At 50.5% G+C, this 60948-nt stretch overlaps 1 protein-coding gene across 9 annotated transcripts; it reads left to right on the top strand.

Annotated features, from left to right (window-relative positions):
- Positions 1-604: 604 nt before the first annotated feature.
- LOC144931626 (uncharacterized) lies at positions 605-18648 on the top strand. 9 transcript variants are annotated; one of them, XM_078855713.1, is made up of 20 exons: positions 605-653; positions 849-1045; positions 7072-7200; positions 7927-7991; positions 8232-8302; positions 9136-9200; positions 9441-9512; positions 10237-10285; positions 10549-10622; positions 11094-11158; positions 11403-11476; positions 12177-12239; positions 12461-12522; positions 13027-13088; positions 13334-13412; positions 14111-14175; positions 14422-14483; positions 15815-15878; positions 16121-16215; positions 17161-18648. In XM_078855713.1, the coding sequence occupies exon 20, from the start codon at positions 17222-17224 to the stop codon at positions 18140-18142; it is 921 nt and encodes a 306-aa protein (XP_078711839.1). In that variant the 5' UTR covers positions 605-653; positions 849-1045; positions 7072-7200; positions 7927-7991; positions 8232-8302; positions 9136-9200; positions 9441-9512; positions 10237-10285; positions 10549-10622; positions 11094-11158; positions 11403-11476; positions 12177-12239; positions 12461-12522; positions 13027-13088; positions 13334-13412; positions 14111-14175; positions 14422-14483; positions 15815-15878; positions 16121-16215; positions 17161-17221; the 3' UTR covers positions 18143-18648. The 9 variants fall into 9 exon arrangements, with proteins under 9 accessions (XP_078711839.1, XP_078711845.1, XP_078711844.1 ...); XM_078855719.1 differs by having other exon boundaries at positions 11403-11481; XM_078855718.1 differs by having other exon boundaries at positions 10549-10627.
- Positions 18649-60948: the final 42300 nt, after the last annotated feature.

Raw genomic sequence — 60948 nt, 5'->3', positions numbered from 1 at the left:
GTGTGTCTCTCTCTCTCTGTGTCTCTCTGTCTCACTCCCTCTGTGTGTCTCTATGTGTCTCTCTCCCTCTGTGTGTCCCTCTGTCTCTCTCTGGCCTCTCACTCTATGTCTCTCTCTGTCTCTCACTCTGTCTGTCTCTCTCTGTCTCTCTCTGTCTTTGGGACCGTCCATAAATGACGTCACGCACCTGGGGGGGGGTCAGATATTTGTGACGATGTGTGACGAAGGGGGGGGGGGGGGAGAAATGTGACGTCACATCAAAATTCGCAACTTTAAATAAATATAGACAATACGTTCCCCTTAATTAAATAAACTTTTTAATAAATGTTTTCTCCTACAACATCAGAGTGCAGCGCCACATTAAATACGCACTACAATGACAATAGTTTAAAGCGATTTGAAGCATGTTTTTTTTGGGGGGGGGTGGGTGGGCAGAGCTTTGTGACATCATATTTGAGGGGGGGGGGTCTGACTTTTTGTGACGCCGTGTGATAAGGAGAGGGGGGGGTGTAAAATCGCGTGACGTCATTTATGGACAGCCCCTTTCTGCCTCTTTGTGTGTGGCCAGAGCCGGGGCTCAATTAGCATATCCACAACTGACGTCACTTCCGGTGGAGCCCTCTTTTTCCGGTGGAGCCGGCGGCGGCGGCACGGTGAGCAATGGGGCTTGGCGCTATCCGAGCACTCCGCTTACACAGAGAGACACAGACGCAGAGAGTTTTACTTTGACAACAATCCTCTATCATCACGTCCGACAAACAAACGAAGGAGCGCGCTTCGCTAGTACGGCTATCGCTCGCGCACAGCCGTCGCTTGTTTAATAATCATCATTATTAACCCTCCCGCAGAGCGGCGCACGTGGCATTCCTCGTGCGCGGTGGTCACTCAACTGCTGGATGGAGGTCTCCCCCCCCACTCCCTTCTCCCCCACTCCCTTCTCACTCCTGCTATGCCGCCTGCACACGCAGCTGATCCCGTCGATGCGTCTCCTCGGCGAAGAAGTCGCGTCCCGAACGGGCGGGGGGCAGCTCCTTGAGCAGTTACGGTAAATGACGATTTATTAAATTCGAAGCCATTCGAATGCTACCGGTGGACGGAGGAGCTTCCTACATAGCGCCTCGCTTATGGGAGGGGGGGGTGGGTTAGTAACGTCGCCACGCTTCAACCATGCGGTTTCACACCCCCCCCCCCAACAAAAACCTCGCTATTATAAAAATAGCTTCATAGTTAATCGGATCATTCCTCCAGTATGATGAGTAAAGATCCTCGAGGGGGTGGAGCGGTGGGGTAAGCAGTGAGCGCTACGATCCCGGCCCACCCGAGTTCGATTACCGCTCACGGACAACATCGGTGACGATTGTCTAGACCGGTCCCGGGGCTTCCCCTCTAGGTCGACCCGGCCTCAAATGAGTAACTGGTGCGGTGTGTAGTAAACATCGCCGCTGGAGAGACAAAGGCGGCCGGGCGTGGTGCTGGCCACGCCACCCCCTCGTGTGCCGTGCCGGTGTTCATTCGGTGCTTGCTAACAACACTTAAGGCTATACTGGCGGGATCTTGTCTATATCCTCCTCTAGGTAGGTCAAAGAGAAACGTCATTTGTTTTATTTCTAACTACGTGACTTTACCGAAAGAACGGTCAGAGAATACTTTGCCGTCCAAGGACGGGGCGTGTATATTGCAGTAAATATGAAATTTTCAATAGAAAAATTGTTCAGCTCATGATTATTAATGAGGAGGGTGTTGCCCCATGTGGAGTGACGTCACCCGCTAATGGTTATTGGGGAGGGGTGCGGCATGTGGAGTGACGTCACCCGCTCATGATTATTAACGAGGTGAGTGGTGCGGCATGTGGAGTGCGCGACCTTTTGCGTTAAGTGTAAATTTCCACGCGGGCATGAATATTAATGAAGGGGTGGGGGTGCTCTTTTGCGTAGATTTATTTTTTACCGTCACTTTGTAAATAAACGTCATTTTAAGCGACTTTGCGTAATACATTATTTACTTCAGCTCGACCTGCGTTAGTGTAAAAATGCACCCACTAATGAATGTTAATAAGGGGGGGGGGGGGGGGGTGAGCCTCGTGGAGTGACGTCACGCGTGGGACGGACAGACATTTCTGGGTGATTATAGGAGGTTATATGGTCTGGTTTAAATCCTATTTTATTTTGTTATGCGGAATTATCCCGTTCAGCCAGTTGCCTGGCTGTTTTACACGGGAGTTCTGTTAGCACAGATGTAATGGGTTCGAATTAGGTGCACACACACGCAGCTTGGAGGCAACACTATTTATTAACGGTAAGTAATATAACACTGTACATGAGGTGGTGACCACCTTCCTCAACTCGCTAACACTCTGGAACGCGACACAGACTGGACCAGGCAGGCAACGGCCTGCCTGGCCCAGGACGACGACTCAGGACTTGACGACCGATGATGTCTTCTCTTTGGAGTACAGTCCAACAGCCCCCCGCTCTCCGTTCACACCACGCTTATATTTGGTTTCGCCTGGCTGGCTCCGCCCCGGCGTGGCTGGCTCTCTCCAGGCCACGCCTCCCTTCCCAGGACACGCCTCACTTCCCCCACCTCTGGGAGGGTCCGGATCCCTCCACCACGCGACCCCCCAGGCACCCCCTTGGGGCCCCCAGCCTTCGTACGGGCCGACACAGTAGTGACCTTTCTCTGTCACTACATCACCCCCTCCTGTATAAACACACAGCCGTCCCCGGCTGTAACACAACTGTGAAACATCGAAAAGGTGTGCCTCCGAACCAACAACATCAATAAATGACCGGCGACCGATAAGAAATACAATCACGTAATATATACAGAATCGACGAGGGTAAAAGGGAACCGCATAGAAAACGGGGAATTAACAACAATTATACATGAAAACTGGCTAACCCACTTACGCTCCAGCACAGCCCCCCCCACCCGTTAGAATCACGCATGCAATGACAGTCACCCATTAGCACCCCCCGCCTTTCCGACGTGGCGTCACAACCAGTAGCACGCGTCGGCCATATCGGGGGGGGGAATTTCCATGTTACCACCCCACCGCCTTTCCGACGCGGCGTCACAACCAGTAGCACACGTCGGCCATATCGGGGGGGGAATTTCCATGTTACCACCCCACCGCCTTTCCGACGCGGCGTCACAACCAGTAGCACGCGTCGGCCATATCGGGGGGGGAATTTCCATGTTACCACCCCACCGCCTTTCCGACGCGGCGTCACAACCAGCAGCACGCGTCGGCCATATCGGTGGGATTTTAACCCAGTCTCTCTCCAAGACTCGCATCGCAGCATATAGCTGTACCGACCAAGCCGAGACGACCCATCGTTCACTCACTGCACAACATGCACCCTAACAACTGAGGGATACAGTCTCAACGTAACAGGACAACTCTACCTGAACCTTACGAATCTCCAGCCCACTGTTTCAACGCACCTCGGAGTGTCTCACTCTCCGGGCCGTCAGGTCAAGCCATCAGACACAGCATGATGGGACCACACTCTCTGAGCCATGTGAGCGCACAGCCCACTAGGCTAGACAAGCCACGGAGTGTTTCAATCTCCGGGCTGTCAGGTCAAGCCGTCAGCCATTGCATGACGGGACCACACTCTCCGAGCCCTGTGAGCGCACAGCCCACTAGGCTAGACATACCACGGAGTGTTTCAATCTCCGGGCTGTCAGGTCAAGCCGTCAGCCATTGCATGACGGGACCACACTCTCCGAGCCCTGTGAGCGCACAGCCCACGAGGCTAGACATACCACGGAGTGTTTCAATCTCCGGGCTGTCAGGTCAAGCCGTCAGCCATTGCATGACGGGACCACACTCTCCGAGCCCTGTGAGCGCACAGCCCACGAGGCTAGACATACCACGGAGTGTTTCAATCTCCGGGCTGTCAGGTCAAGCCGTCAGCCATAGCATGACGGGACCACAACGTTCATGTTAGACACGCAACACTCACTGGGCCATCCTGGTCAGGACCTGCGCCCCAAGATAGGTGACAACCAGCAGCACAATTCCAATCCCTGGCAGCATGTCACCATCGCAACACATACAATTTGAATTATGATCCCCCACAGAACTGATCCAATGCCGAACAGGTACGCACAATTTGTGACGATCCCGAATATTCAATGGTCACAACAATACACCTCACATCCCGTATCCGTACACATCATCTCCGAGACTCGCATTGCAGCATGCAGCTGTACCAACCGAGTGGAGAGCAACGCAATTTGACGGCAATTAACGGAAACGCACCCCCGATCCATACAGAACACAAGGAGCATTCCCGCACAAAAGACATCATCTGTGCAACAACGGACAGGAACCAACCAGCGAGTTTGAAACAAACCGAACCTGTCATTTCTAAATCCCCTTCAACATTAACCATGGGACTCAGGGCATTCGAATTTTGAGAGCAAAAAAACTATACACAAACCCCAAGAATCGCCAAATTGATTAATACAGTATATGCAGTATATGAAATTCGTACAGTGAATCATTTGGCGCAATGCTCCATCCAGTCCCCACATGGCAACACACACAATCAATACTCCAGACAATCCGTACATAGTAAATAATCACAAGCAAGTACCCAACATTCCATACACTGTTAACAATTCCAAGCAAAGCTCCATACGGTCTGTACCTTGGCAACAATGACGATCAAAGTTTCTTACAGTTACACGTGGCAATCACGAGCGAAACTCCATACAGTATACACAATAACAACGGCGATTTCGCAACAAAACGATGTAACAACACGAGTCATTAACACGGCAACATACAGGATATCAACGGAACTTGGGACACCAACAACGAATTAATCATTTACTACACCAGAAGATACCGATCTCGACGCCGTAATTAACAACAACACTGTTACAAGCAGAAACCCGCATGGTCGCCGCGTCATTTAATCACGCACACAACCGGACGAACACGCTCCGCAAACCAGCGAGTAATAAAAAAAAACCCGCGATCGCAACCCGGCACACGCAAGATGGGTGAAGTTATTATTATTTTTCTCGTGTCATGTCACGACTCGCCTGGCAAACTGTGAATATCAGAGGGCGTCAAGGTGGAGCACTGGGACGGCCCGAAGAATCTTGCAAGGTGAACACGGCCTGCTCTTGCGAACCCCCATCCACAAGACGGGGGCGCCACCTGCACGTGTGGAACTCCCCCTCCGCAGGCGTTGATGTCGGCGGGAGCGGCGTTTTGGCGGGAACAGCGCCCCGACCCGCCGCCGAAATGGCGGGAGCGGCGCTTTGGCGGGAACCGTGCCCCAACCAGTCCTCGAGTTGGTGGGAACCGCGCCCCGACCATCCCTCGAGTTGGCGGGAGCAGCGTTTTGGCGGGAACCGCGCCACGATCAGCCGCCGAGTTGGCGGCCCCACCGTGTGGCCCGCATGCCTGGGCCTCCCCCCGCCAGCCCCCGCAGAGACGACGGTGTCCTCTCCCCGCGGCTCCATCGCTCCGTTCCCGATGGCGGCGAAGCAGCGGTGCGATGCCAGTCCCGCCGCTCCGCGTGCAGCGCCATCTCTCTCTCTCTGTCACCGGGGCTGCCATCCCCGGGGCTGTCCGAAGGATGGTCGTCACACCATCCCCGTTGTACGAAGGCGTCCAGATGAGTTTTGTCTTTGTTTTTCGTGTGCCCATTTTACTTCCCTAGGATAACACCTAGCAATATTTATATTTCCACAACTTCTGACACCAAATGTAGTAGGTTCGAATTAGGTGCACACACACGCAGCTTGGAGGCAACACTATTTATTAACGGTAAGTAATATAACACTGTACATGAGGTGGTGACCACCTTCCTCAACTCGCTAACACTCTGGAACGCGACACAGACTGGACCAGGCAGGCAACGGCCTGCCTGGCCCAGGACGACGACTCAGGACTTGACGACCGATGATGTCTTCTCTTTGGAGTACAGTCCAACAGCCCCCCGCTCTCCGTTCACACCACGCTTATATTTGGTTTCGCCTGGCTGGCTCCGCCCCGGCGTGGCTGGCTCTCTCCAGGCCACGCCTCCCTTCCCAGGACACGCCTCACTTCCCCCACCTCTGGGAGGGTCCGGATCCCTCCACCACGCGACCCCCCAGGCACCCCCTTGGGGCCCCCAGCCTTCGTACGGGCCGACACAGTAGTGACCTTTCTCTGTCACTACACAGACAACGGCAAAAACGTCACTGCTGGCAGACCTCGTTTAGAGCTCCAAGATGCGTTCCTGGAGAAGGGAGCGCTATCGAATCGGCGCTAAAAGGGGGTTATACCATTGTGTGTTCTCGTAAGTGTGTATTCAAATTGTAAATGTTGTGGATTTACTCTCCAACAACGGTGGGCTGAAGTAGTAAACGAATTGGCACGGTTTGTTTAGGTGACAACTTAATGGATGTGTCTGGTGGTGGAGGGTTACGACACATTTATACTTACGCGATTTCACCCAAAAACCTTTATGATGAGTAAAACAAATTGGTAAATATGTTCTCCAGGACAAAGAGCGTGAGAAAGGATCAGAGTTTTATGGGGTCGTGCTAAACTAGGTCTGCCTGTACAGGGTCCTTTACAAATATTGCACAACTAGCAAACGAAGTATTTGACCGGGGCTGCCTTTTGGGTTGAATAATATCAAAGTCTTATATCCGTCCCAGCTGAAATTACTTGGAGTAGTACCCGTCTCCATTTGCAGCCCTAAGACTGTGTTGGGAGTTTTCCATTCGCATGGCAGGTTGATAGGCTGGGTCAACTCCCGGCTAGGACCCCGTGCTGGACACAACAAATTAATACTGCCCTTTGAGTCTACACTTCATCATTCTAGTCACCTGCATGGCCTGGGGGAGTCCTTCATCCAAGAGTGGATTGACATAACAAATGGCTGTATTTGTGGATCTGTGGGCTGCCTATGGCCTAACAGGCGCAGAATATTTAGTTTGGCCCCAGTAATTATCATTGGCTAGCGTTGAGATGCCACGGTGTTGAGTGATCTGAAAACCGGTGGTATTGTGGTTTCTGGTGATGATGGCGTACTGTGTGACGATGTCTCGTTGCAGGGAATTCCGCGTTGCTGAATACGCCTGCTGTGATGTAGCCTGTGACGGTTGTGTGTTGGGTTTGCCTTTTGCCCACCACAAGATCATCGTGGCCTTGGCAGCCCAGAGTGGAAGAATGCAAAGCTAAATGTGAGTGCAGATGGGTACAGCACAGCCTGAGGGGTTTCGCAGATCGACATTAGCCTGCATGCACGTGAAAAAACAAACATGTTCTGCAAAACAAATACACAGGGATCTTCCATGTAGCCTACACCGGCAGTTTCAAATATTGTCTGTGTATCCCTACCATGGTATAGGCATGATATTAGAAGTAATGAAATAATTTTTAAATTCAATTTTACGTCAACTGACACCTCGGGAGTTTAGTTAACACTTCACAATTAACAAAACTTTCATTATCTCGCGTATTCCTCAGATATATCACTCATACCCCCAGGTGTGCGCGACCTCTATATTGGAAACCACTGGCGTACACAGTAACTTAGTTTGTTTATTTTGAATTGCCTTCTCGCTTGCACAGACGTCTGCATTACTCGAATCCGTTCGGAGACCATGCGGGGACGCTGGGTGCGTTGAAACAATGACACAGACTCGCTGTCGGGACGATGATGATCTCTAAGCCGTTTACCCAATTGAAGGCCGCTGTGATTTTAGTGGCCGTGAAACCGCTTTACTTGAACTGAAGTCCCACTGTACGAGCCTGTGTGTCGACGTTTCGTTAAAATATTTTCATCATCACTGAAGCGAATGTCAGCCCTTGCAGACATTCACTCAGGTGTTCCTTAGGCAAGCAGGAAAATATGTTAGTCACAAACATAATGACGAGTACATGGTTGATTGCGTGTTTCCCATCAGTATGAAGGAGAGCGACTGGATAATTTGAAGGAGCTCTACACAGGGAGAGGAGTTCCCATGAGCCGGTGAGTGCCGTTCAGGGACACGAGGCGGGGACGCTAGGATTGTTGAGACGGTGACACAAACTCGCTGTCGGGACAATGATGATCTGTAAAGCCGTTTACCCAATTGAATGCGGCTGGAATAACAGCTGCTGTGAAAACAGCATTCATAACCAACTGAGGTCCCCATCATATAATTTGTGTGAAAGTGATGCTTTCTTTAAGAGGTCATTAACTTTTGCGTTATTTTTAATCTCTTGCCAGCTGGGTGAATTTGTACCGGCTGAACCTGGCATGTGGTCTTGAGTCCTCTGAAGCCGGGTGTAGCTTGCAAGGTGAGGCATGAGCGAGTTGAAGTGAGCGCTGCCTAGCGGCTGAGCGCCACTGGGACGACGATGATGACTCTTAAGCCGTTTACCCAATTGAAGGCCGTTGAAGTGGCCATGAAACCGCTTTAATTGAACTGAGGTCCCAGTGTGCGAGCCCGAGTGTCGACGTGTCATGATAACCCTGTCAGAGTACAGAGGCAGAATAGCTTGGTTCAAATCCTGGTTCCTGCCACCCACGGTTAAATCATCTGTCTAGTCATCGAATCACTGCAGGACGGAATCGGGATAATATGCCAGTATTGTTGTTGAACTGTTTTGTGTCTTAACAGAGGGTGGGGTATTAGTTTGGGACACATGAAGGATAATGGTTCATGTGGCATGGAAACCAACCTTGATAGTAATTCCCTTGTTTAAGATGATGGTCATATTCTTTGGGTCTTTCCGTGAAGTCACGTAGATCGGTTAAAAGAAAATAAACAAAAACTACGACGTTTTGATCGCAACACGAGCGGTCGTCTTCAGGAAAAGGGGGGTTAGCTTCCAAAGTCAAACTATTTATAAGGGTTTGAAATGGGCGTAGCCCAAATATCAGCAGCCAATGTTAATTGCAAGTGGTGGACAGCCAACCCGACCGTGGTTGGTTTTCCACCAATCAAATGGCTGCTAGGTGAAAATTAGCATGTTAATGAGATTAGCATGTTAATGGTAAATCGTAAAGCACGCAACCGAGGGCTAGTCGGCGTGCGAAGTGGCTGTGTTGGTGTAAATCCTGTGAACGCGCAAGTTTTAAATGGGCATACTTTTTTTAATTAACATTCTTAATGGACATGTGTCATCAGGATGAAGGAGAGCGACCGGAGGATTTGAAGGAGCTCCACACAGAGCGCAGAGTTCCCATGAGCTGGTGAGTGCCGTTTAGACCCGAGGCGGGGACGCTGGGATTGTTGAGACGGTGACACAGACTCGCTGTCGGAACAATGATGATCTCTAAGCCGTTTACCCAATTGAATGCAGCTGGAATAACAGCTGCTGTGAAAACAGCATTCATAACCAACTGAGTTCCCCATTATAGGATTTGTATGATAAAAGTGATGTTATTCCTTGAGAGGTTATTGACTTTGCGTTATTTTTTATCTCTTGCCAGGTAGGTGAATTTGTACCGGTTGAACCTGGGCACCTGATCTTGAGTCCTCTGAAGCCAGGTGGACCTTGCCAGGTGAGGCACGGGCGATTTGGAGTGAGCGCTGCGGAGCGCTGAGCACCCCTGGGATGACGATGATGACTCTCAAGCCGTTTACCCAATTGAAGGCCGTTGTGATTGCAGCGGCCGTGAAACCGCTTTACTTGAACTGAGGTCCCAGTGTGCGAACTCGAGTATCAACGTTTTGCTAAAATCCCTTCATCATCACTTCCATTACCTCCATCACCTTCTCTCTGCACTCGTTCAAAAGAGCATTGGGTGGTTCTCATCTCTTGTTAATTGCCGTGTGCCAGTGGTGGAAGTTCCACATTTCCATGCGGGGGGGTGTACATTAAGTTACGAGTTCACGTGCAGGAGTTAGATGCATGGTAGCAGCATTAAACCCTGACAGATTTTCACGCACCTCTGATTAGCACAGTTGGCTACATACAGTGCGAAATAAGTTTTTACATAGACACAAAGATGGCGACAGTGTTGGGAGGCCTTCCAGCACTTGTTGATATGTTTGGATAGCGTTGGGTAATCTGCCTTTGTTCGTGTTGAACTTTACAGTGATTTAACAATTAAAAATATTAAACTTACCAGAGGTGGTTGGGACGCATGACAGATAATCCTTCACATTTGGCATCAAAACCGACCTCCATAATGATTACCTTGATGACGCTATTTAGCAGTAAGAATATGTGTTATGTAACATAATGATGAGTACATGGTCGATTGATTGCGTGTTGCCCATCAGGACGAAGGAGAGCGGCTGGAGGATGTGAAGGAGCTCCACACAGAGAAAGGTGGTTTTTCCACGAGCCGGTGATTGCTGTTCAGATTCACGAGGCGGGGACGCTGCGATTTTTGAGACGGTGACACAGACTCGCTGTCGGGACGATGATGATCTCTAAACCGTTTACCCAATTGAATGCGGCTGGAAAAATAGCTGCTGTGAAAACAGCATTCATAACCAACCGAGTTCCCCATTATGGAATTTGTCTGATGACCAAGTGATGTTATTCCTTAAGAGGTTATTAACGTTTGCGTTTTTTTAATCTCTTGCCAGCTTGATGAATTTGTACCGGCTGAACCTGGCATGGGGTCTTGAGTCCTCTGAAGCTAGGTGGAGCTTGCTGCAAGGTGAGGTACGGGCGATTTGGAGTGAGCACTGCAAAGCGTTGAGCGCCACTGGGATGACGATGATGACTCTTAAGCCGTTTACCCAATTGAAGGCCGTTGAAGTGGCCGTGAAACCGCTTTACTTGAACTGAGGTCCCAGTGTGCGAGCCCGAGTGTCGACGCGTCATGATAACCCTGTCAGAGCACAGAGCCACAATAGCTTGGTATAAATCCTGGTTCCTGCCACCTGGGATTAAATAATCTGTGTAGTCATCGAATCACTGCAGGAGTGAATCAGTAGGATAATATGCCAGTATTGTTGTTGAACTGTATTGTGTCTTAACAGAGGTGGGGTATTAGTTTGGGACACGTGACAGATAATGGTTCATGTGGCATGGAAGCCAACCTTGATAGTAATTCCCTTGTTTAAGATGATGGTCATACGAGCATGAAAATGTTTTATTAACGTTCTTAATGGGCGTGTGTCATCAGGATGAAAGAGAGAGACCGGAGGATTTTAAGGAGCTCCACACAGAGCGAAGAGTTCCCATGGGCCGGTGAGTGCCATTCAAAGACACAAGGCGGGGATGCTGGGATTGTTGAGCCGGCGACACAGACTCGTTGTCGGGACGATGATGATCTCTAAGCCGTTTACCCAATTGAATGCGGCTGGAAAAATAGCTGCTGTGAAAACAGCATTCATAACCAACTGAGTTCCCCATTATGGAATTTGTCTGATGACCAAGTGATGTTATTCCTTAAGAGGTTATTAACGTTTGCGTTATTTTAATCTCTTGCCAGCTTGGTGAATTTGTACCGGCTGAACCTGGCATGGGGTCTTGAGTCCTCTGAAGCTAGGTGGAGCTTGCTGCAAGGTGAGGTACGGGCGATTTGGAATGAGCACTGCAAAGCGTTGAGCGCCACTGGGATGACGATGATGACTCTTAAGCCGTTTACCCAATTGAAGGCCGTTGAAGTGGCCGTGAAACCGCTTTACTTGAACTGAGGTCCCAGTGTGCGAGCCTGAGTGTTGACGTTTTTTCCAAAAATCCTTTTGTCATCACTTCCATCACCTCTATGCCCTTGTTCAAAATACCATTGGGTGGTTCTCATGTGTTGTTAATTGCCACATGCCAGTGGTGGAAGTTCCACATTTCTATGCGGGAGGTGGACATTTAGTGATAAGTTCACATGCAGGAGCTAGATGCATGGTGGCACCATTGGACCCTGAAAGATTTCACGCACCTCCAATTAGCACGGTTGGCTACGTACGGTGCGAAATAAGTTTAACATACATAGATGGCGACAGTGGGGGGAGGCCTTCCAGCACTTGCTGATATGTTTGGATAACGTAGGGTAATCTGCCTTGGTTCATGTTGAACTTTCCAGTGATTTAACAATTAAAAATATTAAACTTAACAGAGGTGGTTGGGACACATGACATAATTCTTCACATTTGTCATCGAAACCAACCTCCATAATGATTACCTTGATGACGCTATTTATCAGTAGGAGAATATGGTTATCGAACATAATGACGAGTACAGGATTGATTGATTGTGTGTTGCCCAACAGGATGAAGGAGAGTGACCGGATGATTTGAAGGAGCTCCACACAGCGAGGAGTTCCCATGAGCCGGTGAGCACCGTTCAGACACACGAGGCGGGGACACAGACTCGCTGTCGGGACGATGATGATCTTTAAGCCGTTTACCCAATTGAATGTGGCTGGAATAACAGCTGCTGTGAAAACAGCATTCATAACCAACTGAGGTCCCCATGACAGAATATATCTGATTAATTGAATGTTATTACTGAATAAGTCATTAACGTTTGCATTCTTTTTTTATCTCTTGCCAGCTTGGTGAATTTGTACCGGCTGAACCTGGCATGTGATCTTCAGTCCTCTGAAACCTTGCAAGGTGAGCACGGACGTGTCGGAGTGAGCACTGCGGAAAGCTGAGCAACACTGGGACGACGATGATGACTCTTAAGCCGTTTACCCAATTGAAGGCTGTTGAAGTGGCCGTGAAACCGCTTTACATGAACTGAGGTCCCAGTGTGCGAGCCCAAGTGTCGACGCGTCATGATAACCCTGTCAGAGCACAGAGCCACAATAGCTTGGTATAAATCCTGGTTCCTGCCACCCGGGATTAAATCATCTGTGTAGTCATCGAATCACTGCAGGAGTGAATCAGTAGGATAATATGCCAGTATTGGTGTTGAACTGTATTGTGTCTTAACAGAGGTGGGGTATTAGTTTGGGACACGTGACAGATAATGGTCCATGTGGCATGAAAGCCAACCTTGATAGTAATTCCCTTTTTTAAGATGATGGTCATACGAGCATGAAAATTTCGATTTAAAGCTTTCGTGACTGCAGGGAAAATGTTTTATTAATTTTCTTAATGGGCGTGTGTCTTCAGGATGGAGAGGGACCGGAGGATTTGAAGGGGCTCCACACAGAGCGAAGAGTTCCCACGGGCTGGTGAGTGCCGTTCAAAGACACGAGGCGGGGACGCTGGGATTGTTGAGCCGGCGACACAGACTCGTTGTCGGGACGATGATGATCTCTAAGCCTTTTACCCAATTGAATGCGGCTGGAATAACAGCTGCTGTGAAAACAGCATTCATAACCAACTGAGTTCCTCATTATAGAATTTGTCTGATGACCAAGTGATGTTATTCCTTAAGAGGTTATTAATGTTTGCGTTATTTTTAATTTCTTGCCAGCTGAGTGAATTTGTACCGGCTGAACCTGGCATGTGGTCTTGAGTCCTCTGAAGCCAGGTGGAGCTTGCTGCAATGTGAGGTACGGGCGATTTGGAGTGAGCACTGCAGAGCGTTGAGCACCACTGGGACGACGATGATGACTCTTAAGCCGTTTACCCAATTGAAGGCCGTTGAAGTGGCCGTGAAACCGCTTTACTTGAACTGAGGTCCCAGTGTGCGAGCCCGAGTGTCGACGTTTTTCCAAAAATCCTTTTGTCATCACTTCCATCACCTCTATGCCCTTGTTCAAAATGCCATTGGGTGGTTCTCATGTGTTGTTAATTGCCACATGCCAGTGGTGGAAGTTCCACATTTCTAATGCAGGGGGTGGACATTTAGTGATGAGTTCCTGTGCAAGAGTTAGATGCATGGTAGCAGCATTGGACCCTGAAAGATTTTCACGCACCTCCAATTATCACGGTTCGCTACGTACGGTGCGAAATAAGTTTAACATTGTTACATAGATGGTGACAGTGGGGGGAGGCCTTCCAGTACTTGCTGATATGTTTGGATAATGTAGGGTAATCTGCCTTGGTTCGTTTTGTACTTTACAGAGATTTCACAATTAAAAATATGAAACTTAACAGGTGGTTGGGACACATGCCATAATTTTTCACATTTGTCATCGAAACCAACCTCCATAAGGATTACCTTGATGACGATATTTATCAGTAGGAGAATATGGTTATCGAACATAATGACGAGTACAGGGTTGATTGATTGTGTATTGCCCATCAGGATGTAGGAGAGTGACCAGATGATTTGAAGGAGCTCCACACAGAGCGAGGAGTTCCCATGAGCCGGTGAGCACCATTCAGAGACATGAGGCGGGGATGATGGGATTGTTGAGACGGTGACACAGACTCGCTGTCGGGACGATGATGATCTCTAAGCCGTTTACCCAATTGAATGTAGCTGGAATAACAGCTGCTGTGAAAACAGCATTCATAACTAACTGAGGTCCCATTTAACAGAATGTATCTGATTCATTGAATGTTATGACTGAATAAGTCATTAACGTTTGCGTTTTTTTTTTTATCTCTTGCCAGCTTGGTGAATTTGTACCGGCTGAACCTGGCATGTGATCTTCAGTCCTCTGAAACCTTGCAAGGTGAGCACGGGCATGTCGGAGTGAGCACTGCGGAAAGCTGAGCACCACTGGGACGACGATGGTGACTCTTAAGCCGTTTACCCAATTGGTGGCCGTGAAACCGCTTTACTTGAACTGAGGTCACAGTGTGCAAGGCCGAGTGTCGACGTTTCGTTAAAATCTTGTCATCGTTTCACTCGGTTAAATGTCTGCCCTTGCCCACATGAGCATTAAGTGACACTCATTTCTGTGGCCTTTTACCAGTGGTGAAAGTTCTACTTTTCCATAGTGGAGGCAGGCTATACCTCAGACAAACTTTGCTAATACAGAACTTCTTGCAAATACAGTAGCCTCTCGATTAGCTGTGCTAATGACGGTGAGGACGGCCGCGGATAATTAAAAAATTGCGGATCATCCAAAAATATAACATTTTCGTTGATCTCTGCCAAAAACCATTAATATAGGGGTATAAATTATGTTTAACTTAAGAAAACACACTTTATTGCTCCGGCGCAGAAGACTCGGCCCACAAAGTGGATGATAGCAGAGCTATGCCAATCAACATCAATCAAACTCCGCCCACTGTTGTAAAGATATTGCAACTACTGTACTGTAGAGGTGATCACGTGTATTTCGAATTAACCGGAGCAAAATATTTATTCGGTGTAAGCACGCGACTTGTAATACACATTTCCAAGAATAACAATACATAACTGTTTATAGATTTCATTTATTTCAAAATCTCAGGTGCACGGTTAATCCGCAAATCAAATAATCCGCACCCGGATATTTGAGAGTCTACCGTATGAGGTGGTAGCATACATCAGCACACATAGCCACATTTTATGATTGGAAATTTGTGTGTGATCATATTCTTCTCTGGAGATGAGTACAGAGAATTTCATTTATCTGTGAGGTGGCAAATTGATCCGGGAGGAGGCTCACGATGACAGTATCAGAGTACGGAGCCAGAGTACTTTGATTCTTCCAGTCGCCTGTTTCTAAAACGCGTGACAAGTCATCTAATCACTGCAACTGTGTTTGGATAATGTGAGGTATTAAAACCCTTCTTGGTGTTGGAACTGTAATGTGCCTTAACAGACGGTTTCAGTTGGGGTATATGTGGAAGATATTATTCATCTTATTTTAATTTATTATATTGCCTTGCCCAAGGCACTGAACAAATAATTAGCTTTTTGTACAGCAGAAGTGTGATGAGATGCTGCTCGTGTGGCATTAAAACCAACCATAATGATTCTCTTTACAGACTTGATTGAGATATCGCTCATAGGAGTAGGAGAATATTACGCGTAATATTATAATGAGTTAATTGATTTTGTGTTGTCCATTAGGATGAAGGAGAGCGACCGGAGGATTTGAAGGAACTCCGCACAGCGAAGGAGTTCCCATGAGCCGGTGAGCGCTGTTCAGAGGCACGAGGTGGGGACACTGGGATTGTTGAGAAGGCAACACAGACTCACTGTCGGGACGATGATGATCTCTTAAGCCGTTTACCCAATTGAATGTGGCTGGAATAACAGCTGCTGTGAAAACAGCATTCATAACCAACTGAGGTCCCCATTATATAATTTGTCTGATGAAAGTTGTTATTCCTCATGAGGTGATTAACTTTTGCATTATTTTTAATTTCTTGCCAGCTTGGTGAATTTGTACCGGCTGAACCTGGCATGGGGTCTTGAGGACGGGGGGTCTTGAGGACGGGGATCCTCTGAAGCCAGGTGGACATGGCAAGGTGAGTACGGGCGAGTCGGAGTGAGCGCTGCGGAGTGCTGAGCACCACTGGGACGACGATGATGACTCTTACGCCGTTTACCCAATTGAAGGCCGTTGTGATTGTGCAGTGGCCGTGAAACCGCTTTACTTGAACTGAGGTCCCAGTGCCACTGTGTGCATTCATCATCAATATTCCGAAGCTAAACGATTCCTGAGTTGCAGCTACCCCTCCCTGTTCTTGTTCGGTGGTGGAAATTCCATGTTACTGTGGCAAGGTTTGGCCTCGGTTCAGCAACAAGCAGCCTGCACCAAGTGGTGCAGCCTCACCACATGGTTTACTGACCCCTGAAGTGCTGATGTTGATTTGGAGTTGACCTGCACTGGGATTTGCCGCTTTACCCCCTGATGAGCCGTATCGCGGGTAACTCTATCAGAGACTGGAAACCGACAAATAAGTGCCACTGTCAGGTATCTGTAACTATGTATGTTTAACTTCTTTTGCACCATATGTAGCCAACTGTGCTAATCAAAGGTGTGGGGGAAGGACAATAGATGAAACAAAAGCATTTCTAAAGAAATTAGTTTTTAATCTAGATTTAAAAGTGCATAGCTCCAGTGGATTCCTAATATCGGAGGGAAGAGCATTCCAGACGGCCGCAGAAGCGCACCTGAAAGTGCGCAAAGCGGCGACCGTCTTTGTTCGATGGTTAGCCAAAATATGCTGTGGGGAAGACCGGAGTTTTATGGTTTATGGTCATGACAATAAATAGTCATTTGATATTAGGTTTAGAAAGGGGGACTGGATGCTTAAATATATCAATCATGATTTGTTTTTAACAGATAAATGCTAAAACTTATCTTAATTTTTGGTTGAAATGTTGCAACAGTTATTTTAATAAAATCACAAGCAGTTTAACTGGTGTGATTGTTTCCCATTGTTTTTCCGCCTGTGAATCTCCCACAGTTCATTGCCTGACCACATCGGCTAAGTCCAGGCAGTAGCCAGAGTTTGGGTAACAAGGCCAATGGCATCGCACCACGCGGACGCAGGAGATGGCGCCGCCCCGCTTCCCACCAGCGACGCGGCCCACCGAGCGTCACCCCACGACTCGCGTTCGACCGGACTGCCTCAAGCCGGCTCGGATGCCGCTCCGACAAACAAGGTTGCCGCAGACGACGCGTCGGGCAAAGCGATGACCACGGAAAGCGTGTCGGCCGGGGCCGTCGGGCCGCCAGGCTGCGGCAGCAGCAGCGAAGGCGCCGACGGGGGCAGCGCGAGCCGACGGTCCTTGGGCGGAGTTTCTCAGATCGATGCCAAGTCCCGGACGCGGGCGGCTCACTGGAACGTGCGAGCGCTCGACGAGGAAGGGAAGGCGGCCGACACTGGTCGGCCAGTTGAGGCGCTACAACGTCATGGTCTGCGGGGTCTGCGACACAAAACTGGCCGACTCGGGTCCAAGGATGGACGGCTCCAGCTCGGGGTCGGCATTGCCGTCAGCAATCGGATGGAGAAGCACGTAAGCAAGTTCGAGCCGGTGGACGAGCGGATCGTCTTGCTGAGGTTGAAATTCAAGGTGTGCCAACGTGTGACGGTCATCGAGGCCTACGCGCCGAGCGAGCCTGCGGAAGAGGACTCCAGGAAGCGGTTCTACAACAAGCTGCAGGAGATCTTGGAGTCTGTGCCCAAGCACGACGTCCTCCTGCGCAGGTGGGCACCAACTATGATAACTGGGGGCACGTCCCTGGGCCTGCACAGGATGGGGCCCAAGGATGCCAACGGAATGCGTCTGCTCAAGTTCTGCAGCGGCAACAAGCTCGTCGTCTGCAACACGCAGTTCCAGCAGAAGAACTCGCGCAAGTTCACGTGGGTGTCGCCAGAGGACCAGACTGAGAGGAGATCGTTGATTTTGTTATCACCAGGGAGCAACACGCGACGTCCGTTCTGAACGTCCGGCCGTACAGGTCCGCGGACATCGGCTCGGACCACAACCTCGTTGTGGCCGAGGTGAGGGTGAAGCTGCTTGGTAAACAGCACAAGAATGCGGGCAGGTACTGCAATGTCCCCAAGTGGAAGGTTCCCAAGACGTGGCAGTACAACTACTGACGTGCTTTGGGGCAATGATAGAGGTTGCCGAGGCGTCTGTAAATCCCAACGCTTCAGTGTTGGCGTTGGATGCATTTTGGGCTCCCTCGTTGTTCCTGGGAAGCATTGTTTGAGGAGGACGTGGCTGGCTGATGAAGCTCGCTGGGGTTGAAACAAAGTCGGAAGTTGCCGTGTGAATTATTTGCCACCAAGGAACAAATGTATGGGTACTCGTCGGCCGATGAATAAAAATGTTGCACCCTGCCGACAATGGAACACTAACCCTTTTTGCCGGTTGTACGTGTTGTATAGGTTGCAAAATGTTATTTATTAAAGATTATATTGTAAAATGTTTTGTATGTTATAAAAATAAATATGGAGTACCACATTAATTATTCTGTGTTTGTCTGAAAGAGTGAATATTCAAGACCCTATTTGGTGTCGACTCCTTGCTCTCGTTGCTACTGCTATGGAAACCAGCGCTTAAGCATTTTCGGAGTGTAAATTGTGTCAAGAGACAGCTGTCTGCTTGCACTATGTGAGGTCAACATGCTTCCACCTGGACTCTGTCCACTATGCTTGGCACGGATCCGTTAACTAAATAATTCAGGCAGCGCCGTCTTGCAAACTCGCACTGCATCGCCACTCGCTGCTGGGCTATGGCGAGGCTGCCCCCTCTCACCACTTAGTACAGGGACTCCTCTACTTACGAACATTCGACTTACGAACTTCCCGAAATACAAACCTGTCCATAAATGTGTAAAGACAGTACGGAGCAATAGTGGGGACAGTCGGGTTCCCTGGGACCATGGTTACTAATGGGCGTGCTAATGATGATTGATGGGACAAGCGTTGACAGTCACGTGAGGGGGAGCACGGGATCCAATGGCAGGAAAGGGCGGAGATGGGTGGAGCCAGAGGCGGCGAGGAGAATTCGAGAATAGGGGCGTGGCTGGATCGGGCGAGGGATACGAGCCAGCGCGAACCGGACCTTGGGGCCGTTGCTGGGAAATCGTCGTCGCCATCTTGGAACGGGTCGTCTCCATCTTCGAGATGTCTTGAGACTCGAAGCTATGTGTCTCAGAATAGTCAACCCAAGTGTATATAGTCATGCGTGGTGACTCGTTGAGTTGTCAGTAGACTTTATTCCAAATATACAGAAAGACTACGGTGTCTATGAGAGATACATTACACATGTAGATGGCACATGAAGGTCCAGTGGCATCTACATCTGCAGAACATGAACCAATGGCGTCTATAGGAGATTATACAACTTTTGAAGCCATTCCCCGTGTTTAGTGTCCATGCCGTACAACTTGTTTGGAATCAATAGGGGCAAAGTTGGACTTACGATCAGACTCATGGAACATCGTAAGTAGAGGAGTCCCTGTTTTAAACTTTTAAAAATATATTTTACCACTGAGCTACGTAGCTCTTTTTCAGAACTGACCTGGCCACATGATAGCTGAACAAAGTGGCTTATCACGTAGAAATGTATAGCAGCCAAACACTAAACGCACGTTTCTGAATGAAGGGAAAAACCCGAGGACCTGGAGAAAAATCAACACCACCACGGGGAGAACATGCAAGCTCCAAATATAGAAGCGTCCGGGTCGGGATCGAGCCCACGACCTCCTGCGTACAAGGCGAGGGAGATAACATCTCGCCACCGTGGCACCCATCATGAGGTCGAGACACGTGATGGTGCCGTCGCTGTTAGAAATTATGTGACCCCCGAGTGATGCACTTGTGTGTGGAGCTCGGTTCAGTCTTCAACGATGGAACCAGTGATGGGCTCGTACATTGCACCACGTTGAGGCTACTAATAGTCATTGAGCCCAGACCAGCCGAGGTGACATCGCTCACGTGCTTCCCAATAAAGTGAAACGACGCGGACGTCCGCAATAAACGGCTCGTTCCAGACCCAAATATCGCACCACCTGGCTTTGTGGCATTCCTCGAAAACACTGGGCGTTACTCATCAAAGGGCAGGAGATGCGCGCATCCTAAATCTAAGATTACAGACTTGTGGCCATGCAACCCAAACTATGGAACCGTACAATAAACTACAGCGCCGCTACGATGGAGGATTGGCAAAGCTGTACGCACTGCTCAAACCACCTCGCATTTGGTTTATTGGCTCCTGAATATCCGCGCCTTGAGACATTAGTGGAACGTGCCTCACAAATGAATGTACATTATTATATTGTCATGCGCAAGAATATAAGTGGTTCTGCTTCATTTGTGGCCAGCAACAGTTGAGTTATGTGATTGCGATTCCAAACGAGTGGGGTTATCAGGTAATTCACAGCAATATAAAATGCTGTAAATTGATACGGCTGAAGGTTTGATATCTCGGCTGGAACCGAGCGCTGCTCTGGCCCGTGCACTATAAATGTGGCTTTTTATGTCCCAGTTCTCGTTATATCCAAATTTGAGAGAGAGAGATATATAATAAAAACATACTCAGTCGGAATAAACACATTAATCGCCACCCCTTAGTGCAGTGGTTCTGAACCTTTACTGCAGCCTGCACCCCCTTTGGTTCTCAGAAAGGGCATCTCGCACCCGCAGGGGGTGCGTGCGCCTCAGGCTCAGAACCACTGGCTTGGTGGAAGGCTCTTTCCCAGAGGGTCGTGAATCCACAAGGCTTTCCTGCACCAGCAACTCGATGTGCAGTTAACATGTGTTGGTGATGCTGGCTCGGCAGTGGTGCACAAGCACAGTTGACACATTCGTCAATGACACTGAGCGACCTCCAACGGATGCTTGTGCTGCGCCCGAAATGTAATTTATTTTTCTTTTATACCTACGTGACTTTACCGAAAGAACCAAAGAGTTAGGATTAAAAAAAAGCCCTGGAACGCAGTGGTGGGAGTGAACATTTGAACCAGGTGACTGCATGCCGGAAGAAATTACGGATTCATCTTTTATTTATTTATTTGACTCACAAAGAGACCCCTAGACGAACAACCACAGACACGCACCGATACCCACAAACACGCTCAGAGACCCACAGACACGCTCATAGACCCACAAACCCACAGACCCACACCAATCCACAGACACACTCAGAGACCCACAGACACGCTCACAGACCCACATACACGCTCACAGACCCACAAAAACCCACAGACACACTCAGAGACCCACATATACACTCAGAGACCCACATACACGCTCACAGACCCACAGATACACTCAGAGACCCACATACACGCTCACAGACCCACATACACGCTCACAGACCCACAGATACACTCAGAGACCCACAGACACGCTCACAGACCCACATACACGCTCACAGACCCACAAAAACCCACAGACACACTCAGAGACCCACAGATACACTCAGAGACCCACATACACGCTCACAGACCCACAGATACACTCAGAGACCCACATACACGCTCACAGACCCACATACACGCTCACAGACCCACAGACACACTCAGAGACCCACAGACACGCTCACAGACCCACATACACGCTCACAGACCCACAAAAACCCACAGACACACTCAGAGACCCACAGATACACTCAGAGACCCACATACACGCTCACAGACCCACAGATACACTCAGAGACCCACATACACGCTCACAGACCCACATACACGCTCACAGACCCACAGATACACTCAGAGACCCACAGACACGCTCACAGACCCACATACACGCTCACAGACCCACAGACACACTTAGAGACCCACATACACGCTCACAGACCCACATACACGCTCACAGACCCACAGATACACTCAGAGACCCACATACACGCTCGCAGACCCACATACACGCTCACAGACCCACAGATACACTCAGAGACCCACATACACGCTCACAGACCCACATACACGCTCACAGACCCACAGATACACTCAGAGACCCACAGACACGCTCACAGACCCACATACACGCTCACAGACCCACAAAAACCCACAGACACACTCAGAGACCCACAGATACACTCAGAGACCCACATACACGCTCACAGACCCACAGATACACTCAGAGACCCACATACACGCTCACAGACCCACATACACGCTCACAGACCCACAGACACACTCAGAGACCCACAGACACGCTCACAGACCCACATACACGCTCACAGACCCACAAAAACCCACAGACACACTCAGTGACCCACAGATACACTCAGAGACCCACATACACGCTCACAGACCCACATACACGCTCACAGACCCACAGATACACTCAGAGACCCACATACACGCTCACAGACCCACAGATACACTCAGAGACCCACAGACACGCTCACAGACCCACATACACGCTCACAGACCCACAGACACACTTAGAGACCCACATACACGCTCACAGACCCACATACACGCTTACAGACCCACAGATACACTCAGAGACCCACATACACGCTCACAGACCCACATACACGCTCACAGACCCACAGATACACTCAGAGACCCACATACACGCTCACAGACCCACATACACGCTCACAGACCCACAGATACACTCAGAGACCCACAGACACGCTCACAGACCCACATACACGCTCACAGACCCACAAAAACCCACAGACACACTCAGAGACCCACAGATACACTCAGAGACCCACATACACGCTCACAGACCCACAGATACACTCAGAGACCCACATACACGCTCACAGACCCACATACACGCTCACAGACCCACAGACACACTCAGAGACCCACAGACACGCTCACAGACCCACATACACGCTCACAGACCCACAAAAACCCACAGACACACTCAGTGACCCACAGATACACTCAGAGACCCACATACACGCTCACAGACCCACATACACGCTCACAGACCCACAGATACACTCAGAGACCCACATACACGCTCACAGACCCACAGATACACTCAGAGACCCACAGACACGCTCACAGACCCACATACACGCTCACAGACCCACAGACACACTTAGAGACCCACATACACGCTCACAGACCCACATACACGCTCACAGACCCACAGATACACTCAGAGACCCACATACACGCTCACAGACCCACATACACGCTCACAGACCCACAGATACACTCAGAGACCCACATACACGCTCACAGACCCACATACACGCTCACAGACCCACAGAACCCCACAGATGCACTCAAACATGCTCAGAGACCTACAGACACGCACAGAGATCCACAAACAGAGCGAAGCCCCTCAGATCGAGTGAACGGTCATCATCTAATAGGGGGTTGCTTGGAATCCTTGATGAGTTCCGCAATAATTTATTCCCGTTTCGAGCCCTGTAAAGCACATAAATAGAGAGGCCAGGGAGAGTTGGAGACTATTTGATTACACCATGAGGCCTGATGATAAATACACGTTAAAGATGTTTTCTCACGACCAGTTTTTAAATAGGCATATGAATAGTTTGCTAATGTAAGTACTATTTTCTAACTTCTTTCGCACCATGTGTAGCCAACTGTGCTAATCGGAGGTGCGAAATAGCATCTCGTTAGTAGCACCCTTCAGTAATCGCTAAGTAATAAGAAGCATGTTAACATTTGACTTTGCTATAAATTAGTTTATTTTGTGATACTACTTCATGATGGAAGGATTTGACATCTCATCAACTCATATTGGGTAACTATTCCTCCGTCAACTTGAAAAGCAACTGGAAATTCACACTTTCAACTTTTCATTCTCATCAGGCTCCTTGGGCTAAAGTGTAGTCTCCAACTCGTACTATCCGCTCTGTCTCTCTGGCCTATCTATTCATGCGATACGGAGACGGACCATTGCCCGAAACGTCGTTGTGGCATGCAATTGCATGAATGACGCTATATAAAATGAAATTAGTATATGTACTAGTTCATAAAGCCGTGTTTTCGGCAGGCAAAGGTTTTCAATTAATATAATCATCAAATTGATATTATTTTTTACAATTTTCATCTACGATCAGACAACTAACAAGTAACAACTACTCCAAAAATTAGTACATTTCCTAAAAAAAATAGTTGACGGCTTGATTCAACTTATTTTATTTCCAGGCGTACCCATCGGAAACCGCTCGATTTAAAGATTCCGTTCTTTTAATTAGAAATAACAAAAATGAATTAACATACTCTATGAGGGGAAGCTCCTATCTTTTACCGTTTCCGAATTATTCGGATTTGAACGTCATAAAATGCGGATTTTTGCGTTCAAAACAGCTTGAATCTGAAGTATCTGAAAAAACATTTAAAGATAGAACAATGGTTCTTGCTTTAATTTGATTTACCGTTTAACGTTCTATCAGACCAAAAAAACCGGCAATCTTATATTTGGAACGGTTTCTGAATGTTTATGGGGCACTTGAAATAGAGATTTGAGGGTCTTCAAATGAAGAAATCTCGGATTTTCTGATTTTTTCTGTACCAAATTTCAACTTTCTATCTTGTCGGCAAGTACCATACACTGTACAAAATAAATCCGTAAATTTACAGTAACTTTCTGGCAGAAAGTTGCCAATACATTTTAATTACAGTAATTTTCCGTGAGCAAATACAGTATTTTCTAATGTAAAATTACGGATATTTTTTACATTGTAGAAGTTTTTGAGACCATACCTGTCATCCTCTTCTCAGTGCCTACCTTATTACAGACCAATTCAGACCTTATTGGTCACCCCGTGCCCTTATACATCTCCACATTCACCCTACAAAGTTCCATCACAAGGGAGAAACACAAATAGACAAAACACATTTTTTTGCGCTTATTGAAACGGCTGTACGCCGTATGGACCTGAAAAACTAAATTTCTTCTTACAAGAATACGGGTTAAACTGTATGATTTGACAGCTATGTGAGACATAGATTGAAGGTTTTATTTAACCTTTTAAGGCCACTCATTAACATATTCATGGGGCCGGGGGGTGGGTCCCTACAGGTGGAGGGGCGGGGCCAGCTTCCCTCCTCCTCCACAGCGGCGGTCGTGCTGCAGGTGAGCGAGCGAGCGAGCTGAGTGAGCGACGTGATGGCGATGTCGCAAAATCACCGGGCAAGCCTCGATCGCTGCAAAAAAAACACCCGAGCCGCTGTGCGACTTCGCTCATGTATCCTTGTACTGCATACTCTCCAATATCAACCCTTTGCGGGGTCGATTGCTGCCACTTGTGCAGGGGCCGTGGATGGGTTGAGCGAGATGCATTAAAACGACTGCCGTTAAGGAAAGGTCTGATAACTCGAGCACTATGAATATCCTACGATAACAATCGACCTGAATGTACCCGATCTCGCAAGCTGAGCAGAGATCAGCCTGGATAGCGCTTGGATTGCTGAGCGCCGTTCATTGACAGCTCGTTATTGTAGGCTACTGCAGCGCAGCAGCATCCATTGTTGTACTGCACTTCCCACGTCTATGATTGGCCCCTTCCCTTCATGACCAGCGTGGTGAAGGATGGTCAAATAGGCCCCGTGGCCCGCCCGGCGTGGAGGGACCATCGTCCACAAGTGTTGTGAATTACTGTGAATTACAATCTTACACATACCGCCCGTATTCAGGAAAAATAAACCAGCTGTTGTATCATGCCTGCTCTGAAGATATCTTGACAACGCAACTGGAAAATAGGTTTATTGTGCTTGAGTTCAGGCGCTTGCGGAAGACGCCAGGATGTGCGCGGCACGATAGGGTAGGACACTTTTGTTGTCCGGAATCGAATGTGAAAAGACATGAGCTCGTGTGATGGGCGGTACACGTGGTGTGCAGGGTGGAGCAGGGTAACGCGAGACAACCATGGGAGTGGCACCCAGAGGTCGCCAACCAAGGGAAAAGACCTTAAGGTCAGATGGTGGTGGTGGCGATGAGATCGTGAAGAGTGGTCCTTGGAGAATGTGTATCCTGCGCATCAAGGGAACAACCTCAAACCAGATGATGATGATGGCGGTGATGAAACTGTAATCGCAGACATTGACAATGTCAACTGCGTAACAGCTCAGGATTGAAGAAACGAAGCAATGATAAGATGTGGGCCCTGATGGCCCACGTGATCTTGACCTGCACTAGCTGGCTTACCTGACCTCGCCTAACTCTGGGCATTCACAAATGAGCCCTGTTCATCCGCAGGGGGTGCTCTGGTCTGGTGATTTTTGCAGGACCTACCCACCACTCCCAACCACGAGTGGTAGCAGTTTCCAGTTGTTAATATTAAAACCACGCAGAGCGACAATAGACATTAAACGCACACAAGCCAACACCCCCCCCCCCACCCCCCGGCTCGTAAGGCTCATGAAACTTGCAGGGAGACTTCGTGCATGATGCATGAGGATGCGCGCGGTGCGGTGGCGCAGGCGTTTGGCATTTGCGGGGTGAGGGAAATTCCGAGCAGTCCCTGCGTAGCTCGGCGAGTGGACCCACAGCCGCAGGCACTGAAACACTGCGGGTGCAGCGCTGCGACGGGTGAAGCAGGATGCTCGTTGTGGCGGGGGTTGGTGGATCTCGCCGGGATCACTGCCTGTTGCCAACGATGCTGTCACCCGATCTTGACAGATTTCGGAAGCGAATTCATTTTGTTGCCCGGTTAGTACTCAGATGGGTGGCTGCCTGGGATTACCACGTGGGGCTGTGAATGACCAAGAGATGGCAGTACAGCAGTGTATTCTTAAATCTACCTGTGTGTGATTTGAGCGTCACCCCCCTCCCCCCCCAATAGGCTCAACAGGGACTCTGCTTTCCTCGCACCGACAAATCTCCTGTTACGAATGCTGCCGGCCAAACTACCGCAGTGCAGAACCTTCCTGGGAAAGATAACGAGGGTGGCCATGATGATGATGAGGGTTCTGCGAGACTACAACCCCCACTGGATTGTCAGGTGGCCAGGAGATGGTGGGTACAGGCAAGCGGCCTCCTAGCCTGTCTGCGGCGAATAGTTTTCGAGTTATCGCTTGATACGTGGTGGGGTTTTCTCCTGGTGTTCCTTACGCAAGCGACACCACTACACCAAAAGGGGGAATTGCAAACAAACATCCCAATGCAGGACTCCTCCTTAATTCAAAAATAAGTTTTTAGAAAAGCATCGTGGTCCGAGCCGCGTTCAGATTCATTGCCATCACCAACACTCGCCACGCAGCCACTCTAAACGTGGAGGTATATGTTTGTATCTTTAAAATAAGAAGACAATGTAACGTCAACAATTCCAAAAAAGCAGAGTGCAAGCTGTTTTCATGTGTATAACGAGTGTCGAGTATAATTTGGCCCCAGTGTCAGTTGCATATTCGATGACTGGCGCTCTGACTGTTAATTAATAAGGAACTTGTTTGTATACTCTTTGGTTCTTTCGGTAAAGTCACGTAGGTATAAAATCAAATAAATCACGACGTTTCGGGCGCAACACAAGCGTCCGTCATCAGGTGGGAAAGCACGGTCTGCTGTTTGAGGCAGACTGTTTTAAAATGTGTGAAATGGGTGTAGCTCAAGGGTTATAAAGAAGTGGCCGGGGCTGGTGATGTTAATGTGAGAAATTAGCATGCAACTTTAAGATAGGAAGCTGCCTCATCGACGAGGGCACGGAAGTGGATATGCTCATGTGAGAGATTTAATCCCCTCTGTAAAGGATGTGATTCCTGACATGCAATTACCTGGTGTCTACAAACTGAGTTGTGGTTGCGGCAGCAGTTACATTGCAGTCACGAAAGCTTCAAATCAAGATTGAACTTGTTTGTGTTCAAAACTGTCTGTGCGTGTCTGGTTGGATAGTGCGTGAAACACATCCGTTACATGCGAGGCAGTAAGGTTGGCTTCTGCCACTGTGTATTCCGAATCAATCTTACGCGAGGCAAATCAAGTATTAAAATAAATGACAAATACCTTCCAGAGCGGCAAAGCAAGCAACCACTCCTGCAGCATACAGCACACTGTACAGTATAACCAAACATAGCAAAGGTTTTTTTTGTCAGGACAAATACAATACTTTTTTTTTATTACGGCCCAATGTCAGTCCACTGATGGATGAGGGCCTCGTCATTTCTGGGCTAGCTGTGTGTGTGTTCGTTGTAGCTGTTGCGATGTTGTCACACACGGCGCGCGTGTGAGTGAACGTGAACCCTGCCAATGCGGTGATGAAGATTGGCCCTCCCCTTGATGATTAAAATCACCGAGCTGCTGTGTTTCCCCTCCGTTGTCAGGGCTGCGCGTGACATCAACACTCCAGCACCTTTGAACAAAGCACACAGAGACACACAAAAACAAAGATCTCCCGTATAGCCTTAACATACTTTTTAGGGCAAGTGCTGTTTGCGAGCACTTATGAAGGCCGGCACGGTACACGACGGGGTGGGTGGCCAGCAACACGCCCGGCCGCCTTTGTCTCCCCAATGGCGATGTTTACACATCGCACCAAGTACTCATTTGAGGCTGAGTCGACCTAGGGGACGCCCAGTGCCGGTTCCGATAATTATCGTCACTGGTGTTGGCCCTGAGCGGGAATCGAACTCGCGTCGCCGGGTTAGTAGTGCAGAGCGCTAACCACTGCGACACCGCTCCCCATTGCATATATGCACAGGCACATGGAGACACGTACTGGACTTATATTCAAACATGTACACATCTCGTACATTCATTCACATGCACTCTATGTCCATCATCAATATCCGTCTCTCTCGTTTGAATTTTGGGTAAATGTCTGACGTTCCCTGCCAAACTGCAAAAATTAAAGGCTGCGCAGTGGATTTTCAAACCCATGGCCTCGCTATGAAAGTCAATCATCGTGGCCGAGTCCCAGTGACAGTGTCTCCCCTTCTTCAACGACGAGTGTCAGGTGGCCCTGAGCCAGTGGTGGACATTCTACATCCCCATGGCAGGGCCCAGTCTCTCTCTCTCTAAGCCAAGAAAGCCTCACTAAGTATCAAGACTCATCAGGCGCGCCCTGCATTGGGATTAAAAAAAGTCATTAATTTACCCGGATGATGGTGTGCGTATACGTTGAGAGAGTAGGTGTGTGTACACGTATGTTTATGTATATGTACGTGTGCACACGTGCGTGCATACGTGTGTGTGTGTGCGTGCGTCTATACATAGGCCGACTCAGCCTCAATTGAGTACCGAGTATCAAGTCCCCCCACAACACGTGTCAAGTCCCCCCACAACACGTGTCACGCTCTCCACAACACGTGTCACGCCCTCCACAACACGTGTCACGCTCTCCACAACACGTGTCGCGCCCTCCACAACACGTGCCAAGTCCCCCCACAACATCGCCACTGGGGAGACAAAGGCGGTCGGGCGTGGCGCTGGCCACCCACCCTCTCAGTGTGCCGTGCCAGTGTTCACAAGCGCTCGCTTACAACACTTGCCCCAACAGTCTATTGCAGGCTTTACGGGGGAGGGGTCTTTGTGTGTGTCCGCTTGCACTGTTTGGCATGGCCTGACTCGATGTTGAGCAAACACGATAGCGGCCGCGAAAGGCTCCTTTACCTGCAATCTGTGGTGTCTCCTAGCAACCCGGCTGTGTGTGTGTGCGTGCGAGTGGAACCACAGTGGCTGAGGGCGGTAGAGGCGGGGGAAGGTGGATCGCGCGTGCCGACTCGAGCCTGCCAGACGCGGCTTCAGCTAATGACCGCCACGAACATCATACTATCGTCGCCGGAGAGAATGTAAACTTCGGAAGCCTTGTCAGGAGCCTGGCCTAAGGTCGACTCAGCCTTGAGTGAGTACCGGGTCATCTCACGCACGCAGTGGAGAGCGGTGCTGTTTCTCGCCACGGTGGCGAGATGTTAACCACCTCGCCTGATATGTAGGAGGTCGTGGGTTCGATCTCGACCCTGAACGACCATGTATTTGGAATTTGGATGTATTCCTCGTGGTCGCGTGGATTTTTCTCCGAGTCCTCCGGGTTTTTCCTCCATATGTAGAATCAAAATGCCTTTAGATTGTTTTGCTGCTCTAAATGTCCACGTGATAATCCACTTATTTGGGCTATAATTTGTGGTCGCCAGGTCGCTTCTGAGAACGAGCTATACAGCTCAGTGGGCCTTACCTGGTCACATAAAAAAATAGTTTTTGATGTTTTATTTTTACCACTGCGCTCTGATCTCAGAGGTCCTAGTCTTTTTTCCTGGCCATGCTGCACAACAGGCTTTGATGCGTTTCCCTTGAGCGTGATGTGGATTTCTTCACAATCGGAACGTCACAAGGTGAATTACTGGTTGGGCATCAACTCAGCCCATCATCACCATCATCATTACCGCCATCATTACGGGTCGTTAAAATAATCACCGTTTTTCATCTGGAAAGTAAACAGCAGTCTTCCTATGGACTTCCTGGCTCCTGCCATCGGAATGTGGACTTTCCACCACCGGGCCCAACTATAGATGAGAGCCACCTCACCTTTCCGGACCTCCGATTAGCACGGTTGGCTACGTACGGTGCGAAAGAAGTTTAACGTACGTGCGCACACTCCTGTGTGAGGAGGAGACACACTCCAGGCTTTGCTATGTATCATTGGTGCATCATTGTTGTCCTTCATTGTGTTGTGGGAAATGGATATTTCTTTATATGTATTGTGTGTTTGTATGTTATTGCCTGGCTCTGTGGCTCTACGGCAGGGGCGGGGAAGCTTTTTCTGCCAAGGGCCATTTGGATATTTATAACATCATTCGCGGGCCATACAAAATTATCACAAAAAAATGTGCCTGTTATATTTGGTCAAACATTTCATGAACTCACCCCCAATGTGATGGCTGGAACTGCTTGTCTTTGGCGAGGCGTGTGATGTTAGCTGGTATTGACGATGTTGCTGCTACTCGCAACTGCTTTTCCAGGTTTGCTCCTAGATTTATTGAATTTCGAGTCCCGCCTGCGGTTGCCTTGGCAGGGCCAGATCAAATGATTTCGCGGGCCTTACACGGCCCGCGGGCCGGACGTTCCCCACCCCTGCTCTAGGGCACGACCGCAGTCAATGTTAAGGATTGTGAGTGTTTTCTCAAATTGTTTTGCCACACGGACCATTCGACCGATGTAAACATTACTGCGAACCACACAGCCCCACAAAACACATTAACTTCTTTCGAAACACCAGTCATACAAAATTAGTCATATTCCCGGAACATAATTTTTTTTTAATTAAATGCAAGCAACGTATTCATTCATATCCGAAATAAAAGGTCGTTATTGGCGGATCAACCTGAATTTACATCGCAGCTAACCGCGGACCATCTGGAGGACCGTCACGGTCCGCTGGTGGTGTGCGGACCACTCTCTGAGAACCACTGCTCTAGTCTGTCTCTGTGAGCCTCAGGCCTCACCACGGAAGCCTGTAAATCCTCGCGGTGTATTATTCAGTCCCTCTTTCACATGGATGGGCTGCATACCTCATGGTTGGTAAGTGTGTCCTACCCACGGGGGGCAGTTACAATGTAACGCGAGTCTATTCCTCCACGGCGTTGAGCCTTGCTGTGACTGGGTTCTGTTTAACACGGCGTCTAGCAGTGCCAGGGGAAGCTGTCGTGGTATAACGGAGAGCATCACACCCGACTTGGAATCAGGAGATGGGCCGGTTTGCTCTCCCGGTGCAGCAGTTGAATCATCATCGGTGCAAGTTGGGTATAGCTACTATTTTACTAATACCTTCGTTATAATTTTACCAGGTAAGGTCTACTGAGCTATATAGCTCGTTTCAGAAGCGACCTGGCCACAAATGATAGCTCAATGAAGTGGCTTATGTGAACAATTAGAGCAGCCAAATGCTGTGAACGCGTGATGTTGAGTCGAAATGTGGAGGGGAAAAACCGGAGGACCTGGAGAAAAATCCACGCAACCACGGCGAGAGACGCAAACTCCAATTATACAACGGGCGTCAGGGTGGGATCGAACCCACGATCTCCTTCATACCAGGCGAGGTAATTAACATCTCCTAGCCACCGTGGTGATGATGAGAGAGAGAGAGACATGCAAACTCCAATTATACAACGGGCGTCAGGGTGGGATCGAACCCACGACCTCCTGCATACCAGGCGAGGTAATTAACATCTCCTCGCCACCGCGGCACCCCAGATCACGTGTGGTGAGCCACAGTGTGGGTGACTGTCACGTCTTCCACGACTTCTGGCGGCCAGTGTGGACGAATCGCGAAGGCCCCTTTACCACGAGTGGCCTGAGCAAGGTTGTCTCATCGCCTCCACCCTCACGCTGCCTGGACTTGCCCTGCGACAGCGCTAAGCACACAGCCCACCCCAAGCCGCGCGTAACAACAGCCGGCAGCGGGGCAATGTGAACGATGCCGTAGGGCTTAGAGGCACCGTGACCCTTCCGCGCTCGCTGCCTGCCATGTACTCAGCGTGTCCCCCGTCACTAGGAATTAGCGCCGCGTCGTTGGGTCCACTGTTGGGGAGGGAGCTGAGGGTCGTCAGGGATGTTGTGCAACGGATTCGTCTGTGAACGTCGATTCCCAAGGCTCACGGTGCAAGCGTTGCATTTTGTTGAGGCTGACGGTACGAGCGAACCCTGTGGGGTGGAAATGGGACAAAAGAACTACTGCTGAGAATGGCCAGGGTTTGGTTTTTAGCTGGGTCCGCGACCCAAACAAATTCTGACACCCGGCAGAACCACGTCCAGTCTACTTCTCGCGATGGCGACGAGTTACTCGTCAACTCCGGCGTCAGTCTTCTAGCGACCCGGACAATATTGAGTGAAAAATTGAGGCCTGGAAATGATGCAAGCGACATGTCCAACACAACACAATGCTGGGAGACTTGACACGTGTTGTGGGGGGCGTGATACGTTTTGTCGGGGGACTTGACACGTGTTGTGGAGGGCGTGACGCGTGTTGTAGGGGGACTTGACAGGGTCGTGAAGCATCGTTAGCGACGAGAGTGCGCGTTCTCAAGCGGAATCTGGTGGGGTCCCTGAGCCTCGCCACCACCGTGAACTCATGGGGTGGCCACTTGGGCACGACCGCTTTACATGAAGCCAGGCGGTGTCCCGGCACACTTCAGACCCCGCGAGGACACGGGCGGGTGACACGTGAAGTGGCTTTTCATCGCGGGCTTACAGCGTGCTGTCCAATGAGCACCTCGGCCAGTTCGGACTGCAATTCATCACGAGTTAATGGGCGCACCCTTTCTTGGCACGGCAGCGCAGGCCCGTGACCGACTGCGCTTCTAATATATCAGGATATTCGGAAAGGCACTGGTGCTGTGCAATTTCAAATCTAGATCGAAAACTCACTTTTTTAGAACTGCTTTTTGTGTTTAGTGTTGCTGTTGTTCTCCCGCCCCCCGCACCTCCGATTAGCACAGTTGACTATGTACGGTGCGAAAGAAGCTCAACTTACATTACAACTTACAAAGGTCCTCCGTATATCCTGGTCGGGCAAGTGCTGTTTAGCGATTAGCACCTATGAAGGCCGGCACTACACGCACTCATACACACAGTCGCCCTTTCAGATGCCCTTCTGCGGCCGTCTGGAACGCTCTTCCTTCCGATATAAAGAAGCTCCTGGAGCTATCCACTTTTAAATAATCTAGATCGAAAACTAATTTCTTTAGAACTGCTTTTTGTGCTTAGTGCTGTTGTTGTTCTTCGCCCCCCGCACCTCCGATTAGCATGGTTGGCTACGTACGGTGCGAAAGAAGTTAAACACATACAGCTGAAATCCCTGAAAGTGACCTCTGGTTCACACAACAGAGGGACAGCACTCACCCAGCCGCTTTGCTATATGAGAGCAATGTTCATCGTATGCCAGTCAAACAAACACATTTGCGGTAAAACCTTGCCAAATGCGGCTTTGTCGAATGCGTGTTTCAGCGAAACCAGCTCAACATGCGCACAAATCAGGGTTCGTGGCAACAAAGTGGTAATGCTCGGCTATTTTGTAACAATTGTCATATTTCATAGCCACTCGACTGGCTCATGTCACAGTTGGGTTTTTTTTGTGTGTGAGTTCACCTCGCTCGTGCATTACCGAATAAAGAAGACAAATGGCAGGGAGAGAGATCCAGAGGATTGTGAACAGTTCGATAACAAACCAAAAAAAATCACGAAAGTTTGCGTTAATCCCAGAACGTACGCGGTGGCTTGCCAGGATGTATCCACGGCTCGTGGATCTCTCTCTCTCACGCGGGCGGAGCAACGCGATTCTCCAGCGATGGCGAAGCGACGTGAGCAGTGAGCGATCGGTTTGAGGAGCGACACAGAGAGAGAGAGGAGTTATTTTGGGCTCGGGGGATGACAGCCGCGGGCTACTGATGGTGACGAGGAGCCAAGATCATTAGACGCCCTGGACGTTGCTTTCCGTCAGCCCCGAGGGCATTTCTCATATGCGCGCTGCATGTGAGAAATGCAGCGGTAAGCGCTATGTTGCGCTACGAACTAGGCGGTCCAAGTTCGATTCCCCGCTCATGACGATTATCTGAACCGGTTCTGGGGCTCCCCTAGGTCGACTCAGCCTCAAATAAGTACCTGGCGCAGTGTGTAAACATCGCCACTAGGGTGACAAAGGCGACCGGGCGTGCTGCTGGACACCCATCATCTCGTGTGCCGTACCGACCTTCACAGGTGCTCGCAAACAGCACCTGCCCCAACAGTCTGTTAAATGCTATACGGGGGATCTTTGTTTTTGTCTGGCCAGATCTTCTCAGCGAGGAGTGGCGAGGAGCGAGGGACCATGGAGATAGCTTCCAACCACACAGGCCTGCCTCTGGGTACGTATCTCTCCCACACTCTACGGGCGTCTGGAAAAAAAAAAACACATGACCAAGCTGCGGAGTGTCCACAATTCTCTGGCACGTGTCGTGACGGGCACTGCAAGATCCGACCGTATCCGTCCAGTGCTCGACGAGCTGCATTGGATTCCGGTTGCCAAACGAATATATTATATTATGAGGTCGCACTCAATATACACAAAGTGCTTGCAACAAATGAACCATAGTACATTGCTGATCTCGTCGAGGAGCATGAACCATCATCACGCGAACTCCAGTGGTCATCCTCGCAACAGCGGCTTTTGGCTCGCCGTCGAACAAAGACGGTCACCGCATCGCGCGCACTTTCAGATGCGCTTCTGCGGCCGTCTGGAACGCTCTTCCTCCCGAGATTAGGAGGCCACGGGTGCTATGCACTTTTAAACATAAATTGAAAACGAATTTCTTTAGAACTGCTTTGTTGTGTTTAGTTTGTCCCCCCCCCCGTAACCTCCGATTATCCAGGGTTGGCTACGTACGGTATGAAAGAAGTTCCAACATGCAGTAACATACACACACGCGCCTTCTCCATCATCACCACCAACCACCGCATGGCTGTCTGTGTGCGTGTGCCTGTCCCTTTGTTAGCGCGCCTTTTTCTATAGCAGGGGTGGCCAAACCTGCCGACTCTCTACAACCCACAAAACCAGCATCTTCCACCCAGGGGCGCAACCACAGCCGTATTATCCAATAGGCCACAGTAGGCACTGCGTCTAGGGCCTACGAAAACTAAAGGGCCTACGAAAAAAAATATTGACCACGTGTTTTTGTTAGTATGATAACAAAATGTAACCAAGATATCTTCTAGAAATGTTTTTTATATAAGGGGCCGTCCATAAATGACGTCACGCACCTGGGGGGGGGGTCAGACATTTGTCACGATGTGTGACGAGGGGGGGGCGGTTGAGAAATGTGACGTCACATCAAAATGCGCAACTTTAAATAAATATAGACAACACGTTTTACTTAATTAAATAGACTTTTTAATGTTTTCTCCTACAACATCAGAGTGCAGCGCCACATTAAATACGCACTACAATGACAATAGTTTAAAGCGATTTCAAGCATGTTTACATTTTTTTGAGGGGGGGGGGGGGTGGCAGAGCTTTGTGACGTCATATTTGAGGGGGGGTCTGACTTTTTGTGACGCCGTGTGACGATGGGGGGGGGGTCAAAAATCGTCCAAAATCGCGTGACGTCATTTATGGACGGCCCCTAAGCAAAGATAGGCATGGTGTGTATACAAAGAGACAGAGTCGTGTCAATCGTTTTTTTTCCATAAGGTGAAAGAAATTAAACACTGGAGATTAACTTTTCGAGTTTTTCTTTTCAACGCAAAATTAGCAAAGAAACATCTTCAAGTGGGGGTTTTCGCACAATCAAGCAGAGTGACAGCAGCGGTCGTGGTAACCATGGGGGCAGCATCAGTGGGAGAGAGTCATCACTGAAGGTGTACGAAACAGGGCCTACAAGAACCTTAATCCGGTCCTGGGCACAACTTCCGATTACAATGCGGCGGGGGGGGGGGGGGCTATGCAAGATCTGCAAGTCCCCCTCATTTCTCCCGACTCACTTTGACTGAAATAGCTACGGAAATTTGTGTTAACCCCGTATAACCATAATATGTTAGGCTGTAACTAAAAAATGTTATTTTAGTCGCACCGTGTATTGGATTTAGAGGAAGACAGTTTCACAGTGGCGTATTAATATTAAAGATTCAAAGGTACAATGCGACTCACAATGAAGTTGTCGTGCATCGTGCTTTCATGCCGGCCCCATCGGTCTAGGATTTCCTCAAAGTGGGTGGATCGCGCAACTTTATTGCTGCTCCATTGCTACGATAGCCAGATGCCTTAATCATCGGGCTTGGTCCATGGCAGTAGACCGCAGCAAATTTTTTATGAATAAAAATGTTGTTGAATATTTGTTCAAAATGTTTTACTTGTTTATATCTGCTCATTCGGGGCCCACCTTATGGCCAATTGGGCCCCTGTGCATCGCGTAACGCTACCGCATCACATACCCCCCCATCGCATCATAGTTGTGCCCCTGCTTCCACATGATACCGATAGTCATCCGCGAGACAACACAATCGTCGGGGGTGGCCACACGGCCGGATCCACTCATGCTGGCCGGCTGTGGAGTTTTTAATTTAGAAATCCATGGTCGTGCCACCCCTCATCCACGCCCCGGTAGTAGCCGTGACAGCGGGGCCAGGGGACCACCGGGACCGTTCTCCGTTGCCAAAAATCAAGATGTAGGTCAATGATAAATTTAAGTTACAAACATTCTCTGCTTCTCCAAATGAGCCTCGCTTGAAACATCGTGGCCACGCCCGCATGACGATCGTTCGTCCCGGCCCTCCCCGGCCCTCCCCGGCCCGGGTGCCCCCTGGCGCAGGGGAGAGGCCGCTGGCCCCGTTTTTCGGTCGAACGGGACCAGCGCCCGTCCCATGCGCCCGCGCTCCTCATGTGATCGCGGAAGCTAAACAAGAGGCTCGCGCCTGGACAGCGTTTGGATGGGGGTGGGTCACCGCGACACTTAACGGATTATTACAGGCGGCTAACTGCTGCTGTAAGACTGTCTTTTTGGGGCAGCAGAGGGCAGTGCAGCAACAAAATGTATTGTACTCTACTTCTGTGCTCCCCGCCTGCACCACCCCGCCACCCCGCTCTTGAGCGGCGTGGTGAAGCATGGTCAAGTAACCCCAACGGCTTTCATCCAGCAGTGCATCGACACACGTGGGTTGTGCGAGCGTGCGTTCCTGAAGCTATCGAAACTCCTCTGACGGTGCCCGCGTGAATCGCTTACGAGCGACATTGCGGATAACAGGCGGGTGAAGGAATGAATGAATGATTGAGTGATTGAACGAATGACAACGTCGCTCGTGTCCCCGAGCAGGCATCCCAGAGCGAACGAGCGCCCAGAGGCGCCGCAAGGAGGTGTACCGCCAGGAGCTGCTCCAGCAAATGGGACAGCAGGCGAGCAACCGGAGGAAGTGAGCCATCAGCACCACCAACAACAACATCAGCACCACCAACAACAACATCAGCACCACCAACAACAACAAAAGAAGACACAGATTCCCCTGTGTAGCCTTAACAGGCTGTTGCATACCTGTCCACCCCTTGTCAGTGCCCTACCTTATTACAGACCAATTCAGACCTTATTGGTCACCCCGTGCCCCTTATACATCCCAACGTTCATCATACAAAGTTCCCATCGCAAGGAAGAAACACAAACAAATAGTGAAAATCTTCTTGGTTCTTTCGGTAAAGTCACGTAGAAGGGAAGTAATAAAATAATAAAAATAAAACATAATAAAACAATTCTCACGACGTTTCGGCCACAACGCAAGCAGCCGTCCTCAGGCGAAGAATGAGAACATTATCAAGCTAGGAGCTTATATAGGTGTAGCGAGGAGGAGCGCCTTAACAAAAGAATGTGCATATGAAGAGGAATTTAGCATACCAATGGACAATGCGTAGGAGGTGGGCGGAGGGGTTTCAAAGTCCCATTATGCCCATGCATTATGCAGGATCAACAGCACCACGGGGGGGCGCAAGGAACAGCGTTAATAAAGGAAAGGAATGTTAGTGATATGTAGCTGCATTTACCAAACAACCACGTAGAAAACCAAAGTAGAAACTACATAAAAAACTAAAATATAAACTGAAACTTACTATACTCTACAATAAGCTGAGTTACTAACAACAAATAATAAATTACAATTCTACGTCGTAAGAAGTATATACTATACTTCCATCTAAACTTTATTCTCTTAGCATATACAGTACTATATACTGCCATAGATAAACCCAACATTAAATTATATACTGTATTGCTGTAAACCACCCTATACTTTATACATTTTAATATAACACTATGTATTATTCAACTCACCCTAATGTGTATCGAAATGGTTTATTACGTCCTTCCAATGATTGCTAAGCCTGAATCCATCTTCTCGGTTAAAATTGTCTCTGTGTTTGTATATGTGAATCGCCTCATGAACGAATCTCTCATGATAGCCAGATGGCTTGCAGAGAACCTCCGTCTTGGAGAAGTCAATGTCATGTGAGCCCACTGAGTTGTAACAGTGGTCTGCCACGGCTGAGGTGTTTGTCCTACCGTGTTTTAGATCAGCTTTATGTTCACGAATGCGGTCTGAGACGTGTCGTTTGGTTTCCCCAATGTAACTGCTACCACAGAGGCAACTTAGTTTGTAGACGCCAGGGTACTGTATGTCTGGAATCACATCTTTTACAGATAGTACCAGATCACGGATTTTATGTACTGTGTTGAATCGGACCTGGATCTTGTGTTTAATCAGGATTTTGGAGATCTTTTTTGTGACCCCAGCAATGTAGGGTAAGGTGATGGTCTTGAAAGGCTCCTCAACAGGATCTTTCTTGATGGTTGGAGTGATGGCTTTGCGGATTGTGTAGTCGGAGTAACCATTAGCCTTAAGAGCTTGGCGTATGTGTTTGAGTTCCCTGGAAATGTGTTCATGGTCGGAGATGCATTGGGCTCTATGATATAGAGTCTTGATGAGGGAATTCTTCTGGGATGGATGGTGGTGGGAATCCGGTTTTAGATAAGCATCCGTGTGGGTGGCTTTCCTGTAGACAGAGTGGCTCATTGAACCATCAGGTCTCCTTTTGATTAGGACATCCAAAAAGGGTAGCTTGCCATCATTTTCGACTTCCATGGTGAATCTGATGGCTGGGTGTATGGAATTGATGTGGTCGAGAAATTGGTCTAGAGCAGGCCGGCCATGTGGCCAGATGACAAAAGTGTCGTCTACGTACCTCTTCCATAAGGTCGGGCGTAGAGTGGCAGTCTGGATGGCGTCCGTCTCAAATTTCTCCATGAAGATGTTGGCTACAACCGGAGATAGGGGGGAGCCCATTGGGGTGCCCTCAATTTGCTTGTAGAAGGTTCCATTCCAGGTGAAGTATGTATTGGTTAAGCAGTGTCTCACCAGGGGGGGTAAACCAGCATTTAGTCCTTGATGAACCAAGTCTTCAATGATTGCGATGGTGTCAGGCACAGGCACCTTTGTGAACAAGGAAACCACATCAAAACTGACAAGCAGGTCGTCTGGGGACAGGGCAATCCCCTTGATTGTCGATACCAGGTCAGTAGAGTTTAGTACTGCAGAGGTGGTTTTTCCAGTGAAAGGCCGTAGGATTTCGGACAAAAAACGAGCCAGTTTGTAAGTGGGGGAGTTGATAGTAGAGACAATGGGACGAAGAGGTGTATCTTCTTTATGTATCTTTGGCAAGCCGTACAATCTTGGTGGCCTGGCTGCAGAAGGTTTCAACGAGAACTGTTTGGTCTGATCAATTAATGCGGTTGAAGCAGAAATGATGTTGTTGGTTTTGGAGACGAGGCTGTTGGTTGGGTCTCTTTTTATTTTTGTATAGCTGCCATCGTTGAGTAGTTCTTGAATTTTGTTGTTGTATTCTATTTTGTCCATGATGACAGTGGCATTGCCTTTGTCGGCTGAGAGGATGACAATGTCATCCCTCTTTTTTAATTGAGCTAATTCAAAACGCTCATCTTTGCTGATGTTGCTAGCTGGCATCTTAGCGTTTTTGAGGGTTACAGAGATTTCAGATCTTGCTACGTCTGCAGCGATGTGACTCAAGCCCTTGAGAGCTACATCTACTCGAGCAATTATATCATTAACTGGTATGTGTCTAGGTGTGACTGCAAAGTTTAGTCCTTTAGCTAAAACGGATTTCAAACCTTCAGAAATAGGACTGTTACTGCGATTAATTACGACTTTGTTAACATCTAGCTTTTCAATGTGTGGGTCCGGTTTCTTGTTTGAGAGGCGGTTGAATTTGGAAATCAAGTTGTCCTTACATTTAGTCGACATAGCGGCAGCTGAAGAGGCAGTCATTTTTTCCACGTGTTCCCAATCCGATGTGGACATTGTTGCACTCAAAGATAAGTGTGATTTGTAGAGTGTCTTGTCTAACTGACCTAGTTCGGTGCGCGTAAGTCTGATTTTCTCTGAGATAAGAGCTAAGCTAGTTCTAGACAGAATTCGTTTCGCATTAGAAGAAGTTACAGCAGCAGATGTTAGTGTAAATGCGTTTGGTATTACCTTAGAGTCGCGGCATCTCTTCAGAAAGGTGAGAGACTCGATTAGCTGAGCCTTCTTATCCCGGAGCTTGTTGAAGGATCTCAAAGTTATGTGGAAACCCTCCCCATAGAGGCGGTTAAATTTCGATTTAAAGCTTTCGTGACTGCAGGGATTCATCTTCTTGGTTCTTTCGGTAAAGTCACGTAGAAGGGAAGTAATAAAATAATAAAAATAAAACATAATAAAACAATTCTCACGACGTTTCGGCCACAACGCAAGCAGCCGTCCTCAGGCGAAGAATGAGAACATTATCAAGCTAGGAGCTTATATAGGTGTAGCGAGGAGGAGCGCCTTAACAAAAGAATGTGCATATGAAGAGGAATTTAGCATACCAATGGACAATGCGTAGGAGGTGGGCGGAGGGGTTTCAAAGTCCCATTATGCCCATGCATTATGCAGGATCAACAGCACCACGGGGGGGGCGCAAGGAACAGCGTTAATAAAGGAAAGGAATGTTAGTGATATGTAGCTGCATTTACCAAACAACCACGTAGAAAACCAAAGTAAAAACTACATAAAAAACTAAAATATAAACTGAAACTTACTATACTCTACAATAAGCTGAGTTACTAACAACAAATAATAAATTACAATTCTACGTCGTAAGAGGTATATACTATACTTCCATCTAAACTTTATTCTCTTAGCATATACAGTACTATATACTGCCATAGATAAACCCAACATTAAATTATATACTGTATTGCTGTAAACCACCCTATACTTTATACATTTTAATATAACACTATGTATTATTCAACTCACCCTAATGTGTATCGAAATGGTTTATTACGTCCTTCCAATGATTGCTAAGCCTGAATCCATCTTCTCGGTTAAAATTGTCTCTGTGTTTGTATATGTGAATCGCCTCATGAACGAATCTCTCATGATAGCCAGATGGCTTGCAGAGAACCTCCGTCTTGGAGAAGTCAATGTCATGTGAGCCCACTGAGTTGTAACAGTGGTCTGCCACGGCTGAGGTGTTTGTCCTACCGTGTTTTAGATCAGCTTTATGTTCACGAATGCGGTCTGAGACGTGTCGTTTGGTTTCCCCAATGTAACTGCTACCACAGAGGCACCTTAGTTTGTAGACGCCAGGGTACTGTATGTCTGGAATCACATATTTTACAGATGGTACCAGATCACGGATTTTATGTACTGTGTTGAATCGGACCTGGATCTTGTGTTTAATCAGGATTTTGGAGATCTTTTTTGTGACCCCAGCAATGTAGGGTAAGGTGATGGTCTTGAAAGGCTCCTCAACAGGATATTTCTTGATGGTTGGAGTGATGGCTTTGCGGATTGTGTAGTCGGAGTAACCATTAGCCTTAAGAGCTTGGCGTACGTGTTTGAGTTCCCTGGAAATGTGTTCATGGTCGGAGATGCATTGGGCTCTATGATATAGAGTCTTGATGAGGGAATTCTTCTGGGATGGATGGTGGTGGGAATCCGGTTTTAGATAAGCATCCGTGTGGGTGGCTTTCCTGTAGACAGAGTGGCTCATTGAACCATCAGGTCTCCTTTTGATTAGGACATCCAAAAAGGGTAGCTTGCCAAGATGGATTCAGGCTTAGCAATCATTGGAAGGACGTAATAAACCATTTCGATACACATTAGGGTGAGTTGAATAATACATAGTGTTATATTAAAATGTATAAAGTATAGGGTGGTTTACAGCAATACAGTATATAATTTAATGTTGGGTTTATCTATGGCAGTATATAGTACTGTATATGCTAAGAGAATAAAGTTTAGATGGAAGTATAGTATATACTTCTTACGACGTAGAATTGTAATTTATTATTTGTTGTTAGTAACTCAGCTTATTGTAGAGTATAGTAAGTTTCAGTTTATATTTTAGTTTTTTATGTAGTTTTTACTTTGGTTTTCTACGTGGTTGTTTGGTAAATGCAGCTACATATCACTAACATTCCTTTCCTTTATTAACGCTGTTCCTTGCGCCCCCCCGTGGTGCTGTTGATCCTGCATAATGCATGGGCATAATGGGACTTTGAAACCCCTCCGCCCACCTCCTACGCATTGTCCATTGGTATGCTAAATTCCTCTTCATATGCACATTCTTTTGTTAAGGCGCTCCTCCTCGCTACACCTATATAAGCTCCTAGCTTGATAATGTTCTCATTCTTCGCCTGAGGACGGCTGCTTGCGTTGTGGCCGAAACGTCGTGAGAATTGTTTTATTATGTTTTATTTTTATTATTTTATTACTTCCCTTCTACGTGACTTTACCGAAAGAACCAAGAAGATGAATCCCTGCAGTCACGAAAGCTTTAAATCGAAAAATAGTGAAAAGTTACGTGACTAAACAAAAACTGTTTGACGTATTAATTTTGATAATGAATTGGTGTCAATGAGGGTACTTATCATGCTACCGTCTGTGATCTTGCATGCTGATGATACCACTTGCTTGATATGTGGATGCACACACTCATGTTGTAAATGTACAACAATGGCCACATAAATTAATGAAGGATTTAACAATACACTGCTATCACTAATGTACATCCCAATCCTGTTTGTATAAACAGGATTGGGATGGGGTTCATAGCGCAGCGTAGCGCTAACTGCTCGCACCACCGCTCCCCATGTAATGCTCCTGACCCAACAAAAACAACGCCGTTTGCTACGAAGTGACAGTGACGCCACCACGGCACTTGTGCCAGGCTAGGTGCACGTTAAGGCCACGCGAAGTGTCGAACCGCTCGCTGGCCGGAGGTCACGGGGCAGACCCAGCGGGTGCCACGTGGGTCGACTGACTGAGAGGACTACTGGCTGATGCACCGCCCGTGCCCCCTACCGTGCCTCCTGACTCTCTCTCCCACTCACTCGCCACTCACAACTCAACTGACAGCTCCCCCTCGCGTGCTGTCTCCTCCCTCTCTCTTCGCTGGTGGCGTGCGCGCCGGGCGTGGTTTGCAGAGAGAAGGAGTTCGACCTGAAGGTGGCCGCGTCTGGAGCAGTTGACCCTGAAAAAGAGGTGCGGTGTCGTATTGCACTCGCCGTGCTGTCACTTTGCGTTGTACCGGACGACTGTGCATCGCATTGCAATGCATTGCATTGTTCCATATTCGATTGTATATCACATCGCGTTGCGTTGTACCAGACTGCTGTGCATTGCAATGCATTGCACTCTGTATTGCAATGTATATCACATCGCGCTCTGTGTAGCCTTACTCTCCACCAGCGGTTATTCCCCTTTGCTGCAGCCTTGCAACCCATTTGGTTGTCAATCGTTAAAAAAAGGTACAATATTAATAAACACACCGGGTTTGGTGAAACAAAGTAAGCTGTCACTTACGTGCCCGTGCTTAATTTGTGTTTTTCGATGATTAACCTTCTAAACAAAAATCCGGCACTGTCTCGCACCCCCCACCCCCCAGAAAGGGCATCACGCACCTCCAACAGGATGCGTGCACCCCAGCTTAAAAAGAACCGCTGCCCTCCGCTGTATCGTTCTGCACCGTATCACGTCGCGCTGTACTACACCGCTGTGAAAATGTATTGCACCCCCCACCCCCCCTTCTTCCACCCTCCGACCAGCCCGGGCGTCTTCGGGAGTTCTCCGCCGTGGTTCGCGAGCCGCCCCGGAGCCGCGTGCGCCCGGGGGGCCGCGTGGTCGCTGAGTCGGGACCTCCGCTCGGCCGGGCCGCCCCTCATGCCTGGCACCGCGACGGGGGACGTGGGCAGCGGCCGGACGAGGTCCCCGGAGCGGGAGGAGGAGGAGCAGGAGGGGGAGCAGGAGGGGGAGCAGGGGATGAGTTCAGAAGATCTGGAGGCCCGAACCCCTTCATATCTTGGGACATGCTCGCTCTCATGATGTCTCCCCGGTGAGCTGCCCGCCCGTTCGATCCACTCGATGGTTTTCCTTTTTCCTCCGTTTGCCTTTGCCTCTTCCTCCCGATTGTGTCCCGAATGTGCCATCGCTGATAGCGTCATCACACAAACAATCCATTGCAATCTCGCTCGAGGCAGGCGCGACCATTTTGCGTTTGAGTGGTTGCCTGTAGTGGTGGTAGTTGCAGCGGTGGTGGTTGTTCTGGTGGTTGTTGTAGAGCGGTGCTGGTTGTGGTAGCCGTGGTTGTTGCAGTGGTTGTTGTGGTTGTTGTAGCGGTGGTAGTTGCGGTGGTTGTAGTGGTTGTTGTGGTGGTTGCTGTAGCAATGGTTGTTGTGGTGGTTGCAACGGTTGTTGTGGTGGTTGTAATGGTGGTGGTTGCGGTGGTTTGATGTAGCGGTGGTGGTCGCGGCGGTTGTTGTGGTGTTGATTGTAGCGGTGGTGGTTGTGGTGGTTGTTGTAGCGGTGGTGGTCGCAGCGGTTGTTGTTGTGGTGTTGATTGTAACGGTGGTGGTTGTTCTGCAGTGCCGCGGCCCCACATCCGGCGCCACCGCCCCCACTCATGATGGACAGCACGCGGACCCCGTACGACGAGGCCTACTTCTTCTATGGGGCCCACGACCCCCTGGACCCCAGCCTGACCCACCGTAAGGCCTGCACCCCCGGCGTCGCCCCCTCACTGCACCGCTTGGAGCCAACCGTGTTGCTGGGAGGCTCGGCCAAAGACAAGACGCGTCGCCTCTTTTCCACTGCCGTGTCCGTGCCGCTGAGCCGGCACCGTGACGGTTATTTTCCGCCGGCCGTTTGCCGAGCTGAGCCAGAACTAAAACCACGGTGCAGTGGCCTCACGAGACCCCGCCGTGGGGATGAGATGTTAACTGCCTCGCCTGGTATGCAGGAGGTCGGGGGTTCGATACCGACCCTGACGCCTGCTGTGTGTTTGGAGTCTGCTTGTCTCTCTCCCCGTTGTCGTGTGGATTTTTCTTCACTTACTCCGGATTTCCCTCCACAATTTAGAATCAACATCACACCTTGAGAGTATTCAGCTGCTATACATTTCCACATGATGATAAGCCACTTCGTTGAGCCATCATTTGTGGCCAGGTCTTTTCTGAAAAAGAGCTACGTAGCTCAGTGGGACTTACCTGGTAAAATCACAGAAATAGCTTTAGTTTAATTCGATGCCACGAGACGTCCGACACATCAGGGGGCAGGGTTAACCTTCTTCGTCGCTCAGATGCGCCTCGCCTCGTGCGTCTCCGTACGACGTAAGCTGCAGCGACTCGCGCTCCTCAGTGGAAAGTCGACCTCCAGAGCCGCACAGCCCCGGAGCAGTTCGCTTGTGCAGTGGAAAAGAGGCGATGGTGAGCTGGGAACCCTTCCCACGGAGATGAGCTTCAGGCACACCTGTGTGAGAGGGGAGGCCCCCCCGTGACCAACTGACACCCGGCACCACCCAGCACCACCTGGCACCACCCGGCACCACCCAGCACCACCCCACGGTGGCGCCATCACCCCTCGCCACCGTCGCTCCCCGGCGATCGGCGCCTGCTGCTGCTGTTGTCGTCTTTCGTCAGGAGGGCGCCCGTTCCGGGTTCATCACTCGGCGGACGACCTCGCCCCGTACAGGCATCGTCAGCAGGGTCCGGGCGCCTCTGTGGCGGTGCCGGGGCCCCAGAGAGTCACGGCGGTCAGGTGAGGTCGCAGGATGAATGCGCGTGTCAAATTCAACGTGTGCCATTACATGAAGAATGCGAGGGACCCCACCCCGGGGGGGAATCAATCGGCCCCGCGATTTGAATTTGCCGCCAGCGCATTTATGCACCGCCGTCTGGCGGTTGAAATCTGATTCTGTAAATGAACGAAGGGAAATGCCGATTAGCATTTTTAGCATGCGGCTGCCAGCTGCAGGCTGGAGTGGCGCCGTCAACGGATTTCAAATCTCACCCCCCCCCCTCCCCACTACGTGCGCCGGGCTCCGTGGACTGACCCGGAGCGGCTCCCAGGATGCACCGCACGTTGCGATGTGCCTGGGGGTCGCGGGGGTCACGGTGGTTGTGGTGAGGTGAGGGGACTCTGGCCGGGCTGGCGCGTCGTGGGCGGTTGCTGTGATCGTGCACCTGACCGTCAATGCCTGAAGGCCGTGTCTTAAAGGTCACCGGCATTGGTTCAAGCGAGCCTGATGAGGCACCGGTCCAGAATTTGCTTGTGTTGAACCAGTGCTAGTGAGATTATGCACTCTCAGAAGGGTAGGAGTGCATATTAAAAAAATATCAATTTTTTAAATGTGTCGGTACATAGATATGCGAGGAGGCGGTTGTGTAATGGTTAGCGTGCTTCGCTACGAATCCGCTGAACCGAGTTCGATTTCCGCTCACGGCCACCAACACCAGTGACGACTATCTGAACCGCTCCTAGGCCTCCCCTAGGATGACTCAGCCTCAAATTAGTACCTGGCGTGGTGTGTAGTTAATATCGCCACTGGGTAGACAAAGGCAGCCCGGTGTGATGCTGGCCGCCCACCCGCTCGTGTGCCGTGCCGGCCTTCATAGGTGCTACTCGCTAAGAGCACTTGCTGCAACAGTCTGTTAAGGCTGTTTGGGGGACCTTTGTCTTTGTAGCATTGTGTAATTGCGTAGCGTTGTGTAATTGCGTTGCGTTGTAACCCCCCTCCCCCCCCCGCTAGCGGCGCGCGCAGGGCCGTGGGCCCCACGTCCCAACTGGGCTCCGATTTCGTGCCGGGCTCCGCCGACCGCGGCAAACAGCGCGAGAAACACCAGCGCTACCAGGAGGAGCTGGAGGAGCAGGTGCAGTGCCGGGCGCGGTGCACGCGTTGACGCACGCTCGCTCGCCCGCTGCTACGGCGCTGCTCCGGCCGCCACTGGGCCACGCGCCGTGTCGCCCTCTTCCCTCTCCCGTGTGAAAATGAATCATCAAATACATGCAGCAGTGGTCAGCAGCAGAACTACCTTCAACACGGAGGCTTTTGCAACCAATCTTATCCACGATAGAGGTTTTAACTGGGTTAGATTGTGGGAATGTAAATGCGTCGTTGAAATTGTAAATGCTGTGGGTGTACTCTCCAACACATTGGTGTGCTGTGCCAGTAAAGAATTGACACGTTCTGTTTACATGACAAACCTTGCTCATAGGCTGTGTCGAGTGGTGGCGGGTTTAACGACACATTTATATTCACGCGATCTAACCCAAAAAATACTTTAATGGAGAACGACCTTTGCAAGTTTCACAAGGTCATATTCAGCTCATGAATACGATTACTTTCTACATATGTGTATGTTGAACTTATTTTGCACCGTACTTAGCCAACCGCGTTAATCGCCGGTGTGGGGGAAGGTCAACAAACCAAACACAGCAAGCAGTTCTAAATAAATGAGTGTTCAATCGTAGCACAGCACGAGGCCGTCCGCCGAATGAACTTGGCTCAAGGCCGCGCGGTGCCGGCTGCGCTGCAACGTGGCCTGTGAACCCGCACTGTGGAGGCAGCGAGGGTTGCTGGATCGCAGAAATGTTCCTGTAGGGCGGAGACGTGCCGTGCCCTGGCTCTCCTGGAGATGGCGGCACGGCAAAGGGCTGACGAGTATCGTCCCGTCTCTACGGGGATAGAGCGTCGCCCCCCCCCTCACCCTCGTGGATTTTCTCCAGCTGCTCCGGTGTCCTTCCAAACTACGTGCCGTCCTGGTCGCCGATCGTGCAGCACGGTGTGATGCAGTGGCATGAATGACGCGAGATACAATAAAAAAAGATTACGTGGAGGATCGGTGGTGCAGTGTGGTTGGTGCCGTGCACTGCAAACCCAGTGAACATCAGTCCCAATTACCAGCCATGGTCAGCATCCATAGCAGTGGTATCCAAACCTATCCTGGGCCTCTCCGAGGTCCGAGTCAGCCTTAAATGTGTCACTGGTGTGGTGTGTGAACATCGGCGTTGGGGAGGTGGCGCGGTGCTGGCCACACCACCCCCTCGTGTGCTGTGCCAGCCTTCATAGGTGCTCGCTAACAGTACTCGCCACAACAGTCGGTTAAGCCTATATGGGGTATCTTTGTACGCATACATCTGTGTGCGCCCGTGAATGGTTGTGTAGTGGTTAATGCGCCGCTCTATGAACCCAGCAACCCGAGTTTGATTCCCTAGGTCGACTCAGCCTCAGATGAGTACCTGGTGCGGTGTGAAGTCAAACATCGTCACTTGGGAGACAAAGGCGACCTAATCCGGTTTGCTCTGCGGATGAATCAGTCGAGCGCCGTGCTCTCTTTGTTTTTGCGTGAACCCCAGATGCACGTGCAAGACGTGCGGCGTCAGCGTCAGCGGGAGGAGCGCGAGCGCTACGAGTCACGCATCGAGGAGGAGGCGAGCGCGTTCAGCCCCTGGGGCAAGGGCGGGGGCGGTGCTCCTCTCCGCGACGCTGATGGGAACCTCATCAGTGAGACCGATCGCAGCGTGCACCCCCCGCCCCGGTCACGCACAGACAACCCCTCGTGGACACACGGACTGCCGGGGCGCCGTTAGCGAGCACCCGTTGAGGCTGCCACAGCACACGGGGGGTGGGCGGGGTGGTCTGGCTAAACACCACGCGCAGACGCCTAGGGGATGCCCAGGACCGGACTCAGATGTTCGTCGCCGATGTGGGCCGTGAGTGGGGATTGTTCGTGTGCTGCTGAACTTCTTTCGCACCAGGCGTGGCTGCAGCCGCGCCAATCGGAAGATGCGGGGGAATGACAACAAACCCAACGGTGGGTTTGTAGCGCAGTGCCCTTGTTCCTCCAAACGTACGGACGCTATTTGATATTAGTGCTTACGGCACTTGCCCCAAGGTCTTTGAAGGCTGTATGGGGGATCTCTGCCCCTGTATGTGTGCACATGTGTCTGACCATGAATGGATGAATATATCTGCCCACGTCAACTTGGGACAGTGTCATCTCAGTCAGTCAACCCATAGCACCTGGGTCTTCCCTGTGATCTTCACACGTAATTGCCTCAAGCTGCACCTAGCCTGGCACGATCACTGTGGTGACTTCACCTGCCATGTATTGGTGAATGGCGGTTTTTTATTGTTATGTATGTAGCTATCTGTGTCTGTGTACATATGTCTATGTATGTAGATATCTGTGTCTGTGTACATATGTGTGAGTCCCGACGATAATCAGTGGCGAATATTTGAACTGATCCTGGGCATCCCCTAGGTCGACTCAGCTTTAAATGAGTGCCTGGCACGGTCTGTGTTTGCGCGCTAGCCGACCTCAAGCAGATGCACAAGCAGAATGAGGAGGCGTACAAGAACCCACACCACCGGCCGCGGGGAGACGCCCGTGCCGTCCTCTCCCTGGACCTCAACCTCGCCACGCCACGCGCAGACATGGGGGGGGGCGGCGACAGCCCCCACAAGTATCCAGGTGATGGGGGGAAGGGCCGCGTATGCTTGAGCGTGCGTGTGTACGTGCGTGTGAGCTTGCGTGCGTGCGTGTGAGCGTGCGTGTGTGCATGCGAGCGTGTGTGCGTGTGTGCCTGTGAGCGTGCACGAAGTTTGAAGTCTTCTTAGCCACGGTCATTGCCTCCCTTCTCTACGCTTGCGAAACGTGGACCCCCCTAATGGAGCATCTTCGCCCATTGAAAATATTCAGGCTGGCCTGCCTACGATCCATCATGGGTTTAACCAGGCTGGATTGTGTGAGGAGCTCACAAATCCTTGAAGGATCTGGGCAAAGTCCCATCGGTGAGCTCCTCCGGCAGGCAAGGCTGCGTTGGGTGGGTCATGTAGCCCGCATGCCCAGTCACCGCATGCCTAAACAGCTTTTGTTTTGCTGGATAGAGGGGGCTAAACGGGCGCGGCACGGGCTAGAGAAGAGATGGAGTGATGTGGTACAGGAGGATGTGGAGCTGAGTGGACTTGCCGATGACTGGTACCAGCGGTGTCAAGATCGGCCTCAGTGGAGGAGGCTCGTGAAGGACGCTGCTACTGGGCAGTTGGAGGCAGTCGCCCTCCAGCAACAACGGAGGGCAGAGGAGGGATGCTCACAACAATGAGTAGGTCACCGGGCAGCTGAAACGCAGAGAATTGGCACAGTCAGGGGCACAGGTGGTGCATCTGCCAGTCACCTCATGGCACCTGGGTCTGTCCCGTGACCTCCTGCCAGTGGCAGCGGGCCTAAAACACTTGAGGCGGCCTCAAAGTGCACCTCGCATGGCACAAGCGCCGTCGTGACGTCCCCACCACTCAGTGGCGAACGGCGCGTGTCGTGGTCATCGCCGTCGTGCGCGTGCGCTCGGCGTGTCGTTGGGACCCCGTGCTGCACCCCCCCCCCCACCCAGGCTTCGGCTACGCCTACCGGGGCGCCCTGCAGAACACGGGGCCCGTGACGGAGCAGCAGGCGCGGGCGCAGGGCCTCTACAAGGACTTCCTAAAGCAGCAGGCGAGAGCTCCCCGGCACGCGTTCTCGACACCGCCACTCTCGCGCACCACGTGGCCCCATGGAGCGCGAGAGGGGCGCCACCCCTGCCCCCCCCCCCCACCTTGTCATGTCGATTGTGTTTCGTGTGCGCTCGTTGGAGAGCGCCCCGGGCTGAGACCGTCCAATCGCGTGCGGTGGCCAAATGTGAGGCCAGGATCTGAGTCGTGCCAGCTCGGTGATCTCACACTGCCAGTCCGAGGCCTCTTCCTCACCCAGAGGTGGCAGAGCAGCCGAGGTCAGAGCGCTACTGCAAAGTCTGATCTGGATCACTTATCACGACCATCTCAGTGTGTCTCTGCATGTCTTTATGTATCTGCGTGTATCGACGTGTCTCTACTTGTCTCTGCGTGCCCCTGTGTGTTTGTGTGTGTCCCTGTGTGTTTGTGCGTGTCTCTGCATGTCTCTGCGTCTCTGTGTATTTTTATGTCTATATCTCCCTGCGTGTCTCTTTTCGCGTCCCTGTGTGTCTGTGTTCCTCTATGTCTATGTGTCCCTGCGCGTCTCTGCGCGTCTCGGCGTGCAGATCGAGGAGAAGCGACGGCGCGAGGCCGAGGAGCGAGCTCGCACGCGAGCGGACGAGGAGCGTGAGGAGCGGCGGCTGCAGCAGCAACGCGAGAGCATCCGCGCCGAGTACGAGCACGAGCAGGCACGCCGCCAGCGCCTGGGCCTCGAGGTCAGCAACAGCACAGATGCACACACGTAGCGGCGGCACACACGCAGCAGTGGCACACACGCAGCAGCAGCCGCGGCACAGACACGCACATGCAGCAGCAGCACACACGCAGCAGCAGCACACACGCATCAGCAGCACAGACGCAGAAGCACACACGCAGAAGCACACACGCATCAGCAGCACAGACGCAACAGCACACACGCAGCAGCGCAGGCGCAGGGTGCAGCCTCACAGACATGCTCAGGCGCAGGGTGCAGTGGCAAGAATGCTGTGCACACCCCCACAGCGCAGAGTTGAACTCTGCAGCCTTCCCTCTATCTTACGTCTGAGGCACGTTCCATCGTTCAATTTCCTTGGACGCTTCTATTTCCCTGCATTCATCTTCCATCTTATCATCAACATCATTGACATTTCTGTTAACGATGAGCACGTTTGGAATTGTACGGTGCGAAAGAAGTTCGAGGAACATCCATATTGTGCATACCGAAACTCCTAGACCTCCCTCTCCTAAAGCTACAAAAAACATCCCACTCTGTCTTTCATAAAAAAAAAAAACTGCCTTGGTGGCTCCACGTAGCTTTATCGGTCTCCGATGTAACATTTCCCTGCCCCTCACGATGCGGGCAAAGGGGCGTAGCTATCCTCAGTGGTGGGCTGGGGGTTGACGGCAGAGAGAAGCGTGGGGGCAGTGCTAGCGGCCGAGTGGGCGTGGCCACGTCAAAGCGGGCCTGGCTGGTGGAGACTTCCCGGCTCGCCTCACCTTTGCCCCCTCTCCGCACCGCGCCGCCACCGCCCCGGAGCAGCACAGAGCCAAGAACGAGGAGGTGCTCAGGGAGGCGGAGGAGAAGCTGAGGAGGGAGAGCGAGGAGCGGAGGCTGCGCGACGACGCCGAGCGGAGGAAGCAGCGGGAGGAGTCTGCCCGGGCACGCGAGCAGGTACGCCGCCTCCTTCTCCCACCGCGGCGCTCGCACCAGGATAGGTGCACCTTGAGGCCATGCTGAGCACTGGTGGGAGGTTGCGTGGGACAGCCCCTGATGTGGGCGCCACGGTGGCGAGATGCTAACGACCTCGCCTGGTGTGCAGGAGATTGCAGATTCGATCCAGACGAGTATGCGTGTTCTTTCTTCCCGGTTTTTCCCTCCATATTTAGAGTCAACGTTAAGTTTTTGGAGTATTTGGCTGCGATACATTTCCACATGGCAAGCCACCTCGTTGAGCCATCATTTGTGGCCAGGTCGATTCTGAAAAAGAGCTACAAAGCTCAGTGGGCCTTACCTGGTAAAATAAAAAAAAACATTGTTTAGTTTTGGTTTGCTGATCGGACGGACCGGCAGATACTACCACTCTGCATTGCTTGAGCATTTCCGCCGCTCAGCTCCAGGCACACAAAGATGGCTTGCGCACTGCCTGGGGTAGTTACCGTGTGTAGAGTTACTGTAGTTAGTGTGACCAGTGTGAGTATGTTTATGGGTGTTCAAATATTTGGACCATTTGGCTCTTTCGTCCGTGCTGAGGTGCAAGTCTAGTCGACTAACTCATGGCTCAACAGCAGCCGTGAGAAACGACGAGTGACCAAGGCCACCTGGGGAGTAGTCAAACTACTACAGGGAGGTGTCTAGGGGTCAAATCATAGAGAGGGGTCAGGATCGTCCCTCATGCCGCCGTTTGTCTGTGCAGCCGCGTGGGGGCCACCGAGTAACCGACTCGCCCCCCGTGCCGGCGCTCATGAAGGAGCGGAGGCGCAGCGCGGAGAGGAGGGCCGCCACTCCCCCCGTACGTACCACGCACACACGCGCACGCACACACACACATACACACGCATGTACAAGCACGCAGACACACGCACATAAGCAAACACACGCAACACATGCACGCACGCACATGTACACGCGCATTAACGCACACAAACGCACCCGCACGCGTGGCTGGAATCACGAAGAAGAATCGTGCAGATGCGTGCATTCTGTAAAGATTGCCAACGCGCGCTTGTCCCCAGAGTTAATTAGCAATGACAACGTGACACGCCGCGTGATGCGGGAGTGGTGTGGACAACACCTGGCCACCTTTGTCTCCCCACTGTTGATGTTTTTAAGAAATGCAACAGGTACTTATTTCAGATAAGTGGGACTGTCGGCCATGGCCAGGATCGAACCCAGGTCACTGTGTTCGTAGCGGAGTGCGTTAACCCCTGCTCTTTGGCACCCTATACATGCATACAAACGTATACATACAAAGACACAGATCCCCTGTATAGCCTTTACACACCATTCAGGGCAAGGGTTGTTCACGGTTTGTAGCATGGCGCACTAACCGCTGCACTACCACTCCCAACGATATATACATACAGGGACAAAGGCAAAGATCCCCATATTGCCTTTTGACAGACTGTTAGGGAAAGTGCTGCGAGCGAACAACTATGAAGGCCAAAAGATCTGGACACAGTCCCATATATACATACAAAGGTCCGTGGCGCAGTGCGCTAATCACTGATGAGGAATGACCGAACGACGATGGTGACTCCTTAGGGCCCAAAAATACCAAATTAAGTGACAAACCGAATTCTTCGTGTGTGCAATCATCGCTGGCCGGGCTCAGACAGACGACGAGCGATGCACTGAAACCCGGATTGGAACCCAGGACCTTGGTGGTGCCGATTTGCCGCTGTGGCCTTTGAGCAGTGCCCTGAACTCAGCGCGCCTCCTCCCCCTCCCATCGTCATCATCGTCGTCGTCGAGTCAGGGTTTGCCGTTGTCTCGTGCCATTGCAGAAAGCTCTCAAGTACGAACAACCGGATACGGCGTCGAGCATCGGCTCTGCACGGAGGCATGTGATGAGGGGTAAGCGGTGACGCCAGGTGGACTCAACACGAACGTAGCAACGTCATTCGATTCGCGGAGAATCAAGGCTCGTTCCATTTTATAGTCACGGACCGTACGACGAGTTGTTTGTTGGCATCCTCCCCACGCAGCTTGTTGCATGTGGCAGGGTAAACCGGAGCGTCTAGAGACTTCGCCGTCGACCGAGCATCCCAATGCGGGGCCCCCGAATGCGAATAATCGACGGACACGCCTCTTGACGAGATGCCTTCGGCGCGGTTCAACCGGGGCGGTGGAACGCGCCCGAGCGTCTAGCTCACTGCACCGCTTTCCTCCCCCCCCCTGTCGTGCTGCGCATGCAGATGGCGAGCAGGGCGCCCTCTCTGACCTCTCGCACCTGCGGCAGCAGCTGCGCAGCGAGCGCCAGCAGCTCGAGGGGGAGCTCCGCGCGGCCGGGAGGGCCTCGCCCGAAGACCGGCCCTCGCCAGCGCCGCGAAGGTGATGCCTCGCGCGGACCCCCCCCCCCCCGCGTCCGTGGGCACGCTGCGGCCCCTGAGGTCGTGCTCGGGACGGTCCGGCGATCCAAACGGTTTCTCCCGCCGGGGCGAGGGGGGTGCACTCGTACCGGGGTGATGCACGACCACACGGGAGGGTCATATGGCAGTAACCCGGCGAAGATGCCCGTCGGAGGCAGCTCTGCTCCCCGGCCGTGTTGGGCAGGAGTCCGAACCCTCCGGGCCAGCTTAGATTCCGCGGACTCAGCCCGATTTCCCCGTATCGGCGTTTGAGCCGGGCAGACCTATTCCGCCAAATACGTGACAGTCAAACGTAGCATTAAATTACTTAATTAACCCATTCCGAGACGTCTGCAAGTTGCAGGGTGGGTGGTGTCCCTTTCGCTGCTGAATTTCGGAACGGGCGAGCGGCTCAGCGTTCATTTTATTCAGAGACGCGTAGCGACGTTGTTTTTAAAGACATTGCACTCACCGCAGAGGACAGTAGCTACAGTGAGGGAAAAAAGTATTTGATCCCCTGCTGATTTTGTACGTTTACCCACTGACAAAGAAATGATCAGTCTATAATTTGAATGGTAGGTTTATTTGAACAGTGAGAGACAGAATAACAACAACAAAATCAAGAAAAACGCATGTCAAAAATGTTATAAATTGATTGGCATTTTAATGAGGGAAATAAGTATTTGACCCCCTCTCAATCAGAAAGATCTCTGGCTCCCAGGTGTCTTTTATACAGATAACGAGCTGAGATTAGGAGCACACTCTTAAAGGGAGTGCTCCTAATCTCAGCTTGTTACCTGTAAAAAAGACACCTGTTCACAGAAGCAATCAATCAATCAGATTCCAAACTCTCCACCATGGCCAAGACTAAACAGGATGTCAGGGAAAAGAGTGTAGACCTCACAAGGCTGGAATGGGCTACAAGACCATCGCCAAGCAGCTTGGTGAGAAGGTGACAACAGTTGGTGTGATTATTCGCAAATGGAAGAAACACAAAATAACTGTCAATCTCCCTCGGCCTGGGGCTCCATGCAAGATCTCACCTCGTGGAGTTGCAATGATCATGAGAACGGTGAGGAATCAGCCCGGAACTACACGGGAGGATCTTGTCAATGATCTCAAGGCAGCTGGGACCATAGTCACCAAGAAAACAGTTGGTAACACACTACGCCATGAAGGACTGAAATCATGCAGCACCCGCAAGGTCCCCCTGCTCAATAAAGCACATATACATGCCCGTCTGAAGTTTGCCAATGAAGATCTGAATGATTCAGAGGACAACTGGGTGAAAGTGTTGTGGTCAGATGAGACCAAAATGGAGCTCTTTGGCATCAACTCAACTCGCCGTGTTTTGAGGAGGAGGAATGCTGCCTATGACCCCAAGAAACACCATCCCCACCGTCAAACATGGAGGTAGAAACATTATGCTTTGGGGGTGTTTTTCTGCTAAGGGGACAGGACAACTTCACCGCTTCAAAGGGACGATGGACGGGGCCATGTACCGTCAAATCTTGGGTGAGAACCTCCTTCCCTCAGCCAGGGCATTGAAAATAGGTCGTGGATGGGTATTCCAGCATAACAATGACCCAAAACAACACGGCCAAGGCAACAAAGGAGTGGCTCAAGAAGAAGCACATTAAGGTCCTGGAGTGGCCTAGCCAGTCTCCAGACCTTATTTCCATAGAAAATCTGTGGAGGGAGCTGAAGGTTCGAGTTGCCAAACGTCAGCCTCGAAACCTTAATGACTTGGAATTGATCTGCAAAGAGGAGTGGGACAAAATCCCTCCTGAGATGTGTGCAAACCTGGTCGCCAACTACAAGAAACGTCTGACCTCTGTGATTGCCAACACGGGTTTTGCCACCAAGTACTATGTCATGTTTTGCAGAAGGGTCAAATACTTATTTCCCTCATTAAAATGCCAATCAATTTATAAAATTTTTGACATGCGTTTTTCTGGATATTTTTGTTGTTATTCTGTCTCTCACTGTTCAAATAAACCTACCATTAAAATTATAGACTGATCATTTCTTTGTCAGTGAGCAAACGTACAAAATCAGCAGGGGATCAAATACTTTTTTCCCTCACTGTACACGACCGCCACACTCCACGGCAGCTGGCGCCAAACTGTGCCACGCACGCTCCCACGTGGTCTTGTGGGAGCCTCAGTCTTCTGACCTGAACACCCACCGATAAAGTTATTTTAATTTAGTTTTACTTCTGATTCCGTTTTCGATCATGTACACGTACGGAATCGGAAGAAAAACTGATGTCGTACACGCATGTACGTCATCAGAAATGAACGTTAAACATGGATGATGTGGTCTCCTTTGTGGGTGCAGGTGTGGAGGGGTCTGGTGGTAAAATATCGATGGCGTGTCAATGGTGTATCGACGGCGTCTCTTTGGCGTGTCGATGACGTGTCAATGACGTGTAAATGGCGTGATGATGGCGTCTCTCTGACGTCTCTCTGACGTGTTGATGACGTGTTGACAGCATGCCGATGACATCTCTATGACGTGTCGACGGTATGTGTCGATGGTGTCTCTTTGATGTGTCGATGATGTTTCGATGATGTGTCAATGGCGTGTCGATAGCGTGTTGATGGCATCTCTCTGACATGTTGATGACGTGTCGATGGCGTGTCGACGCGGTGTCGCTCGCGCCAGTGCAGGCGCCGTGAGAAGGAGAGGCCCCGCTCGGCCGTGTGTGTAATCATGCCGCCCACGCCCGTGGAGGAGCTCAACTTCCAGGCTCTGCGAGACTTTCACGACCTCAAGTACCGCGGTGAGGACGTGGACGCGGTGAGGGCATGGACGCGGTGAAGGCGTGGATGCGCAGCTTCACGCTCGCGGAGGATGTTCACGGTGGGCTGCGTTGTGGCGCCCCGGGGCGTAAACGAGTGCTGGACGCGGGGAGTAGCCCTAGCCCCAAGGCAACGACGTTTGAGAGGTTGGGGTTGAGGGCCAAGGTCAGGGTTTGGCAACTTTCTCGACGTTTACCGGAACGTCGCTCGGCTTGCCTCGGAGTGGGCGTCGTCAGGAATGAGGCACGAGGTATGCCAATCCATACTCATCCTACAGTGAGGGAAAAAAGTATTTGATCCCCTGCTGATTTTGTACGCTTGCCCACTGACAAAGAAATGATCAGTCTATAATTTAATGGTAGGGTTATTTTAACAGTGAGAGACAGAATAACAACAACAAAATCCAGAAAAACGCATGTCAAAAATTGTATAACTTGATTCGCATTTTAATGAGGGAAATAAGTATTTGACCCCTCTGCAAAACATGACTTAGTACTTGGTGGCAAAACCCTTGTTGGCAATAACAAAGGTCAGACGTTTCTTGTAGTTGGCTACCAGGTTTGCACACATCTTAGGAGGGATTTTGTCCCACTCTAATTTGCAGATCTTCTCCAAGTCATTAAGGTTTCGAGGCTGACGTTTGGCAACTCGAACCTTCAGCTCCCTCCACAGATTTTCTATGGGATTAAGGTCTGGAAACTGGCTAGGCCACTCCAGGACCTTAATGTGCTTCTTCTTGAGCCACTCTTTTGTTGCCTTGGCCGTGTGTTTTGGGTCATTGTCATGCTGGAATACCCATCCACGACCCATTTTCAATGCCCTGGCTGAGGGAAGGAGGTTTTCACCTAAGATTTGACGGTAGATGGCCCCGTCCATCGTCCCTTTGATGCGGTGAAGTTTTCCTGTCCCCTTAGCAGAAAAACACCCCCAAGCATAATGTTTCCACCTCCATGTTTGACGGTGGGGATGGTGTTCTTGGGGTCATAGGCAGCATTCCTCCTCCTCCAAACACGGCGAGTTGAGTTGATGCCAAAGAGCTCCATTTTGGTCTCATCTGACCACAACACTTTCACCCAGTTGACCTCTGAATCATTCAGATGTTCATTGGCAAACTTCAGACGGGCATGTATATGTGCTTTCTTGAGCAGGGGGACCTTGCGGGCGCTGCAGGATTTCAGTCCTTAACGGCGTAGTGTGTTTCCAATGGTCCCAGCTGCCTTGAGATAATTGACAAGATCCTCCCGTGTAGTTTTGGGCTGATTCCTCACCGTTCTCATGATCATTGCAACTCCACGAGGTGAGATCTTGCATGGAGCCCCAGGCCGAGGGAGATTGACAGTTCTTTTGTGTTTCTTCCATTTGCGAATAATCGCACCAACTGTTGTCACCTTCTCACCAAGCTGCTTGGCGATGGTCTTGTAGCCCATTCCAGCCTTGTGTAGGTCTACAATCTTGTCCCTGACATCCTTGGAGCGCTCTTTGGTCTTGGCCATGTTGGAGAGTTTGGAATCTGGTTGATTGATTGCTTCTGTGAACAGGTGTCTTTTATACAGGTAACAAGCTGAGATTAGGAGCACTCCCTTTAAGAGTGTGCTCCTAATCTCAGCTCATTTCCTGTATAAAAGACACCTGGGAGCCATACATCTTTCTGATTGAGTGGGGGTCAAATACTTATTCCCCTCATTAAAATGCAAATCAATTTATAACATTTTTGACATGCGTTTTTCTGGATTTTGTTATTGTTATTCTGTCTCTCGCTGTTCAAATAAACCTACCATTAAAATTATAGACTGATCATTTCTTTGTCAGTGGGCAAACGTACAAAATCAGCAGGGGATCAAATACTTTTTTCCGTCACTTTATGTATGCACGCACCACCGCACACGTGCCACCACGCACGCCACCGCATGTGCCGCGTGTGGTTACGTTTGGAGGTTCAGGCAAAGTGAGATGCTTTAACAATGTAACACCATGCTGGGGACAAACCAATGCTCCTGTTTTAGCACTGGGGAGACAAAGGCGGCCTGGTGTGACGTTCGCCACACCAACCACCCCCACCCCCGTACTGTGTTATCCTTCACTGATGACAGGCACTCACTAACAGCACGGTTGGCTACGTACAGTGCGAAAGAAGTTCAACATACATACAAAATACATATGTGGGGGATTGTTGTCATGGTGTGTGTGGGGAGCGGTAGTTGAGCAGTTAGCGAGCTGCGCCATGAACCCGACGGACCGAGTTTGCTTCCCGCTCAAGGCCAACACCAGCGAGGAATATCTGAACCGGTCCTGAACCTGACCTAGGTCGACTCAGCCTCAAATAAGTACGTGGTGCGGTCTGTAAACATCGCCACGAGGGAGACAAAGGCGGCCGGGCGTGTCGCCGTGCCGGCACAGCATAGACGCCGGCCCGCTGATACCCACTTGCCCCGACAGTCTGTGAAGGCCACATGGGGGACCTTTGTCTGTGTGTGTGCGCGTGGCTCCTAGTGGACTCGCCGTCCCGTGCCGCCCTGCGCCGCCTTTTCCCCGAGCCGGCCACGGACGCCGCGGCGCTGGAGCTGCAGCAGACGACGCTGCTGGGCGAGCAGCAGCGCAAGCTGCACGCGCTGCACGCGCGGCTGCACGGTGTGCACCCCCCCCGCCCCCCCCGCGTGTGTGTGTGTGCCTGTTTGTGTGTTTGTCCGGCAAAAACAACCT

This window comes from Lampetra fluviatilis, chromosome 4 (assembly GCF_964198595.1).
Source record: "Lampetra fluviatilis chromosome 4, kcLamFluv1.1, whole genome shotgun sequence".
Taxonomy (NCBI): Eukaryota; Metazoa; Chordata; class Hyperoartia; order Petromyzontiformes; family Petromyzontidae; genus Lampetra; species Lampetra fluviatilis.
This window is presented reverse-complemented; position numbering and strand designations above follow the sequence as displayed.

What these genes read in the sequence shown, in the direction of transcription:
- LOC144931626 (XM_078855722.1), top strand. Translation starts at nt 17,222, where the DNA reads ATGGCATCGCACCACGCGGACGCAGGAGATGGCGCCGCCCCGCTTCCC.